This window comes from Myotis lucifugus, unplaced genomic scaffold, assembly GCF_000147115.1.
Source record: "Myotis lucifugus unplaced genomic scaffold, Myoluc2.0 scaffold_2, whole genome shotgun sequence".
NCBI classification, from domain to species: domain Eukaryota; kingdom Metazoa; phylum Chordata; class Mammalia; order Chiroptera; family Vespertilionidae; genus Myotis; species Myotis lucifugus.
This window is the reverse complement of record NW_005871050.1, coordinates 20,162,266-20,223,213: the sequence shown is the minus strand read 5'-3', so window position 1 is coordinate 20,223,213 and position 60,948 is coordinate 20,162,266. Positions and strand designations below refer to the sequence as shown.

General features: G+C 38.5%; 1 pseudogene; it reads right to left on the bottom strand.

Moving 5' to 3' along the window:
* Positions 1-696: 696 nt before the first annotated feature.
* On the bottom strand, positions 697-32,598 carry LOC102438665 (annotated as a pseudogene).
* Between the last annotated feature and the right edge of the window lie 28,350 nt (positions 32,599-60,948).

The following is a 60,948-nucleotide window of genomic DNA, read 5'->3' as shown; positions in this document are numbered from 1 at the left end:
ATCTGTATTCCTGACTAAATAGCAATCATGGTGTGAGTATTTCCCCTTCAACATTTGTACAGTAAGTCCTCACTTAATACAGTCAATAGGATCTGCAGCCAAACCGGTTTGGCTCAGTGGATAGAGCATCTGCCTGCGGACTGAAGGGTCCCGGGTTCGATTCCGGTCAAGGGCATGTACCTGGGTTGCGGACACATCCCCAGTGGGAGATGTGCAGGAGGCAGCTGGTCGATGTTTCTCTCTCATCGATGTTTCTAACTCTCTATCCCTCTCCCTTCCTCTCTGTAAAAAAATCAATAAAAAATATATTAAAAAAAATAGGATCTGCAACTTTAAGCAAAATGACGTTTAATGAAACCAATTTTACCATAGGCTAATTGATATATACAAGAGTCAAATTACTTTTTCACTGTTATAATAACTTTATTTTGCATTTTACAGAAGTCTATGAATGATTTTTAAAAAGCACCGCCTTACTCCATCATGTGTGTCTGATAATTGTTAAAGTAGGCCATGAGTATGTCAACAGCTTGAGCATCGGTATCTTGCGAGGATTTCACACTAACCAGCCACACACCAAAGAGCTTGGCAGCTTTTCTATCTTGTTTTTAATACAATGGAATACCCACTCTGATGTTAAACTGGTTCAGTCAAATTTCCACCACACACTTTGCAAAATCAGTGGTGATTAGCAAGTTAGTGAGCTTTGGCATGGAGCTGTGCTCACTTGCCAGTGACAGCCTGGAAGCCGGTTTAGATGCTGGCAACAGAGCATGGAGAATGACAAGTTTCACACTGTAAGAAAGAGTCGGGTGTCTTTTTCCAGGATTATGTTGGGTGATCAGCACATGTGACAAGTGAAGTATTCCTTGATATATCTTCTTCTTTTTTTTTTAAAAAAAAATTTATCTTATTGTTGAAATTATTATAGATGTCCCTTCCACTTCCCCCATTAACCCACTCCACCCTGCTCCTGCCCCCTCCCCAAATCTTCCCTGCACTATTGTCTGCCCATGGGCTATGCATATATGCATATAAGTTAATTGGTTAATCTTTTCTTACCTCCCTTGCCTCTGAAATACTTCGGTCTGCTCCGTGCTTCAATGTCTCTGGATCTTTTTTGTTCATCAGTTTATTTTGTTCATTAGATTCCACATATAGTAGTAAGTGAGATCATGTGATACTTGTCTTTCTCTGACTCCTTGTTTTACTTAGCATAATACTCTTCAGATCATAAGGGTAAGAGATGCTTCTTTTTCACAGCTGCATAGTATTCCATCATCTAAATGTACCACAGTTTTTAAACCCATTCATCTACTGATGGGCACTTGGGCTGTTTCCAGATCTTAGCTATTGTAAATTGTGCTACTATGAACATAGGGTGCATATCTTCTTTCTGATTGGTATTTCTTAGGATATATTCCTAGAAGTGGGATCGCTGGATCAAATAGCAGTTCCATTTTTAGTTTTTTTGAGGAAACTCCACCCTATTATCCATAGTGGTTATACCAGTTTGCATTCCTACCAGCAGTGAACTAGGGTTCCTTTTTCTCCACATCCTTGCTAGCACTTGTTGTTCATTGATTTATTAGTGGTAGCCATCTTGGCCGGCTTGAAGTGGTACCTCATTATCATTTTAATTTGCATCTCTCTGATAATTAGTGCCGTTGAGTACTTTTTTACATGTTTCTTAGCCATGTAGCCTTTTTGGAGAAGTATATATTCAGGTTGTCTGCCCATTTTTTTAATTGGATTGTTTGTCTTCCTTTTGTTAAGTTGTATGAGTACATTATATATTTTGGAAAATAACCCCTTATCAGATGTATCATTGGCACATATGTTCTCCCCTACAGTGGGTACCCTTTTCATTTTGATGCTGATTTCTTTTGCTGTGCAAAAGCTTTTTCTTTGGATATGGTTCCATTTGTTTGTATTTTCCTTTGTTTCTCTTGCCCTAGAAATTGTATCAGTGAAAATTCTGCTACATGTGATGTCTGATATTTTGCTGCCTATGTTTTCTTCTAGGATTTTTATGGTTTCCAGACTTACATTTAAGTCTTTTACCCATTTTTAGTTTATTCTTGTGTATGGTGTAATTTGGTGGTCTAGTTTCTTTATTATATTTTTTGGCATGTATTGGTCCTATATTCCCAACACCACTTATTGAAGAGATTGTCTTTACTCCATTGTATGTCCTTGTCTCCTTTGTCAAATATTAATAGAGCATAATGGCTTGGGTCAATTTCTGGGATCTCTGTTCTGTTCCATTGATCTATTTACCTGTTCTTCTGCCAGTACAAGGCTGTTCTGATTACAGTGACTTTGTAGTATAACTTGATATCTGGTATTGTGGTCCCTGCAACTTTGTTCTTCTTTCTCAAGATTGCTTCAGCTATTCTGGGTCTTTTTTGGTTCCATATAAATTTTTGGAGTGTTTATTCTAGATATGTGAAATATGCCTTGATATTTTGATAGGGATTGCATTGATTCTATAGATTGCTTTGGGTAGTATGGACATTTAAATGATATTAATTCTATCAATCCATGAACACGATATATTCTTCCACTTGTTTATATCTTTTTCTATCTCTTTTTTCAAAGTTCTATATTTTTCCAAGTAAAGGTCTTTTACCTCCTTGATTAAGTTTATTTTTAGGTATCTTATTTTTTTGTTACAATGGTAAATGGGATTGTGTTTTTAGTTTCTTTCTTTTTTATTGGTGTATAAAAATGCCATCAAATTCTGGGTGATAATTTTGTATTCTGTTACATTGCCAAATTCATTTATTAAACCTAATAGTGTTTTGGCGGAGTCGTTTGACTTTTCTATGTACAATATCATGTCATCTGCGAATAATGATAGTTTTACATCCTCCTTTCCAATTTGAATGCCTTTTATTTTCTCTCCTTGTCTAATCACTGTGGCTAGGATTTCAAGTACTATGTTGATTAAGAGAGGTGAAAGTAGCCCAGCTGGTGAGGCTTAGCAGTTGAGCGTTAACCCATGAACCAGGAGGTCACAGTTTGATTCCAAGTCAGGGCAGAGCCGCCAGGTTGTGGGCATGCAGGAGGCAGCCAATTAATGATTCTCTCTCATCATTGATGTTTCTACATCTCCATTCCTCTAACTTCCTCTCTCTGAAATCAATATAAACATATTTTTAACAATTTAAAAAGTGGTGAAAGTGGACAACCCTGTTTTGTTCCTGTTCTTAGGGGAAATAGTTTTAGTTTTTGCCGATTGAGTATGATGTTAGTTATAGGTTTGTCATATACTGGTAAGGCTTTTATTATGTTAAGGTATGATCCCTCAATTCCCACTTTGCTGAGAGTTTTTATCAAAAATGGGTGCTGGATTTTGTCAAAAGTTTTTTCTGGGTCTACTGATCATGTGATTTTTGTCTTTTGATTTGTTTATGTGGTGTATCCCATTTATTGATTTGCAAATATTGTACCAGTCTTGCATCCCTGAAATAAATCCCACTTGGTCATGGTGTATGATCTCTCTAATGTAATGCTGGATCCGATTTGTTAATATTTTTGTTGAGGATTTCAGCATTTATGCTCATCTGTAATATTGGCCTGTAATTCTCTTTCTTTGTAGTGGTTTTGGAATTAGAATAATGCTGGCTTTTGTAGAAAGAGCTTGGAAGTGTTTCTTCCTCTTATATTTCTTAGAATAGTTGGAGGAGGATAGATGTTAGTTTTTCTTTGAATGCTTGGTAAAACTCCCTTGTGAAGCCATCGGGACCAGGGCTTTTGCTTGTTGGGAATTTTCTATTTTTTAATTATTGCTTCAATTATATCAGTTATTATTATCCTATTCAGGTTTTCTGCTTACTCCTGATCCAGTTTTGGAAGATAGTATTTTTCTAGGAATTTGTTCATTTCATCCACATTGTTCAGCTTGTTGGCTAGTTGTTCATACTATTTTCTTATAATCCTTTGTATTTCTGTGGTATCAGTTGTTATTTCACCTCTTTCATTTCTGATTTTACTTACTGGGTCCTCTCTCTTTGATTCTTGATGAATCTGGCTAATGGTTTATCAATTTTGTTTATCCTTTCAAAGAATCACCTCTTAGTTTAATTGATCTTTTATATTGTTTTTCAGTCTCTATGTCATTTATTTCTGCTTTAGTCTTTATTATTTCCTTCCTTTTACTTACCCTGGGCTTTTCTTTTTGTGTACTTTCTAGTTCTTTAAGTTGTAGGGTTAGATAGTTTGTTAGGAATTTTTCTTTTTTTTTCTTGAGGTAGGTCTGTACATGCTATGAACTTCCTCCTCAGAACTGCATTGTGTGTCCCGTACATTTTGGGTTGTTGTATGTTCATTTTCATTTGTTTCCAGGAAGTTTTTTATTTCTTTCTTGAATTCATTGGTAACCCATTCAGTGTTTAATAACATACTATTTAGTCTCCCTGTGCTTGAATGTTTTCAGGTGTTTTTATTGTAGTTTATTTCTAGTTTCATCCCATTGTGATCTGAGAAGATGCTTGATACGTTTTTAATCTTTTCTTAAATTTCATTTTATTGCTTAAAGTATTACAAAGAGTATTACATATGTCTCCTTTTCTTCCCCCCACCTTGACCTTCCCCCGGCCTTCCCTACCCCCCAGTGTCTTGTGTCCATTGGTTATGCTTATATGCATGTATACAAGTCCTTCGGTTGATCTCTTACCCTCTGCCCACAAACCCTCCCCGGCCTTCCCGCTGTAGTTTGACAGTCTGTTTGATGCTGCTCTGCCTCTGTATCTATTTTTGTTCATTAGTTTATAATGGTCTGCTGCCTCCTGCATGCCCCACACTGAGGATTGAGCTGCAACCCTGGCATCAGCCCTGACTGGGAATGGAACCATGATATCTGGGTTCATAGGTCAATGCTAATCCACTGAGCCACATTGACCAGACCCAATTTTTTTGTTTCATTTCCATTTGCCTGAAAAATTTTTTTCCATTCCTTCACATTCATCCTGTGTGAGTCTTTTGTTCTGAGGTGGTCTCTTTTAGACAGCATACATTTGAGTCATATTTTCTTATTCATTCAGCTACCCTATGTCTTTTGATTAAACCTTTTCAGACATTTACATATATGCTTATTATTGATAGGTAGTTATTTGTTGCCATTTTTATACTTTATGCCTGTGTTCCTCTCTCTTTATTTCTTCTTCTTACAACAGACCCTTTAGCATTTCTTGCAGTGTTGGTTTAATGGTAGTCAACTCTTTTAGCCTTTTTTTTTTGTCTGAGAAGCTCTTTATTTCTCTTTCCATTTTGAATGATAGCCTTGCTGGATAGAGTAGTCTTGGATTCAGTCCCTTGCTTTTCATTACCTTGCATACTTCATACTACTCTCCGATGGCTTGTAGTGTTTCTATTGAGATATCAGCTGACATTCTAATGGGAGCTCTCCTGTATGTAATTTTTTGTCTCTCTTGCAGCCTTTAATATTCTTTCTTTGTCTTTAATGTTTGCTATTTTAATTATTATGTGACTAGGTGTGGGTCATTTGGGGTTCATTTTTATTGGGATTCTCTGTATTTCCTGAACTTGAGTGACTTTTTCCTTCATCAGGTTAGGGAAATTTTCTGTCATTATTTCTTCAAGCAGGGTCTCTATCCATTGCTCAGATTCTTCTCCTTCTGGAATCCCTATGATGTTGATGTTGTTATGTTTCATGTTGTGCTCAAATTCCCTTACATTCTCCTCCTGCTTTTTAATTTATTTTTTCCAATTGCTCTGAATGGTTGTTTTTATATACCTTATCTTGTAATTGCTGATTTGGTACTCAGCTTCTTTTAGTCTACTGTTGATTCCTTCCAGGGTATTTTTAATTTCAGCTATGCCATTCGTCATTTCCACTTGATTTTTATCCATTGTTTCTACCTCTTTTTTATGCTGGTGTAGTTCTCATTGTGTTCCATAAAGTTATTATTAAGTTGCTTATAGTTCTCACTAAGTTATTTGGGCACCCTTGTGACCATTACTTTGAATCTTTATCTGACAAATTGCTTGCCTCTATTTCATTTAGTTCCTTTTTGGGGGGCAATTCTTCATTTTTTTTTCATTTGGAAATTGTTTCTTTGTCTCCCATTTTTTGCTGTCCCTTTGTATTTGCTTCTATGTATTAGATAAAACTGCTATGCCTCCATGTATTTGTGGGGTGGTCTTATGTAGTAGGTGTTTTGTGGGACCCAGTAGTGTAGTATCTTAGATCTACTAAGCTGGGTGCTTTAGAAATGCACCTTGGTTAAATTATTTGGGTTCTCCTGTTGTAATTGGGTTTTGAATGTTGTTATCCTGTTTGTGGATGGTATCTCCTCTCAGGCTGGATGAATGCAAGGCTCACCCTGACTGCATCTTGTGAGCTGTTGTGGTGGGGCTGACAGAACACAACAAAATACAACAAAACAAAAATGTACACAGGACCCCTACAACAATAACAAAAGAAACCACAAATGGAGAGAGAATTTGAAAAGAGAAAAGAGAACAAGAATGATAGAATAAAAGAAAAATAATACAAGGAGTAAAATGAAGGAAGAAAAAGGCATATGAAGGGGCAGAGATGAAATAAAGAAGATAAGGATAAATAGGGGAAGGAAAATGGTATAAAAGAAGAGGGGAAGAAAAATTTTTTTAAAAGGAAAATAGAAGAGAAAGTAGGAAAAAAGAAAAACAATAGAATAGGAAAAGAGAAAAGAAAAGTTAGATATATGAAAGAAACAATAGAGACTAAAATGATAAATCAATAAAGAAGATTGATAATTTAAAAGAGAAAAAAAAGTGAAGGAAAAAAGTGAAGTGGTGTTCATTTCAGCAGAGTTTCATGTCTCCTGGGAGCTCCTTTGGATTCATTCTCTGATGACTATGGCTGACTGCTCTGTCTACCAATTCTGTCCTCCCTGGGAGGTACTTAGGTGCTAACCACTGTCAGAAACTGTCCTCCTTTAGCTTTCAGCAACCTGTTTGAAGCTCCAAGTGATCCACAGTTTGTGTCTGTCTCCACAGGACTTGGCTGTGCAAGGGAGGGGCCAGGCTGCACTCTAAGGCCTGTTTGTTAGTAGCACAGTGCCTAGGGCTGGGTCATCAAACTTCCCAGGTTCCGTGGGCTCCACCTCAACCTGCCTTCACCTGCCAGCCAGCTGTCAATCTTAATCATTCAAAAGTCTGTTTTTGAAAGGGTTGTAGGTGGAATCGGGAGTATAGAAATCTGGGTCTCCCATGAGGGTGTGTGTGGGCTATTCAGATTACAGGGGAAGTGGTGGGTGTGTTTCCCATCACAAAGCTTCTCCTCTGAGAGTGTCCCAGAATATTACTCTGCCCTTAGCTGGATCTCAATCCTCATATACAGTCTAGTGGTATCTAGTGGATACTGAGATTTTTTATCAGCTTGCCAGGTGTTTTCTGTTCTTCCTTGATATAAGTCTCCTTTTTAGCTGGACCTCAGTTGGTAATTCTGGATGAGTGTTCCCCAATTATCTTTATTTCCTGTCTGGCCCTGGGAGGAGGTGCAAGAAAAGGGCCTATTCAGCTGCCATCTCTCCCCCTGTTGATACATCTTCTCAAAAACATTTTCTATCTGTTTCTTTTAGAATCTTCTTTTGATTACAAGTTGGTTATTACCATAGATAGAACCACTTGTACCCAATTCAGCAAATAAAAACACAATGAGATGTTTGAACTGATGATGTAATAGTTTACAGATATGTGTAAAGTTGACAAAAGAAGTTGACATGGTTTCTACTCAGACGACCTTTGGAGGTATCATAACAAATTTACTTTTCTCTCCAGCAACCTTATCTGGATTATTTTCCCTCATGATTTTGAACACTTGATTTAGTAGCTCCTTATACATGTAGTTTCTTTCTGAGCTTGCCTACGTAAGGCCTTTATGGTTACTGAATGAGAGACCATAATCTTTTTTGCTGTCTTCATCTTCTAACGCTTTGTCTTTCTCTAGAATTTCATTCTCATCTGGGAACTTGACATTTTTCTATTTCTTCTTTTTATTGTCAGGTGCAATATCAAGATCATCCTCTGCTTCAGCTGGTTCTTGAACATCACTTTCAGTCTTAAGAGCCTTTATACCTTCTTCAGCTTCATCAATATCCAATATCCTTTTTTCTTTAAATTAAATTTATTGGGGTGAAATTGGTTAATAAAATCATGTAGATTTCAAGTATACAATTATATAATACATCATCTGTGTATTGAATTGTGTGTTTACCAGTCAAAGTCAAATATCCTTCTGTCACCATATATTTGACACTCTTTACCCATTGCTTTCTCCCTTACCAGTCTTCCCCTCTTGTAACCACCATAGTGTTTTCTGCATGTATGAATTTTTGTTTGTTTATTTTTCTTGTTTGTTTATTTTTGCTTTCAGTTTTATATCCCACATCCCATATATGAGTGAAATAATATGGCTCTTGAATTTTTTCATATGACTTATTTTACTTAGCTTGATATTCTCAAGATCCATGTTGCTATAAATGGTAGTATTTCTTCTTTTCTTATGGCTGAGTAGCATTCCATTGTATATATGTACCACATCTTCTTTATCCAATCATCTATAAATCTGATTGGTTGTTTCCATGTCTTAGCCCCTGTGAATAATGCTGCAATGAACATAAGGATACATATATCTTTACAAATGTTATCAAATTTTTTGAGTAGATACTCAAAAGAGGGGTTGCCGGGTCATATGGTAATTGTATTCTTAATTTTTTGAGGAACTTTCATACTATTTTCCATAGTGGCTGTACCAGTTTACATTCTCACCAGCAGTGAATGAGTGTTTCTTTTTCTTTACAATTTCTTCAACACATTATTGGCACCGACGGGAAGAGGGACAAGTCTGCCCCAGCCCCTGGCAGCAGAACAGTTCCTGCTGACATCTTTCCCACCACTGTACTAGGCTCTTGCATCAGCCCAAAGCAAAAGTTAAGTTACTATGGCATCTCATCAACATTATAACAAAATGATGTTGAATTAACTGACATTATTCAAAGACCTGCTGCACCAAGAAATCCATTTTGTTTTAAATATCTGTAGAAATCTTGGTGGAAATGGCTATAAAATAGAGCTGTCTACAACTCACATACTAATACTCAGGTTGGTAGGTCTTTCTCCTAGGATTTTGGGGCTGCCTCTCTTCACAGTCCTGATGCAGCTGTAGCAAATGGCACAAACAGGTGAATATGTGTTCAGGTGATATTCAGCCAGAATACTGACGCCCCCATGAATTAGTCAGAGTTCTATTGTCTCTGGACAAAGAAGGATCAGAATAGGATTATCCAGAAATTCTGAATAGCATTGTAAAAGGATGACTCAATGAGAGTATATTGGGTTTTAGAGCCAGCTTTTTGGAAGTTGGGCACTAAAGCTAATGGAAAGAATATAAAGGCTCAGGTCCCCTCATTTGTGAGCTGAAACTGTCATTTACTGCAGTGCATTTTGTTGGTTGTCACAAAATGTTGACAGTGTCAGCATGCTATCATTGTCTTCTAATTGACACAGAAAAGCATTGAAGAATAATTAAATCTCACTGAGCCAGCTTGGAACTTGCTGAACAGGAATTGACCAAAAGAGTGGAGAAGAAAGAAGACAAAGTTTCACCCAATTCATTCTCTGCTATGTAAGTCCTAGTGTGCAATGTCTGTGTAGCAGATATGGAAATGGGTTGTTCAGGTTGAAATGTGGTACTTGGAGATACACTGAGACTCCTCCAAATTAGGATCAAGCAAGTAGACAATTGTATAATAAAGCATTCTTTTTTTTCAGCAGACCAAAAAAAAAATCTGTGCTACTGCCAAAGATTTGTTAAATAAATACACCTGCCCTGTTGGAGAGTGAAGCAAATCTGTATGGAATGCCAGGTTCCTGACTAATGTATCACATGATAGAGCTGACAGAGGAGAAACCATAGTTGAATGGAAAGGCAGAGGTATTGGACTGTGTCCACATCACAGTTCAACTAACTAAAGCATTTGTAACAAAAGTAACAAGTTTAGTTGGGACTATCTTAATAGTCCAGATGTTTGCTTTGAAAATTGAAGTGCACTTCACAGAATCATGTTTAAGAAATGTAATAACTATTCCATTTATTGTAATTAAAGCAGACCTTTTTATAGGGGAGCTATTAAAATAGATATTTTCAGAACATTTCTGCTTAATATTTAGTAAGAAAATATTCCTCTTGAGGCAAATACAGAATTTTGACCATTTCAAATATGAATAAAAGTGAGATTGCAGTTGGATGATAGCAACGGGAAATTTAACTCTTTGTTTTAAATACTTCTTTTATGTTTTAATTTATCCACTGGGAATGTAATATATATATTTTGTTAAGCCTCACCTGAAGATATTTTTCCATTGGCTTTAGAGAGAGTGGGAGGGATATATATATATATATATATATATAGAGAGAGAGAGAGAGAGAGAGAGAGAAACATCGATGTGAGGGAGAGAGCGTGAGTCAGTGAGGGACCAAAAGAGGAGTGTGAGAGACACATCAATTGGTTGCCTCCCATAGCCACCCCGACTGGGGCCAGGATCAAACCTGCAACCCAGGCATGTGCTCCTGACCAGGAATCATACCCATGACCCTTTGGTGTGCGGGGCCAATGCTCTAACCACTCAACAACACAGGCCAGGGTGGGAATGTACTATATTTGAAATTTATCTAAAAGTATACATATAGATGTAGTTATGGGTGCAGTGAAAGTGAAGCTGGATTAATGAGTATAGTAGTTAGCAGCATAGGATTTTTTAAAATTTATTTTTAAATTTATCTTCATTGTTGAAAGTATTACAGATGTCTCCCTTTATTCTCATTGACCCCCTCCACCCCACACCCACCCATCCCAGGCCTTCACTACACTATTGTCTGTGTCCATGGGTTATGCATACATGCATATAAATTCCTTGGTTAATCTCTCCCCCCTCCCACCCCCCCCTCCACTGCCTTCCTTCTGAGATTTGTCAGTCTGTTCCATGCTTCTATGTCCCTGGATCTATTTTGTTCATCAATTTATTTTGTTCTTTAGATTCCACATGTGAGTGAGATCATGTGATACTTATCTTTCTCTAACTGGCTTATTTAGCTTAGTGTAATACTCTCCAGGTCCATCCATGTCTCAAATGGTAAGAGTTCCTTCTCTTTTACAGATGCATAGTATTTCATGGTGTAAATGTACCACAGCTTTTTTATCCACTCATTTACTGATGGGCACTTGAGCTGTTTCTAGATCTTAGCTATTGTAAATTGCAAGTAGCATAGGATTTTAAATATGACAGATCTTGGTTCATATTTTACATGTACTATTTTATAATTACATGGCCTTGGGCAGGGTACCTAACCTCATTTGTAAAATGAAGATAATAATACCTACCCCTTTAGCTGTTTATTCTGAGGCTTATACTGTTTTTTTTGTTTGTTTGTTTTTGTTTTCCCCCCTTGACTTTTCAGTATAGATATTACCTCTTGATTTCCTTATATGGGGAAAATATTTTATTTTTTTATACCACACTCTACATACCCTTCACCTATATCCATCCGTCCATTTTAAAGATATCACAATTTTGGTTAAACCTGTTTTTGGTGTTTGCATTGTTGTGCCTATGGAAATGTTGTTCCTATATGAGCTGCTTCCTGTTCCCTTTGCACCATATATAATAATTTTTTCCCCTAGGATGATAATTGTCTCTTTTAAACTTCAGTTTCTATATAGAAATCACTAATTTCAACCAAGTCCTCTGACAGAATTATAAATCTCTCTATCTGTTTTGTTTGTTTTCTCATAGACATCTCTTCTGACGCCACCCTGAGCCTTTCATTGTCCAGCTCCCGTCTGCACCGACTGCTTGCCAGGCCCATGGTCCAGCTGTCATCCTGACACTTCCCTTTTTTATTATTTTGAGCATTTCTTCTGCATCTCTCTTTTGTTGGATCTTCTGTTTCCTAAACTTCATATTTTCCTCTTGATTTATTTACTCATTTGATTTAATGGAGGTTATCCTACCATACTATCCTGAGAAAAAGCTCAGGAAAGGTAAAAACTTTTGAGACCTAGCATGAATGAAATGTCTTTATTTTTAGCAGCAATTGGATGGTAGGGTATAGAATTCTAGGTTAGAAATAATTTTCCCTCAGAAATGTAAAGGCATTGCTTCTTTTCGTCCAGCTAGCTTCCTGTGCTGCTACTGAGAAGTTTGACACTAATACCTCCTCTGGGACTCCAGGTTGGTTTGTTTGTTTTTTCCTCCCTGGAAGGTTTTGCGGTCCTCTTTTCTTCCTAATGTTCTGAAATTTCATGATGATACACCGTAGAATAGGGTCTTTTTTCATCCAGTGTGCAGAATGAACCTCAGCTGAAAACATTTCAATATGAACACACATTTCTTTCAGTTTTGAGAAATTATCATATACATTCTTATTTTAGTAATTTCCTCCTGTCCATTTTTTTCTGCTCACTCTTTTTAGAACTCCTGATTCAGTCATTGGATCACTCAAACTGATCTTATTTTCTTATTATCTTTATTTTTTTTCTGTGATATTTTCTTAACTTTGCCTTTGAACTCTTCTGTTGTATTTTTACATTTCTTCTATCATATTTTTAAATTTTAAAGTTCTTTCTGGTTCTCTGATAGCCACCTTTCTCCTGTCCTCATTTTTGTTATGCTTTGTTTTTAAATGGCATCCTGTTCTTGTTTCATGGATGCAATCTATTCTCTTACTTCTCTAGGATATTAATTATAGTTATTTCCCTGTGAACTCTTTTTGTTCATACTTCACATTCATGACTTTTCATAAATAGCTGTCTATTCATATTCAGAAGTGAGGCGCTTGCCTGGCCAGGGTGGCTCAGTGGTTGAGCATCGACCTGTCAACCGGGAGGTTGTGGTTTGGTTCCCCGTCGGGGCGCGTGCTGGGGTTGTTGGCTCCGTCCCCAGTGTGGGGTGTGCAGGAGGCAGCCGTTCGGTGATTCTCTCTCATCATTGATGTTTCTCTCTCCCTCTCCTTCTCTGAAATCAATAAAAAATATTTAAAAAAATAATAATACCTACCTTAAAGTATTGCTGAGAGATTGTGATATGTATGCAAAGTGCTTTGTATAGTGCCGAACACAGAAAGGTATCCAATTAGTGGTTAGCTACTATTTGTATTATTATTACTTGTATAGTGCTTTATACTTTTCTAAGTTCTTTCAAATGTTATTTTATTCACATGTCCTAATAATCTTGAAAAGAAAGTCAAAACCAAAGGAAGAATATTCAAGAACATTGTCACTTTTTCTAAAGGATGGTCACCAATGTAGATATGCACCCACATTCAGATGACTGTCCTTTCTATTTCCAGTTTTTTCCAGTAAAATCTTGGCCTTTAGGTTCAATAGTTATCAGGTTGCAATATATCATTTTGAAAATGGTGACCGCTGAGCTCATGTCATTATCCAGAATAGAGGAATATATCCTTAAAGTATTTAAATGTTTCTGAAGAAAGTAAAAATCAATTCGAATCAAGAGGTTTTAATCTATGAAGAAAAAGTTCTAACTCAACCTCACCAGTAGATACTAGTACTTATGTTCATTGAGAGGCAGTAGGTACAGTAAGTTCTCATTTATTTTGTCAGTAGGTTCTTGGAAACCATAACTTTAAGTGAAAGAACGTATAAGAAAAACCCATTTTACCATAGACTAGTTGGTATAAACAGGAGTTAAGTTCCTGCAGCATAGTTTTGGTCACAAAACCATCACCAAACTTCTAAAGACAGATTCCAAATACTTCTAATATTAATCATTGAAATAAATGTGAGCTATACATGCATTTAGGAAAGATGAATAAAAACAAGTAAGAAAATGATTTCCCAGCTCACTTATTCCAGTTCAAAGTGGTGGGTGGGCAGAGCATATCCTGGCAGCTAGGAGCATAAGGAGGGATCCACCCTGGACAGGGCACCCTCCCATCACAGAGCACTCCCCACACCCACACCCACACCCACACTCAGACTGACGATTTAGACACACCAATTCATGTAGTGTGCACAGCTTTGGGATGTGGGAGGAAACTGGAGTACCCAGAGAAAGAAACCCCACGCAGACATGAGGAGACATGCGTACTCAATACAGACTGAGTGGCCCAGCTAGGAATTGATTCCTCCCATCAACATTATAATAAATGACATTGAACAAAATGACGTTATTTGAAGACCTGCTGTTTAAGGATCCTTTAAATGGCATCCATAGCAGCGTATATTGACCCTGATCTAACAGAGCATGCAAAAAAATGGTCTGCTAATATTAAACAAAACAAACTCTAGAAAAAGCAGTAGCTATCTTTCCAATCTTGCCTTTTATGGACTTAGGTTTTTATATGTTCTCTCTCTCTCTCTCTCTCTCTCTCTCTCTCTCTCTCTCTCTTTAAGAAGACTTCTTTCTAGCATACCTTTCTTAGAATTTCCCTTGTGGAAAAGAACTCAGATTAGACTGATGGTTTTCAAAGCATCACCTGAAGGGCTTGTTAAAATGCAAATTGCTGGGCCCCCACCCCCAATTTTGTATTCATTTGGGAACTACCAACATGTTCCCAGATGATGCTGATGTTATTGATTTGAGAGCTATACTTGGAGAACACTTGAGTTAAAATAAGGAAGGTCACAGAGATTTTGTATTTATAGCTCATTAGAGAACAGAATTTAAAATTTATTCACTTACAGCATGGAGACTGTGTTTCTACCTGATGTATAATGACTTGTCAGATGGGACTTGAAACTATCAGTTCAGGCACTGTGCTAGGTGCTAGGGATATAGCATAAACAGATTAGCAACATTCATGGACACCATATAGTTTTTATCTAGTAAGGGGTGACAGACGACCAAAAATATTAAGATGTACTACATAATATAGCTTCTATGAAGAATAATAAAATCAAATAAGGGGATAGAAAATGACAGAAACTGGGTACTATTTTATAAAAGGTGCTAAGGCAACCATGTCAAACTCACAGCCTGTGGGCCGCATGCGGCCCACAATGAATATTTTTGTGGTCCAGCCAATATAACGTTATGTAAGAAACATTTTAATAAAAATTTTGTAACTTAATTTTTACAATATCCTTTTATACATAATTATTAATAATGAACTACAACGTTCGCTAATGACTGATTACTATAATCATGCTGCATTCATTTCCCAGGCACACCACTTCTCACCACTAATACTAGCGGTGAATATTTTAGTAGCTGATTAATCTTGGACTGACTTGTTTGGTGTGTGCAACAGGAAATATTTCGCTTTCGGAGAACAAGAAAAATATGTTTTTTTTGCGTTATGCTTATTAATTTGTGCAGTTATTCAGTGTCTGGTAAGTTAATGTTCAAGAAAAATATTAAATTTATTAAAATATTCTATTATTTTATGTTAACGATTACTTAATTATTTCAGCCCTTTGTATTCAGTATGTCTCCATTGAAATAAACCTACGTTTCTACGAAAATTGAAGCTTTCGGTTTTTTGCAGCCCACGTAAACTTATAACTTGTTTATTTGGCCTATGTTAGCCTTTGAGTTTGACATGCTTGTGCTAAGAGAACCCTCTTCAAGGAAAGGAAAGTGAGCAGAAACCTGAATGAAGTAAATGGCTAAGCCATGAGAATGTCTTGGAGTAAAGCTTTTCAGGTAGAGGGTCAGGTCCTGAGGTCTGATTGGAGTGTTTCAAAAACAGCATGAAGGTCACTGTGGCTTAGTGAAGGCTGAACAGTGAATGAAGAAATGAAAATAAAAGATGAGGTTTGCAGGTTTTCAAGGGCCAGGTCACATAGAGCCATCATAAGGACATTAGATTTTATTATTAACAAGATGAGACTTAAGCAATAAAAAAGACAATATTTGGAAAACAGCTTGAATATGTCACTTGAATTTACATGGTTTGATATTGTGTACAGATAGTCATTTATGGCATAAAATTCTAAAAAATTCAACATCATGATTTTCCATTGCTGTCCCCTCCCCCAGGATAACTCTAGACAAATGTGAAGTTTAACTTTTATTGAAGTCCACTACTTTTTTGAGAGTGAATGAAACAGATACCATTTTCCCTAGAATGGTTGTCGTCATGTTTCTGGCATTTCTTTAATTTGCTTACTGTCTTTTCTGACACTTGTTTGTTTTCCCCCCCACTGTATATAGCACACAATAAAGAGTTTACAGATCTCAGCTGGAATTTCTTCTAGCAGATGATGCCAACTGCTGTCTTTTCTTTTCTCCAAGGAATCTGGAAAATTGTACAATAGAAAAATGCACATTAACTCCTCAAATACAGGAAATAGAGAATTCTGATTAGCTTGGAGATCTCCTGATAGTACAAATCCCTTTGTGAGTGAAGAAATAATTAAAATAATTTATGTACTGATGCCCATTAATGTAATATATTTGGAGTTTATGAATAAACTGGTGGGGTCACAAAAAGATACTTTCTGTATGATTCCATGTATAGGAGGTGTCTAGGGTAGTCAAATTCATAGAAACAGAAAACAGAATGGTGGTTTCCAGGAGCTGGTGGGGGAGGGAATGGAGAGTTGTTTTTTAATGGGCATAGATTTGTCTAGAGTTATCCTGGGGTGGTGGGGTGGGGGGACAATGGAAAATTTGTGAGGTTGAAATTTTCAGAATTTTAAGCCATAAATTTTGACTATATCTATAGACAATATCAAACAATGTAAATTAAAGTGACAAATTCAAGCTGTCTTCCAAATATTGTCTTTTGCAAATAAAAACTTCTACAATTTCAAACGACAATGCGGAACCATCTCATACCTGTCAGAATGGCTATCATCAACAAATGACAAGTGCTGGCAATGATACAGAGAAAAAGGAACCCTCGTGCATTGCTGGTGGGAATGCAGACTAGTGAAGCCACTGTAGAGAACAGTATGGAATTTCCTTAAAAAACTAAAAATGGAACTCCCATTTGACCCAGTGATCCCACTTCTAGGAATATATCCCAAGAAACCAGAAACACCAATCAGAAAGAATATATGCACCCCTATGTTCATGGCAGCACAATTCACCATAGCTAAGATTTGGAAACAGCCTAAGTGCCCATCAGCAGATGAGTGGATTAGAAAACGGTGGTACATCTACACAATGGAATACTATGCTGTGGTAAAAAAGAAGGAATTATTACCATTTGCAACAGCATGGATGGAACTGGAGATCATTATGCTAAGTGAAATAAGCCAGTCAGAGGAAAATAAATATCACATGATCTCACTTATTTCTGGAATATAATGAAAAACATAAACTGATGAACAAAACCAGATCCAGAGACAGAGAAGCATCAATCAGACCATCAAACCTCAGAGGGAAGGTAGGGGAGGGTGGGGGTAATGGGGAGAGAGCAACCAAAGGACTTGTATGCATGCATATAAGCCTAACCAATGGACACAGACACCAGAGGGGTGAGGGCATAAATGGGGATGGGGGTGGGGGGTAATGGGGGTTAAGGACACATAGGTAATACCTTAATCAATAAAGAAAAAAAGAAAATACTGTTTTAAAGAAGAAAAAAACAAAAAACAATAAAAACTTCTAGAATTTGGTTTGACAACAACGTGAATATACTTAACACTACTGAACTATACACTTAGAACTGGTTAAGATGGTAAATTCTATGTTATGTGTATTTTACCACATTTAAAAGTAGTAAAATAAATTGGTTGAATCTAATAACAGCAATAGTAAAAATGCACTAGTAATATAACACTGCTACAGAATAATAAATCAAAATCAGAGTATGAATAAGATCATATGCCCTATATTATGTACTTCCATTTAGATCAATTCAGTAGGCAGTTAGTTACTGTCTTTTATGTATATGACAGAAGGCAAGGTGCCATAGATACAAACCAGAATATGATAATGATTTTTGCTCACTTAGAGCCTAGTTGATAGCAATAGACTCATGAATAACAACAAAATAGAATGTTATTATATGACTAGAGAATTTTGGGAACCTGGTAAGTTAGGGAAGGTATAAAGGAAGCTGACTCCTACATTTCAGCTTGAAGGTAGAGTTTTCATGTTGGTCTAGGGCAGTGATGGCGAACCTTTTGAGCTCGGCGTGTCAGCATTTTGAAAAACCCTAACTTAACTCTGGTGCCGTGTCACATATAGAAATTTTTTGATATTTGCAACCATAGTAAAACAAAGACTTATATTTTTGATGTTTATTTTATATATTTAAATGCCATTTAACAAAGAAAAATCAACCAAAAAACTGAGTTCGCGTGCCACCTCTGACACGCGTGTCATAGGTTCGCCATCACTGATCTAGGCCCTACATTCCCTAGACTCTAGGGAATGAAGAGCATTCCAGCCACAGGGCTGTGGTATTAGAGACTGTGCAATTTTAAGTGAATCCAATGCAGAAACAGTAATGACAAAAAGGAAAGATATTCTGAGAAAGATTTATGAGGTAGAGATCACAGGTCCTGGTAACTAATTAGTTGAGGTAAAGGCAGGGAGGAACAATAAATTGAGGATGGCTTCCAGGTTTTTGCTTGGGCTTCTGGATGGAGTACTATATACATACATATAGATGTAGAGTTAGAGATATAGAGTATAAATCTTAGATCTAGGTCTGTGTTAAGACAGTCTAGGGACTTCTCTATAAGGCTTAATTCAGGGGTCCTCAAACTACGGCCCGTGGGCCACATGCAAATACAAATATTGTATTTGTTCCCGTTTTGTTTTTTTACTTCAAAATAAGATATGTGCAGTGTGCATAGGAATTTGTTCATAGTTTTTTAAAAAATATAGTCCGGCCCTCCAACGGTCTGAGGGACAGTGAACTGGCCCCCTGTTTAAAAAGTTTGAGGACCCCTGGATTTGATGGAAGTCAGAATTTCTGTCTAAAATTATCATTCAATCTTCTTGACCTGAAATACCCAATATAGTCACTAACTGATTACATATGGAAGATTACTGCCAGAAGAAGGTCAAAGTGAAAATCTCTCTCACATAGTATCAATGATATCATAGGTAAGTCAGTTAACATCCATATTATCTTCCTTCTAGCTTGTCTTTCTGTACTTGGTGACTGAAAAACTAAAATTTCATTTTTTTTCAGATTCCTTTGTAGCCAGAGGGCTGGTATATGACCTGGTTCTGCAGAAACTGATTTGGGGAGTTGGAAGTTCCATCAAGCAAGGCAGTGACTCTTCTAGGTCTTTTGAAACAACTGTGGCAGAGTTTGTGGCTCCAGGCTCAATTTAAAAGTGCAAAACAGGAGGCAGCAGTGGTAGTCTTTCTACTATAACTATCATGGTGTATGGTTAGGCATTTCTCATTGCTGTATCATTGCTTCTGACTATTGGGCATCCAAGCCCTGTTTCTTGGCACTCCCAGAGATTCTATGAGGTACTCAAGCTATTTTTACTAAATCTCTTTCTCCTTAAACTAGTTGGAGTGGACTCAGTTATCTATACCTAAGAACTATGACCAATATACACAAGACTAACTTTCTCTCATTAGGATATTTGATCAAATGAACTAGCTGACATTTAAACCCCTTAGGGTACTTAGATTAGGTAACTTTCAGGAGTGGAGGCAATAGAGCATTGTAAATGCTGAGGTCAGACAGATCAGGTTTAAGTTCTGGCTGTACCATGTTATCTTTATTACTTATTCAGGTAAGTTACTTAACCTCCATATATTTCAGTTATTTCAAGTATAAATTTGAGATAATCATAGTGTTCAACTCAGTGTTTTTGTAAGGGTACTATATGCTAATTAATATAAAGAACTTATCTCAATGCCTGGAAGACAATAGTGCTAAAAAAATGTTTACATTTGCTCTAATACAGTGCATGTGTGGGCTTTGTCTCATGTACTAGGATTCCTTAGCTTTTCACTGAGTCTTGTTTTTGTGTTTGGCCTAAACAGACTCATTTGTCTATACCAGTGGTCGGCAAACTCTTTAGTCAACAGAGCCAAATATCAACAGTACAATGACTGAAATTTCTTTTGAGAGTCAAATTTTTTAAACTTAAACTATATAGGTAGGTACATTGTTATTAACTTAATTAGGGTACTCTTAAGCTGGCCTTTGCTAAAAACGTCCTCAATCTGATTGAGGTACGTTCGCTGAGGTCAACCCCTTCCAACTCTCCCATCCACACTCGTCTTGTATACTTGTTTCAGAGAGACGAGTGTGGATGGGAGAGTTGGAAGGGGTCAACCTCAGTGAACATACCTCAAAACAATGTACCTCCCTTGCGCTGCGTATCCCGTGGCCAGACCAACCCGACCAACTGGACCAACTGACTGACACCCCCCACTTCTTCTAACGCCACTTCTTCAAAATAGACTTGCCCAGGCTGAAAACCGACTTCTGCGCATGGGCCACGAAGTTTCAATTGCACTGTACGTGTGCGCCACAGGTGGTATTTTGTGGAAGACCCACACTCAAGGGGCCAAAGAGCCGCATGTGGCTCGAGAGCCGCGGTTTGCCAACCACTGGTCTATACAATGCACAATTACAATCTATTTTATTCTTTTTAAAAAATATATTTTTTAAATTGATTTCAGAGAGGAAGAGAGAGGGAGAGAGAGATAGAAACATCAATGATGAGAGAGAATCATTGATCAGCTGCCTCCTGCATGCCCCACACTGGGGATTGAGCTGGAAACCCAGGCATGTGCCCTGACTGGAATTGAACTGTGACCTCCTGCAGGAAGCCACCACTTGCCAATACTGTCACAAAGGAATGCAGAAGGCCAATGGACCTTGGGCGTTAGCAGGGCTGATGCTAAGCACCTTGTCTGTTGAGATAGTGGTGGTTCAAGGCAAATTCCCTATCCTGATAATCCTTTTACTGTTTACCAAAGTTTACCTTTGATATGCCTATATGCATTGCTAAAGAGCAAATGTGTATTCAAGTAAATAAAAAGCAGACCGGTCCAGAGGTCAGTGTGCTCTTAAAGAAAGAGACACCACTCCTTAATAATTTGTATTTCTTGTCTAGTGTTCTCATTTGTGCGTTGACCCCTCCTTCAGATCCCGAACTCAGCCGTGCAGGTCGCAGCAACCTCCTGGTTCATAGGTCAATGCTCAACCACTGAGCTATGCTGACCAGGCCTATTTTATTCTTTTTTAATGAGTTCCATCATTAAGTGAATAAAAACAAAAACAAAAAGAAAAAAAAGAAAAGGAAGATTTTTTTTTGTATTAACTCAGGTCTGAACTTGGATCAACCTATGAACTTCCATGATGACTCTTAGAATGTTTAACAGTCAACAACTGTGGTATTTTAGATGCTAGGTAGGCTATGCCTCGGTTCCTCTCAGGATCAGGCAGTTGTTTCACTCAGTTTCTGGTTTGAGGATTGAAATATCTTATGAGTGCCTGGGGTGGGCAAGAACATGTATTACTTTTAAAACATAATGCTGAGCAAAAGAAGCCATATACCTAAGAGTACATAATGTATGATTCTATTTATATGTAGTTCAATAATTGTCAAAACTAATCTATGGCGATACTGTTTAGAAAAATAGTTTCTTTGGGAAAGAGTATGACTGGTAGTGAACATAGAGAAGTTTTCTGAGTTTCTTAAAATGTTCTACATCTTGATCTGTGGGATGGTTACATAGGTGTACACGTCTGTATAATTAATTGATCTGTGTACTGAAGATTTGTGCGCTCTGCTGTGGTTATTCAATTTAAAAGGGGACTCTGAGCACACTTTGTTGAATGGCAACATCATTGAAATAAATACATGAAGTTCTACTTTAAAGAGACAATATTACTATGATTATATTTGTTCTGACATTAGAGACAGGCATATTACTCTACAGTCGCTTCTATTAGGTCCTCTCCACAGTCTACGATCCAAGAAATAAAAACAAGTATATCTCTGGTGCTAATATCAGAATATGTTGATTTAAGAACTTATCTTGGCTTTTGGCCTTTGTGAAATACTGAATAGTCACTGCTAATTTGTTTACTGCTCAATACTAAAGAAGTCACGAAACATTTTAAAATAGTTCCATCCCATTAGTTGTCTTTATTTTACCAATAATTAAAAAGTAAAACACTGACTTTTACTCCTTTTAAGGTTAAAAGGTGACCATCTGATTTCTATTTAATGCTGCATTTGTGTTTGGTTATGGTTCAAAAATGTTCCTTTAATCATGACATGGAGAGTTGTTTTTGGATGCCAGATATCATATGCTGTTCAAGACTCTTTGCAAATTGTGAAATTAATTTTTCCTTTATACCAACCTTTCCTCAGCTGCTTCATTGACTTGGCTTTCCCCTCATAATTTACTAAGTAAAGGGTGAGCATTAGTCATTGTTTGTAAAGAATTTTCAACTTTCAAATCCCAATTTCCTAATCAATAAACATGGAGACAATTAGTAGATATAGTGTTGCAACACATGCAACACTTAAAAAGCAAATGTTAAAAGGACAAATGTTAAATATAACATGCTGCTTCAGGTCTATATGACTTCCTTGCAGAAATATATTTATTAGAGCTGAAGTCTGAATGATGAGTAAGAATTTGTGTTAGTGACAGGTGAAAAAAAAGCATCTCAAACAGAGAGAACAGTATATGCCAAAGGCCCTTGTACATGGTGGGTGTACACAATTATTTTGTATTGAGATTCACCTTCTTCTGTTCAACTTCAGATGAAGAGGTATCTCTTCCCCTGTCAAAAATGAATCTTTCTTCTTGCATTCATATTTATACCTTTGCTTTTGAACCTCAATCTATCAACTGTCTTTTTACTTTTCATATCCTCAACTACTCTCCCCATTAGATATCTCCCTTCAAGTTATAACACTCAAATCTCTGTGACCTACAAAAACCAAAATGATAAACAAATACTTCTCTGAATTCTATATCCCTCTTCACTACTTCCTATCTTTAGTTATTTTTATTAGCAAAACTTTTAGAATAACAATATTCTCCACCTACAATCCCACTTCCTCAATTCCAATTCACTTTTTAACCCTACTAAATATGGAATCCTGCACAACCACTTCACTGTCAGGATTGTGGCAAAGTCACCAATGACTCTTGATATTATTGGACACTCTTGACTACCTCTCTCTTTTTTGAGTGTCATGATACTTCTCTTTGTGTCCTACTTTTATCTCAGGCTACTTTAGAGTCTATTTGATTTATGTATATCTCTTAAGTATTAAAATTTCATCTTAGGCCCAGGTTTTTCTTATTCTATACTCTATAGCTGGGTGAGCTCATTCACCCTGCTTCTTGGCCCCTGAGCAAATCTTTTTGTTGTTGTTGTTGTTACACCTTGGTTAAAATTTACACATTGTGACTCTTTATTTGACTTTCTTAAGCATTGTTAGGGCTTACTTTCTAAGCTTCACTGTCTTTTCTGCAACTATCTGCCTCTCCATCTCTCTCTGTGTGTCTCTATATATCTATATATCAATATAAATCTATCTATCTATCTATCTATCTATCTATCTATCTATCTATCATCATCATCTATCTATCATCTATCCCCATGAAAGCAAGTCTCATCTTATTATGTTTATCTGTTTCCTAGCCTATATCTCCAACGAGATTAGCAGTTCTTTGAAAGCAGTGGCCATCTTTTTATACCTAGATTTTAGCCCAGTGCATGGTAGAGAGTAGATAATAAATAAATATTTATAGATGTATGTATGGATGGTTTTGGATAAGTTCTTTCATCTTTATAGCCTTGTTACAGCCTTTACAGCCTTGTTAGTAGAGAATGTTAGGAGAAAGCTGTGGCTACCTGAAGATGCACAGGTAATAAGTGCCTGAGTTAAGCATACTCTTGGTTTCCATGAACCACAATATGATGCACATTTGTGTGATGTTTACACTCTGCAAAGTGCTCTCATATCTATTATCTCATATAATTATCATAACAATTTTGTGTACTAAGATATAAATTTTGTTGCTAATATATATATGTACATATATAAATCTGTTGTGATATATATAAATAAATTGAAGTTCAGAAAAGCTGTGATTAATGTTTACACAGGTAGTAAGTGGCAGAGTCAAATCTTGAAATAAGTTTCCATGGGTGCAACTTCAGTGTGCTGTCCACAGCTAGAGAACCACTTAGCTCTGAGGTAATGTGTGTCATGGGACAAACAAGGTCTTTTAAGTCAGATAGACCTAGGTTCATATTGCCACAAACTAGCTGCCTGGTTTTAAATATATATACATATATATATATATATTTTAAATATATATTATTATATTATTTTATTAATATATTATTTTTTTTCTTTTTTTGTTCATCTTCACCTGAGGATATTTTTTCCCATTGATTTTTAGAGAGAGTGGAAGGGCAAAGGAAAGACAGAGAGAAACATCGATATGAGAGAAACACATTGATTGGTTGCCTCCTGCACGAGCCCCAACCAGGGCCCAGGCCGGGGAGGAACCTGTAACCAAGGTATGTGCCCTTGACAGGAATCAAACCCGGGACCTTTTGGTGAGCAGGCCGGCGCTCTATCCACTGAACCAAACCAGCTAGGGCTTAAAGAAGTTTTTTGATGTTTCCATTCTTCAGTTCATCTCTAGACTGGGATAATATTTCATACCTCAAAGGGTTGATGAAGGGACTAAGTGATACAAGATATGGAAATGGCCGTGCTCAGTGAGTGTCCACTCATATTTATATTCTCTCTCTGTGTTTCTCTACATCTTTCTCTTTGTTTCATTTCTGACTTCTTATTCCCTTCAAGCTTGTCCCTATTTTGTACCCACACCAATACCAGAAAAAGGCATCACAGAATCCACTTTGGAAAGATTTTAAAGGATATCCTTTCACCTCCTCTCTCCCAAGATTGTTCTGTCCCACTTAAAGTGACAATACAGATGTCAGAAAGAACTTATCCTGCCCCAAGTGAAGGTGTTATTGAAGGAAATAAACTCTATTTGTTACTGTGTGACTGTTACCACCCACCCCCATGTGTGTCCACATATTCACTCCCATTGTCACCTTTGCCTGGTAGAATCTCCTTTCTTCTCTTCTCAGAACTCACTAACCCTTCAAATTCACACACATGCTGTCTCCTCCAGTAAGCCTTCTCTGAATTTGTCAGCCCACCCTGAGCTAAACCTTTACTAGGCTACTAGGACACTTCTGGTTTATGTCATAGAATTTTTCACTTCCTTGTTCTGTATTTGGTATGTCTTCTGAAGTATGTCTTCCCTATTAATGTGAGCTTCTTTTTTTTAAATCCTCACTCAAGGATATTTTTTTCCATTGATTTTTAGGAAGAGTGGAAAGGAAAGAGGGAGGGAGGGAGAGAGAGAGAGAAACATTGATGTGAGGGCGACATATCGATTGGTTGTTTCCTGCATGCTCCCAACCAGGGCTGGGATTGAACCTGCAACCCAGGTATATGCCTTTGACCAGGAATTGAACCCAAAACCCTTCGGTGTGTGGGTCTGTGATAGCCATTGAGCCTCATGAGCCAGGGCTAATGCAAGCTTCTTGAGGGCAAGGGGTCTATCCTGATTCTGTACTCTCCATCCACACACTCATCAAACTCTTACTTCCTGCTAGTACTAATGTAGGGCTGCATACCTATGAGGCAACCAGGAAATACTGGTGGTTTGATTCACCTTGTGTCCTTCACTCTTGTAGTCAACAGTGAAGGGAATTTCCCAAGGGAAGAATGTGAAAGTCTCTGTACCTTTAGTTCTGCTACGCAAGCTGTATTGATGAGAAGCTGAACACAATGGCTTGCATTATGTGAAAGGTTATGTGAGAGCCAATGCCATATTACTCTTATCTTGTTTTTCTTTTGAGTCCTGTAATCTGAAATGAGTGTACTTTAGGGAAGACATACACTATTAATCATGTTTGATAAACCAAAAAAGGCTGGAGCCCCAGTAACCTACTTATTCTGTTGACTCAGGGGCGGTTAGAGAAAAACAATGATTTGCATACACACCTGTAGTGGGGACTTTTAGACTTCACTGGCCTGCTTCCTGAGACTACTTCCCTACTGCCCGTCTGCCTTTCTGATAAGATAAGAAACCCTTTGCACCTGGGCAGTGCTTTATGCTTTTCTACGTGTTCACTGCTAGTACCTTAGCCCAGATCCCCATCATCTCACACCTACTTTATTGCAACACCTTCCTAATTGATTTCCCTGACTCAGTCTTTTGTTGTTTACAATCTATTCTCCACACTGCAACCAGAGTAATAGATCCAAAGCTCAAATTTGATTATGTTCCACCCCTGTTTAAAACTCTCCAGCATCCTTAGGATAATGTCTAACCCTTTGGGTATGCTCAAAATAAAACAAAAGAAAACAAAAACAACGATTCCTGATTTGCCTCCTGCTTAGCTCTTTAGCTTCACCTCCTGCCACTCCCTACCCCCATTTTCCACCCTCTTGTACTCTAAGCTCCAACCTTCCTGAAATACTTGTATATCCACAAGTGTGCTATTTTATTTTATTTTTTAATTGTGATGCCTTTGCATATACTTCTTCTGCCTATATTGTTTTCCTACCTTCTTCTGACCTCTAACTGAAGAAGTGTTCTCCATCTTGTTAGACTTAAGTGAATCCTTCCTTAACTTCCTTCTAAGTGAATCCTTCCTTAAGTTGTGATTTATCATTATTTGTTCCTTCTTTTGCATATACATACTTGCATTCTGGTATTTCTTCACTATATTATAAATATCTGTTTATACATTTATCTCTGTGGCCTTTGTGCAAATTTCTTGAACGTTGGAACTGTGGTTGACCCTTCCTCCTAACCTTCTTCCTTCAGCACTATACACATAGTTGGTATTCAGGAATGTTGCTTAAATGAATAATGATTGTATTTCCTAACTTAAAGACTTCTTTTTGAACTACTAGACTGACCTCAGAGTTGCAGCAAAATAACCAGTTGTTCAAGTATTCACAGGCTTTTGGGCTGGGTTAGGTGTGGTTCTGTCTTGAGAAAGCTTGAATTCAAATGTTCTGTCAAGTTTCTTCTTAATTCAGGATTCTATAAATAAATAGTAGATTAGAATAACACCCTCAGCAATACAGAAGCAAAGAAAGCTCCTTGGCTTTTTGTTTTATACCTTCTATTACTTTTCTAAATATTTCCTTTAGGCCTTCTTTTATACAATCACTTAAAACAGGAGGTCCCTGGGTGGTTTTTGGTCCTTATTTCTATTTTTGGTCCTTATTCTCAACTAGGACCAGTTTATTTCATCATTTATATACCCCCCCCCATACACACACATAAATATATTTGTAACCTCGGGAGCTTCCTGGGCAAGGACAGACAAGAAAGAGGTGACCACTCCAGGTTGTTAGGTGGCAGTTTAATAAGCAAGAGAAGTTACTTATGAGGCTTGTCTTGGGCAGCCACAAGATGAGTAGATCTCTGCACCCACCCACTAGAACAGCGGTTCTCAACCTCTGGGTCACGACCCCTTTGGGGGTTGAACGACCCTTTCACAGGGGCCCCCTAAATACATCCTGCATATCAGATATTTACATTATGATTCATAACAGTAGCAAAATTACAGTTATGAAGTAGCAACGAAAATAATTTTATGGTTGGGGGTCACCACAACATGAGGAACTGTATTAAAGGGTCACGGCATTAGGAAGGTTGAGAACCACTGCACTAGAATCTTGAAAATATACATAGAAGTCTTAAGTGGGTTCAGTCACGTAACTGTCCAGATGGTCTCAACAACACATTTCTCTCTCAAGGCTGTGTCCTTGAAAATGGCTCCCACTGTGGGAATGGTGAGAAGAGTGGACATTCCAAGCACAGGGGAGAGGCCAGGAACCTCTGATTGCCCACATCCAGCTCGCTGCTCTACTGGAGGTCATATCCTTTCACTGACTTTCTCCAACAGTATATACACACTAGAGACCTGAAGCACGAAATTCCTGCAAGGGGCTCGGCCCTTGCAGCTGCGGCGGCTTGCCTTGGCCCTCACAGCCCCAGCTTCATCTGGAAGGTCGTCTGGAAGTATATCTGGAAGGTTGTTTGGCTGTCTGGTCTAATTAGCATATTATGCTTTTATTATTATAGATATCATCTTATTACTAATGCCCTATGAGATACATACTATTTTTACCCCATATTTTATAGATGAAGAAACTATAGATCAAAGAGATTAAATAACTTTTTTTGTTAACCTGAAAGTGCTGGAGACTGGACCTAAACTTGGATTTGATTGTAAAGCCTATCTTTGAACCATTCATTACACCGCACTCCCTCATCTTTTTTTTTTTAAATGGCTTGAACTAGATTATCCTTGAGAATCCTGTCCAAAGCTTTTCCTCCCACCACATCCTCAAGGGCTCCATTGGGGCCAAACAAGAGAGTGGTGTTCTGCAGATCTAGGAGCTGAAACAAAGAGATATGAGGTGCCAAATATTCCCTTGTGCATTTGTTTTTCTATAATTATTTCTTATTGAGATACACTATAAGGATTCCTAAAATGGCATAAGGATTCCTAAAATGGCATATTCAACAGTGATCTTCAGGACCTGTGGTTGTTGCCAGTCATTTATCTTCCTCTTAGGCAACTTGATTTTTTAAGCTAAATTCTATCCACAAGTGAGCGATGAGAGTGACAAATACACAACTTTTGGGAAGCATTTGTTCCAAAAATGTGAAAAGCCTAAAGAAAGGAAAATGTTACATTGAACAGAAGAGATCTGTTTCCTGAAAGCAAAAAATTGAAAAACTATAAAATATTTTTTCGCCGAAACCGGTTTGGCTCAGTGGATAGAGCGTCGGACTGCGGACTGAAGGGTCCCGGGTTCGATTCCGGTCAAGGGCATGTACCTGGGTTGTGGGCACATCCCCGGTGGGGGATGTGCAGGAGGCAGCTGATCGATGTTTCTCTCTCATCGATGTTTCTAACTCTCTGTCTCTCTCCCTTCCTCTCTGTAAAAAATCAATAAAATATATTAAAAAAATATTTTTTCACTGTGCCATCCCTCAAAACACCTGGAACGAATTGTCATTGCAGGTGTCTTGTAGAATAAAACAAAAAACACTGATCTTGGAGTCAGAGACCTGGGCTTGAGTCTCATATCTATACATTGCTAACAATGCAACCTTGAGCAAGGGACTGAACCACTCTGGGCTTCTGAGCAGGCTTCCACTCAATGTTAAATTGGAGATAAGTGTGTGTGTGTGTGGGGGGGGGTCAAGGGTAAAAATAAATATAATACTGTCAACAATAAAAAATAAACTAAAAAAAATAAAGAGATAAATACATTGGAGATAAAAACAAGAACTACCTGAAAGGGTTGTTTCTAAGATTAAATGAATTAAATCATGTTTTACTAATGTTTTTTGTGCTTCCATTCACATCAGATATTATTACAACTCACCTTGGCCCAGTGCCAAGCCACTAATCTAGTTGCCCTTCTTTTAATATTGGCCATTCTCTCTTTGACCACAACCATTTGCCATTGCACCCCGACTCCCACTCCCACCCCCGACTCCCACCCCGACCCCCGACTCATGAAAAATGCACAACTATGATTGTTCTAAGAAAACAGTCCCTACAGCCAATGTAAGCAGATAACACTCATGGTGAAATGTGGTTGTTGACCTAGTTATGATAGAGAATATCTGGGTGCCAGGAGGCCTACATCTGAGCATCTCTACTGCCTATTTCTAGACAGTAGGAATGATACCAGGCATAACAGTTAGACCCAGCTTCTCTAGTGGGAAAGAGAAAATGAATGGTTTGTTTTGTGATAATTGGCCTATACTTATTTAAGGGACTTGAGACTTGAGATTAAGTTCAAGTTCTTTGTTTGAACATGAGAGTGACTGAGGGGCCAATGAAGGATATGAAAGTATAGCTTTGACAATGGTATGTTTCACAAAGAAGGAATCGGTCACCATATTTCTTGTGGTCACAGTTTCCTAAGGTTGGTTACCTTCTTGCTGATTGTAGATTTCACACTGGGAGGAATCACAACAGAAAGGAAATTGAGGAGATACAGGAGCAAAGATCAGGTCGAGGCCCTGGTTGGTGTGGCTCAGTTGGTTGAGCGTTGTCCCATGCTCCCAAACATTACCAGTTTGATTCCCATTCAGGGCACATACCCAGGTTGTGGATTCAATTCTTGGGTGTGTGTGGGAGGCAGCCAATCAATGTTTTTTTTTGTTGTTGTTGTTTTTTTTTCCTCTCTCTCTACCTTCCTCTCTTTCTAAAATCAATGAAAATATAAAAAAAGTCCCGCCGGTGTTGCTCAGTGGTTGAACGTCGACCTATGAACCAGGAGGTCATGGTTGGGTTCCTGGTCAGGGCACATCCCCAGGTTGCGGGCTTGACTCCTAGTGTGGGGTGTGCAGGAGGCAGCCGATCAATGATTCTCTCCCATCATTGATGTTTCTCTTTCTCCCTCCCCCTTCTTTCCTCTCTGAAATCAATAAAAATAAAATTTTTCAAAAAAGATAAGGTGGAGGGGCAGGGTGGAATGGCATGTCTAAAGCTTAACATCTAGGGTTAATTATTATGGCAAAAACAAATTAAATAATGTCTGTGATTCCATCACTGGTCTGAGTCTCCACTTTGATTGACTTTTACCTCTTTTTTTTACCTTCTTAAATTAGTACCCTTCATATGATCTATACCAGAAATAACGAACTGTGTATTTTAATGTATAAGGCAATTCTTGGTGGTGAAAAATAAGACTTAAAAAATTGGGGAATATCAGAGGAAAGTCAGTAAAAATGCTAGTCCTGTGTTGTAGAGTTCTTTTGGATCAAAGTGATTACATAAGGCTTAAAAATCAAATGGTATGCTTGTTTACTAACATATTCTGAGATTTTTTCCCCCTTGCAGATGTAAGACATGAAAAAAACCAGGGCTATGCTCACATATGGAGGTAATTTGTTCAGATGTACAACTGGGCTGGAGCCATCAGTAACCCGGTTATAAATTCTGAACCTCTTGTATTTTGTCATTTCAAAGTATGTTCTCCATTTCAAGACAAAAATCAAATCAGAATTCCTCTGAAAGATATAACATTGAGGGTTCCGAGTAGAGAAAAACATCACTGGCAACAGTTTGGACATTGGCTTATACCAAGTCTTTCTGAATTTAAACTCATGAACTCTCATACTTAGGTCCAACATAAATTGTTTCGTTTTCAAGTTCCCTTAAGCTAGGAAAATTAAGATTTCCTGTTCTTTAGGGAGAAAAAGAGTCTAAAAACGTAAGAGGTTAGAAAATGTCTTAAAGCTCTTCATAATTGAGTATAAATGAATCCAAACCATATGGATTGCATTTCCTTTTTTTTTTTTTTAACTTTGAGCACTGAGGGGAAAAACATGTTTGGCAAAATGCTTCTTGTTGTGTGTTTTTTTTCAAACCCAAATATGTTACTTTCACCCCTGAGCCTTCTTCCCAAGCTGCACCATATCCTGGGAATGTTCCCAGGGTTCTTTAGACTTTAAGTTTACAGCTCCTGTGAGGCCTACCTTCCTCAAGAAAATATCTCTAGGTGACTTAGAAGAGACATTCTAAAAGCCTCTTGAACCTTATTTGGGTAACATACAACTTTCAAGACCTCCCTTTTTTCAATCTTCTGTCCATGTGCACTGTTAGTTGTGCAAAGGTTTATTTTGTTTATATGTAATAGCTTGTGTAATTTATCTACATTTAACAACCATATATTTAGTATCTAATGGGTCTAATGTTTTATGGATAAATGCCTAGGTTAGCACAAGACCCTTATATTGTGCTGAATGTAAACATAACCCTGGCTAAATATTCACAAGTAGGATACAACCTAGAAGAGGGAACTGAAATGGTCTTAAACAGAGGAAGTCTCTTGATGATGGACTTTGAAAGGCTCAAATAAGTCTCCAAAAGTAGCAGATTCATTTGAATTAATAAGGCTATTTAGAAAGACAAATGGCTACTAAAATATAGTAATAAAATGTTAAATCCTGCAATTTACTTTCTTTCTACTAGCGCAGTGAGTTTTACACACCAAAGAGGGTAAGTTTCAATAGGAGAGATAAGAGAATCTGAACAATTTGGGCTGATATGCACCATAGATTTTTATTAATTAAAATTTTTTTCAATTACAGTTTATATTCAATATTATTTTGTATTAGTTTCAGGTGCACAGCATAGTGGTTAGACAATCATATTCTTTAGATAGTGTTTCCCCTCATAGTTCCAGTACCCACCTGGCATATACATACTTACTATAATATTATTGACTATACTTCTTATGCTCATAGATTTTTAAAAATGTAATATATATCAGAACAATTTGTTATTTCTGTGAATTGAGGTTAGGAGGAGGAGGAGATACAGAGAGTGAGAATAAGAGTGAGTTGAGAGTAAGAGGAACCTGGGTAGAAAAGGAAGTAAGGATACTTTAGTTACACTTTGACTTATGTTTACAACTTGAAGAGAAAATACACACAAAGGTAACTCACCTTGAAAGGAAACTGCCTATACTGTAATAGGTATAATATTTATTTTTCATACTTCCTTATTTCCCCAATAAAGCTGTAATCATTTTGGAAGTTAGGGACTCTGTAACACTTACCATTCGCCATCTATGCCATTCCCATCCCACTCTCACCTCAACACTTAACCAACCCTTAGCCCAGAGGGGACATTTAGTTCTTGGTTGATTGAACATAGGGGCATTAAAAAAAGTTTTACTGAACATGGAGAATAACTTCAACACTGTGTCACACATTGTAGAAGATACACAACCTGAGGAGAGAATAAAATGATTATAACTGTTTTGTTTGGTAAAGCAAAGCCTATATGTGAAAATAACCTTATGAGGATAATCCAATGGAATACAGGATTGCCATGCTAACCCTGTTGACCCTATGATAAGAAAACATCTGACTAACTCCAAAGGAAACTTTAAAGCAAATGAAAATATGTATTACTCTGTATGGTAGAATTTAAATGTAGGAACCTTGCTACCTTGAAGTATACAGACTGTATAGCTTATTTTAACTGCTCAGTTTCATATATATAGGAGATCTCAAATCTCTTCCTCTATTGTCTTTCTGATGACTTTTCCTAGGACTTTCTCTATGATGAGGAGGGGAGAGGTAGACTGATACATAGGTTCAATAAATAGATTTGAAAGTGTGATTTTTATACTGCCAAATGAAGAGGAAGTTAATTAAAAAGGATGTAGTCCTAATCTCTCAAGGCTGATAGCACTTGGGAGCACTTTTCCACAGAAATCCTAATTAGAAATCATTTTCAGTCTCAGTAGCTTATTTCCATAAAATCCCTGAAGGGATTCAAGAGAGATTGAGCCTCTGAGGAGGACATGCATCTTTGCCAAGCTATGCAATGAGAATACTGAGACTTGTTGGGGACACATTCAATTATGGATCCAGAAAGAGGAAGTGAAACCATGGTGAAATGGAGATTAGAAGGAGGTGCCCAGGGCCAAGATGAGTTAATGAAGAGAGTAATATGAATCTTATTTTGATTGACATTAGCAAGCATATACCGGACACTATACTAAGCACTTTATATGTTACCACATTTAATCAACACAATTTTATGAAATAAGCACTGCTATTGCATCCATTTTGTAGATGAGAAAACCAAGTTTCAGAGAGTAAATGATTTCCCTAAAGTCACCCAGCTAATACTTAGAAGAAATAGGATATAAACACAGACCTGTGTAGCCCCATTAAACCACTTTAGTACACTGCCTTAAATAGATTCACCTCTTCTGGGTCCCAGGGTGTTCAGAAGTGGGAAGAGTTAAATGACCACCTTTAGTTATATCTCAGTCTTTGGGCTCAGCTTACTTACTATAGCTTAGGGCAGGGGTCCTCAAACTTTTTAAACAGGGGGCCAATTCACTGTCCCTCAGACCGTTGGAGGGCCGGACTATAGTTTAAAAAAAAACTATGAACAAATTCCTATGCACACTGCACATATCTTATTTTGAAGTAAAAAAAACAAAATGGGAGCAAATACAATGTTTGTATTTGCATGTGGCCCACGGGCCGTAGTTTGAGGACCCCTGGCTTAGGGGAACAGGAAGTACTCTGACTATTGAGACAGAGTCCAAGTCCTATCTTTAAAATTTCCCTTTCTAGATGTTTGCTCAGGCACAACCACCACACTTTATGAGGAAGATATGAAGAAGCTGGGTCACATGGAGCATGTTGTAGAAGCTGGTCAGAATGATGAAGGGCCCACTGGCATATATTTTGAGGGACAGATGAAGAAATGTAGGGTGATTAGCGAAAGAAGCCTATTGACCCATAATAGCTGTCTTTAAATATTTCATGGACTGTCACATGAAAGTAGCATTAGACTTATTCGATGTAGCTGTAGAGAGGGAACGTGGGAACAATGGGAAGATGTTAGAGGAAGATAAATTCTGGATCAATAGAAAACAACTGCATAAATATAATGCAGAGTTTCATAACATTATTTTATGCCTTGGACCCTTTTGGAAATCTGGTAAAGCCAATGAACTCTTCTCAGAATAATGTTTTTAAGTGCATAAAATAAAATGCATAAGATTACATAGAAAAATTACAGTATATTGAAATATGATTATTAAAATATTAAAAACTGAATATATTAGCAATGATTTTAAAGTGGATTGAAAATGTTTTGTGTGTTTTTTGTTATTGATAATACTACTAGGGTTTGTTGCCTACATTCATAACAGAAGAAATGGTAAATTTCAGTTAAAGATAAGGAAAAATAAAGATATGATTTTTGTTTCCATCAAAGTTCATGGTACCTCAGTCTAAGGGATTTATGGATTCCATGTTAAGATCTCCTGAATTAGAGGTATCAAATATAGTAGAATGTAAAGTCATGTAAAGTTGTGGTTTTCCTGTCACTGGAATAGTTTTTGCAGAAAGACTGTCAGGGATATTTAAATGTGATTTCTGCTTTGGTTTCATACTAGATAAAATAAACTCTTTTAGGTGTCAATGCTAACATTCTATGATCAAAACTCTTTAATAACTTTTATTATCAACAGCAGGGATTTTCAATTTTTTTGTTTTATTTTTCTTTTACACCAAATGTCCCATTTTATTTATTTTTCAATAGCTATTTATTTTTCCATCATCTTTTATTCCCCTATATCCTTCTCTACCTCCATCAACCCCCCTCCCTCCACAATCACCACACTGTTGTCCAATTCTTTAAGCAGCAGAAGACTTTCTTCAAAATAAAGTCTTGCACAATCCCTCAATATATCCATCAGAAAAGTGGGATCAGTTTTACATAGAAATGGAGGGCCTAGATCTCTGCCTTCTTAGCTATCCCACTCACTACCTTCACTTTTCCCCACCTGCACTGAATTCAAGTCTCTCTGTTTTCTATCGTGCTGTCTCTTCTGAGAAGCCCTAGAGCTCTATGAAACAATGTCGTAGGATCAAATGTAAGCTCCTTAGATTTGCATTCAAGGCCAGGTAAAATCTTATGTCTCAGCTAATGATCAACAGAGTATTTATTGTCTCCGGAAAGCTTACAACATTCTTGACACCACACCTTTGTTCACACTGCTCCCCAGTCTGGAATGCCCTACACACCTTCCTCCTCTTTGCCATTTCCCTAAACTATACACCCTCTTTCAAGTTCAAATCAGGTTCCACTGCCTCCAAAAGTATTCCCTGATCACTCACCCTTGGTGATTATTCCAGTGCTCTGATTCATTTGAATACTTCTCTCTATTTGACACTAACTGATGTTGCTTTGCTTTTCTTGCCATGTCCATTCTGGGTCCTCACTAGAGAGTAGCATCTTGAGGGCCCAGTAAAGTATTCTGTAAACATAGGATGCTGAATCAGTTCTTATCTATGACATTTATTTTCCATGCTTGTCTTATTTCCCTAAATAAATCATAAGGTTTTTTTTTGGACAAGGATTTCCTTAGACATTTCATCTGCCTCAATCTCTCCAGCACCTAGCATGATCCAGAACCCACAGATGCTTGAAATAGGCATAGTAAGATATGGACAGAAAAGATGTTAGATACAGACAATTTAAAAGGGATGAAAAATATGATTTGATAAAGAAAGAGTTGTAATTTTTTGTTGCATAAGAAGACTGATGCTAGAATAAGGTATGAAGGGATTCCCTTGAGAGGGAAAGAGCATGTTAAGATATCATTAGGTAAGGCAAAGAAATACCAAGGAAGAGATGTGAGTCACAATGAGAGAGATCAACAGAGATTAATATGAAAAAGCTCTGAGATAAAAAGCAGGAATAGAACTCTTCTCTTGCTGACAATTTATCAAAGTCCAAACAGTTATGCAGTCCAAGCACAGAAAAAATCTCTTTTTGGGCCTACATTCTGAGTTAAGACTCAGAACTCAGTCCTGAACTCAGTCTTGAACTCAGTCCTCAAAGAAATATTTGAGATTTCCAAATTCTCATTTGAAAACACATGGTCAGATGAGGTGTTTCCAAGCCATTGCCACCCTAATGTCTATTTTGTACTACATGTTCAGAAATCCAATCTACACTAATAAAAGAGAAACATGCAAATTGGTGTCACTCCACTATGTCCACCAGCCAATCAGAGTGACTATGCAAATTATCCCAACAAAGATGGCGGTTAATTTGCATATGCAGGTGAGAAGCAAAGACTGAAGGCTCTGGTTGGAGTGAAGACTGAAGACTGAAGAGGCTTGGCTTCTCCGCTGAGGCCAGTGAACCTGCTACCTTGATGTATTGTGAGGTTGCTCTAACCAACTGAGCTACCCAGCCAGTGTGGAAATTTGAACCTAAGTCATATTGGCTCCAGCTGATTCTTTTTCCTGTGTCCCTATTTGCTGTACTGTCAAACATCATCCCTAGTTGCTAGGGAAGAAAGAAAACAAAAAGAACTGATTCAGTAAAATTGCCAATTGCACATAGAAAGAGAGGCCAGGAGTTTGAGTGTAGTGAAAAGCCAGAAAATTCTTAAACCTCACTTGAACCAGACATTTCAGTCTCTGTCCACATTATATTGTAATACTTCTCCCAAGATTCCTGAAGACACTATGAAGAAATAGCCAATAAGTGGCCAATAGGATTTTGATGCCTTTCTTTTTGCCTCATGCAGGTTTTGAGACAGGGAACTTGCCAGAAAGCACAACAGAGATCTGAGAAGGAAGAGAAAGGGTCATTTGCAAGATAGGATAAATCAACTGGAATAATCAGAGGGTGATTTGTTTATGCTGGGGATGCTCCAACTAGACGGTTTATAATTTACACTGCGTCAAAGCAGGAACCAGTGGTCAAGAGAGGAAAGATCCTGCATTTTTTTTGTTTTGTTTCTGAACATTATGTTCAAGCAGCAGCTTTCTCTCCTAAATAGGCCAGAAATACTGGAATTCACTTTAAGCTCTGAGTTAGTAAATTCATCATCATTTACTTCAAGTGTGGTAGGCAGTTAGACAGACATGAGCAGAGCAAGGACGATGGGCCAGGTATAGAATGTCACCAGGGTGAAAGCCCTGGGTGCCTAGCAAAGAACAATCGTAGGGTGGGGCCTTGCCCTAAGGGTGACTTTTTTTCCCCTAGCATATCCCTTGTTATGAGGTTTGGACCCCCTGACCTTTCCTCCCTAGAGATAACATCTAGGCCTCAGTTGTATTTCAGCTCCAGGCCTAGAAGGGCAGCAAAGCCAGACCAGTGACCCCATCGCTGACCTCAGGACCAGCTGCATTGATTGGACAATGACCCCATGCCCTGGCTCCAACTAATCAATCAGTGGAGACCTGGACCCTAAAGGACATACCTGGAAAGCTGCTAAATATTCTACTAAGATCTTCCTCTGGGCTCTCTGGCCATTTGCTCAGTGGTTAGAGTGTTGGTCCGTGGACCAAAGAGTCTTGGGTTTGATTCCCAGTCAAGGGTATGTACCTGGGTTGCGGGTTTGATCCCTGCATTTGGTAGGGGCATGTGCAGGAGGCAACCAGATGTGTCTCTCACATTGATGTTTTTCTATGCCTCTCCCCCTCCCTCCCTTCCACTCTCTCTGAAAAAGCAATGGAAAAATCCTCTGGTGAGGATTAAAAAATAAAAAGAACTTCCCCTGGGACCTCTCCTAAAATCTCTACCTTTAAAACCCTCAGGACAGAGGACGCAGTGCACTCTCCCTCCTGGGACCACACATGAGCTTTTCCCTCTCCCTTTCCCTTCCCCTCCTCCACCCCCAGGAGCTTTACCATTACCTTCCTCACCCCCAACCTCTAAGGGCCCTTCCTTTATCTCTATAACTTGTTTCCTAAGCCCATCTCTTCTACAAATTACTTTTCCCACATCTGTGATTTTATAAGGAAATGTTCTTTTATAGTTTGAATTCTTTCCTAGCCAGAACTCAAGTACTGAAGTTGCTGAACCCAAGTCCAGTGTGACTCCACTGGTCAGACACCAGGTGCTGTTCCCACCTACAACACAAGGAGAATGCACTTCAGGAACCTATTTAAAGGGTTTACACAAGCTGGACTTTATACAAATTCAGTTCTTTTTTAAAAATATTTTTTTATTGTTGATAGTATTACAGTTATCTCCCATTTCCCCCCTCCTCCCAGGCCCTACCCACACCCCCAGGTCTTCACTATTCTATTGCCTGTGTCCCTGGCCTATGCATAGAGGTATATAAGTTCTTTGGTTTATGTCTTCTTGTCCCCCCTCCTCCACATCAAGGTATGTCAGTCTGTTCCATGCCTCCATGCTTCAGGTCTTATTTTGTTGGTCAATTCATTTTTTTCTCTCTCTCCTTTTTTATTGTTTAAAGTTTTACATATGTCTCCTTTCCCCACTCCCCCACCCCCAAAAGGGTCATTTACAAGATAGGATAAATCAACTGGAATAATCAGAGGGTGATTTGTTTATCCTGGGGATGCTCCAACTAGATGGTTTATAATTTACACTGCATCAAAGCAGGAACCAGTGGTCAAGCCCCCACCACCCCACCCCTGAGGGCAAGCCCCGACCACCCCAGTGTCTGTGTCCACTGGTTATGTTAATATGCATGCATACAAGTCCTTTGGTTGATCTCTAACCCCCCTCAATTCATTTTGTTCATTAGATTCCACAATTAAGTGAGATCATGTGATATTTGTCCTTCTCCATGACATAAGCCAAACTAAGAAAGACACAGTTCTTGAGCATACATTTGGTGAGATGGCTCCAGACTCCATATCCAAGGCATTTCATAGCCACGTCTTTGCATCAGTGCAAGCCATTTCCTCCTGATCTTCTAACAGGCCACACCCTCAGATTATCTTCTCAATGGATTATGCACAGGCACACCCCTTTCCAGGTCTGTGATCTTGCCTGGAATGCATACATTCCTTCTTCAAATCCTTACTACCCCGCCCTGTTCTTTTCTTATTTTTTTCACCTCTGCTTCCTTAGTGTCTTTTGCTCCTTTTCTTTTCTTTTTTTAAAAAACATGCTTCAGAGTGACATGTTTTTTAAAAATATAGTTTTTAATTGATTTCAGAGAGGAAGGGAGAGGGAGAGATAGAAACTTCAATGATGAAAGAGAATCATTGATTGGCTGCTTCCTGAATGCCCCCAACTGGGGACTGAGCCCACAACCTGGACATGTGCCCTGACTGTGAATCAAACCCGTGACTTCTTGGTTCATGGGTCGACACTCAATCACTGAGCCACACCAGCTGGGCCTTTCAAACCTTTATTAGGACTCAATTAGTCATACATAAATGGGTCTATTTTGGACTCTATTCTATTCCATTGATCTTACTTAAATATTTTACCAATAACACACTTTCTTGAGAGAGAGAGAAACATCAATCAGTTGCCTCCCATGTGTGCCCTGACCAGGGATGACACCTGCAACCTAGGTATGTGCCCTGACCAGGAATTGAACCCATGACCTTTTGGTGTATGGAATGACATTCCAACCAACTGAGCCAGGGCTTGATTACTGTAGCTTTATAATAAGCCTTGATATGAAGTGGTATAAGCCTTCCAACTTTTCTTTCCTTTTAAAGATTGCTTTGGCTATTTTAGGTTCTTTGTACTTCCATATTACTATTGAAATAAGCTTGCCCATTTCTAAAAAAAAATTGCTGAATTTTTGACTGAAATTGCATTGAATCTATAAATCAATTTAGGGAGAATTGACACCTTTAGAAAATTGTCTTCTGATAATAAGCATGGCATATCTCTTCATTTATTTAGGTTTTCTTTACTTTCAGAAATGTTTTACAGTTTTCAGCCCACAGGTCTAGTATATATTTTGGAAAACTTATTCCTAAGTATTTTTATGCATATTAAATGGAATTACCTATAAAACTTATTTTTCTAATTGTTTTTTATTACTATATGGACACAGTTTTACTACAAATTGACCTTATAGCATGTTGCTATTGCTTTGTGTGCTTTTAAGAATTTCCATCTTTGATTTTAAGCTATTTAACTATGATATATCTGAATGTGATTTTATAATCCACTTACTGAGTGTTTCTGGGCTCTCAGATTGTTGTTTTTCACCATTTCATAAACAGAAACAGAAGGTTTCCTGCTTCCTTATGCTTTAACACATTTGATTTCCAAGTATTATTATCACTGTTGTTAATCTTTCTTTTAAAAAAAATTAAGAAATGTTAAATGAATAAGCCAAGATCCAAACCCATGCCATCTAAATTTAAGTCCCATGTGCTTTCCATTACACAGTGTAGTGATTTGATAGGTGCTGAAGAGGTACCATTACAACTAAATCTCTTCTCTCACAGTCTAGCACAGAGCTCTGAAGACTTCACTATCTTAATGTCTTCCTTAAAAATTTGACACTTATAGATGTAGTCAGCCATTTTATAATAGACTATAAAGGACCATTTACAATTATATTTATTGAGGGTGACATTTGTTATAAATTTTAACTGTACAAGACTGTAATATACCATGTGTATTACATTGTATTAATTATCCAAAACAACTATTTCATTTTGAGGAAAGTGAGGCAAAAGATACATTATCTGCTTAAGGTCAAACATCCAGTGAATAGAAGAATCCAGACTTAAATCAAGTTGTTCTCTGTCTGATGTTCTTACCACTAGTCTCAGTAGCCTCTGTGACTGCTTAGAATAAGACTTTAGAGAATAGAGTTTACTAGTAGAACCATTGCCTAGGAAAAGGTATAGCGGTTCATCTAGTTGCTTCATATCTTTGAAAAGGCAATGATGGCCCTGACCAGTTTGGCTCAGTGGATAGAGCGTCGGCCTTCGGACTCAAGGGTCCCAGGTTCGATTCCAGTCAAGGGCATGTACCTTGGTTGCAGGCACATCCCCAGTGGGGGGTATGCAGGAGGCAGCTGATCGATGTTTCTCTCTCATCGATGTTTCTAACTCTCTATCCCTCTCCCTTCCTGTCTGTAAAAAAATTAATAAAATACATTTTTAAAAAAAGGCAATGATGACATCAGTACAGTGTAGTTCTCCCTTTGTCTGGTCATTCTCTGAGAAGTTTCTGTTTTCAGTTCAGGGAATAGCTGGACCTGAGCAGGAAACCTTGTCATAGCTACAAGAACATGAGAAGTGAGCCATACCCACTTCCAGGAAGTAATTACTACTGAACATAGTGGTGACGTAGCAGCAGGATCAGGTATTGAAATTTACATGCAGTCAAGGGATTTTTAAGTGGAACAAAGCTTCCCTGTTTACTACATGTCAGTTGTGATAGCCACATCTGGTATTACTTCAAAGCCTTTCTGAAAATCCAGTAAAAATGATCTGTAGGTCCTGTCATGAAAAAGATGAGTTTGACTTCACTAGAAATTTCTTTCACTTAGCCTCCAGTCATTCAGATATCAGAGTCAGACAAGTAAATACATCATGGCCCCTCTTGATCCTAATTTCATTTATTTCCCATCAATCTACACTAATAAAAGAGAAACATGGTAATTGGCGTACGACCGCTACCCTTCCCATTGGCTAATCAGCGTATCCTTATGCAAATTAACTGTCAGCCAAGATGGCGGCCGGCAGCCATGCACTGAAGCGAACGGGAGGCTTGCTTCCTCCAGGAACTTCACACTCCAACGTTCCCCCCGCCTCTCTCAACTGCAACTCTAAGCAACTATTACTATGTTGCAAATAAGTAGCTAAACAAAACCGGCTTTCAGTCAGCCCCGGACCGCAACATTGTATCCATGTTTTCAGCAGCGAGGCCTCAGAGCTAAAGCTGGCCCAGAATAAAAAAAAAAAAAAAGAAAACAAGGAGGGTTGGGAGCTTTTAGTCAACTGCCAGCGGGAAAACAGCCCTCAGCCCCTCAGCCAGCCTGGCCAGGCACCCCAGTGGGGACCCCCACCCTGATCCAGGGCACCCTTCAGGGCAAACCAGCCAGCCCCTACCCGTGCACCAGGCCTCTATTCTATATAGTAAAAGGGTAATATGCCTCCCGGCACCGGGATCAGCGGAGCAGCGAGGCTCCCGGCACCAGGATCAGCATGAAAGGGGGCAGCATCCAAACCCCCTGATCTGCCCTGCTCTCTGTGTGTGGCAGGGGGAAGTGCCAAAACCCCCTGATCAGCCCTGCTCTGTGCCTGATAGGGGGGATCTCCCCAACCCCCTCATCGCCCTGAGGCTCTGTGTTTGACAGGGGGGAGCTCCCCAACCCCCTGATCGCCTGCGGCTCTGTGTGTGACAGGAGGCGGGGCCACAACCTCCCTATCTGCCCTGCTCTGTTCATGACAGGGGAAGGCGCCCCAACCCCCTGATCAGCCCTGCTCTGTGCCTGATAGGGGGGAGATCCCCAATCCCCTGATTTCCCTGCGGCTCTGTGTTTGACAGGGGTGCAGCGCACCAACCCCCTGATCAGCCCTGCTCTGTGCCTGATAGGGGGGAGATCCCCAATCCCCTGATTGCCCTGTGGCTCTGTGTTTGACAGGGTGCAGCGCACCAACCCCCTGATCAGCCCTGCTCTGTGTGTGACGGGGGCGGTGCCCCAACTCCTCTATCGGCCCTACTGTGTGAGTGAAGGGGGGATCTCCTCAACCCCCTGATCAGCCCTGCTCTGTGCATGACAGGGGGGAGCTCCTTAACTGCCTGATGGGCACTGCTCTGTGAGTGACAGGGTGGAGCTCCCCAACCCCCAGATTGGCCCTGCTCTGTGAGTGACAGGGGGCAGCGCCCCAACCCCCTGATCGGCCCTGCTCTGTGGGTGCCATGGGGTGGCGCTGCAACCTCCTCATCAACCCTGCCTTGAGTGTGACAGGGGGCGGTGCCCCAACCCCCCAATCAGCCCTACCCTGAGCGTGAATAGGGGTGGCATCGCAACCTCCAGATCCGCCCTGCTCTGTGCATGATGGGGCGGCGCCCCAACTTCCAAATCGGCCCTGCTCTGAGCCTGACCAGGGGCTGCACTTAGGGATTGGGCCTGCCCTTTGCCACCCGGGAGCAGGCCTAAGCCAGCAGGTCGTTATCTCCTGAGGGGTCCCAGACTGCGAGAGGGCACAGCCCGGGCTGGGGGACCCCCCCCCCCCCCGAGTGCACAAATTTTTGTGCACCGGGCCTCTAGTATATATATAAAAGCCAAAACGACTGTTATGACCGAACAACCAGAATGACCGGATGACCAGCTAGTAGCTATGACATGCACTGACCCAGACCTTGCTGCTAGGGCCCTGACAGCCCCGAATCTGGTTCACCTGCACCCCAGACCCAGACAGGAGGGATGAGGGAGCCTGATTCCTCGCAGAATCGGCCATTGGATAGCTTGCTGCTGGGGCCAATATCTCTCGGTCCCTCCCCTCAGCTGGTTGACCTTGATGGGGAGGGGCTGGCTGGCCAACCTCTGGTTGACCTTGATGGGGAGGGGCTGGCTGGCTAACCTCCCTAGAAGTCAGTTTCCTCACTTGAAAATTCAACAAATATTGAGCACTAACTATGTACCAGGCACTATACTTGGTGCTGCAGAAACAGTAAATATCTAATTATGACAACGGAGAATTTCAAACTAGGCAGTCTCTAAAATTTGTTCCGGAACTAATCATAATCAGTCAGCAGTATTCTAGATACTCCCCAACAGAAAGGTGCTGATTAAATAGTCATTTGACTCACTACAAAAACTACTTAAAGCCTAGACTCAAAACTGATTCAGAAGTCAACTGCTTTTGATCACCAATCTCCCTACGTCATCACCCAGGTGCTAATGCAAATTATCTCCAGGGCAGGACTGCTGGAATGTAACCTTCCTACTCAGTGCGAACCCTAAAACAAAAAAGCCGTAAATATTTTCATACTCTCCTCCTTACTCCCTACTTTCTGGTTTAATAAACATTTCCTTTTACTTACAAGGATTTATAGCTTTAAAAAATAGGGACAACCAGACCTGGAAATAAGCAGTTCATAACCAAAAAGTTGAAATAAGCGGGCAGACAGAAGTCATGTCGCTGAAAACCCTCATCTCCTGATTTTCAACCGAGAATCCAAAGATAAGACTCTTAACTGGCCCCACCTTCATTCTAGCCAAACCATCCAAGAGAAACTGGGCATATGTAACCTAATACTCTTTCCCCTCTTTTTCTTGGGCTTGCCAAGAAAAATAAGAAAATAAGGGAGATCCCATATTTTCTTCTGGTCCTCTAGGCCATGAATTTTAGGATAGGTGTCTCTCACGAATACATTTTATCTAGTCTCCTATAGTTAGATCAATATGACTGAGCATAGAGTCAATGTTTGGAAGTGGTCTGAGATGGAGCAAGGTCAGACCATAGATAACAATGCCTTTTCACAAGTTATGTACTTAAAAGCAAGAGCCACACTAACTGGAAGCTGTCCATTTTATTTAGTTTTGTCACCAGTCTGCATACAAGAAGAATCAGAATGTCATTTTGCTATTTCATAATGATATACTCATTCATAGAATCATACCTCATCTATTCACATCTCCTAATTTTACAGATGGGGAAACTGAGATCTAGAAAAGTAAAGAAATGTGCCCAAATTACTCTGCTTATTAGAAGCAGAGTGGATATTGTTGTTTTTCATAATAGAGGAATCTAATGCTGGGAGAAGTATCAATCCCAGGTTTAGGTTCAATTTAGCTAATTTGTATGAATAGTTATTAAGACTTTAGTTTCTTATGGTGAGAATGCATCTCCTGTACGAGTTTCACATTAGGTCATTACACTTTTGTGGGGAGATATAACAAAAATGATTGATGGCTTCTAAAATTGGGTGTGGTCATTGAAAGAGAACAACTGTCTCAAATGAGAAAGACACTTCAAAATAAATATTCTTCACAGAATGCCATCTAAGGTTCTGCACTTCCTAGCCCCTGATCCACGCCAAGTTGTGAAGTGTCCCAGTTGGAGCCTGTGCCATGTTGACTCATTCTGCAACCAGCAGAAGATTCTTTCAAGGCATGATTTCTCTCCTCAGCACTGAGTCATGAACAATAGCATATGCTATCCACTTGGAGTGAATGCAACAAAAACTATATTGCTACAGGTAAACTAAGGGCCCTTGAGGTGTCAGCTTTAAGAAGGCAGATGGAATATGATAGTGAGTGTAATCAACCCTTAGCCAACCTTGAAGGAAAATAGTGCTGGTGATGTGAATGACCTAATTCCAATCTATTTGCAGCCTACATCCTTCTGTGCTTTACTGAATGAGAAGTTCCATTTCTCACCCTTTTTTTTTGCCTTTTTATCTACTCTCCACCTGCAACTTGAACTAAAACTCTAATCCCCTTTCAGCCACTTGAGACGGGATAAATTAGAATGGCTGAAAATCCTCAGGACTCTGAGCAGCAACATTCTCCAGATCCACAGGACTCTTCCAGCTGCTCTGCTAAACTATTGCTAAGGAGCTCTGTATACTATTCTTGCCCCATTCTCTGTCCATTTGTCTTTCCTCATTATCCACACTTCCCTTTCCTTAGATTCCAATGATCTCTTTTCATCATTAGTTGAGCTCTACCAACTAAATCTAAGCACCCGATTTTCTTCCTGCCTCACCACTGTCAAACATTAACAAATATAACCATATTTATTTAATCTATTCCTTATAGGCTAATATTTTTTTCTCCAGAAGATCCAGCAAGGACAGAGATAAGAAGGAGTTCTTTCTCATACTTTCAGAAGCCAATACTGAGGAGGTGTGGAATGCAGCTAGATAATAATGCAGATTGAACTGTGCTAGTTTTTGTTTGCCCAGGTTTCTCTGAGAGCTTTTTGATGAGCTGACATCATCCTGAACTTGACCTTAAGATTTGAATTAACCCTTTTCACAGACCTTGAAGACATGATAGAGCAATATAAAATATCAGCTGAAGGCAATTTCTTTCAATGGTCCTGTTTGGTTCTATTTAATTTATTTACTCTGGAGCCAGATAGCATTAACTGAAGAGCACAAGTGTTCATATGACATGATCACAGCTTCTTCATCTTCATATCCCAATGCAACGGTTCTCAACCTGTGGGTCGTGACCCCTTTGGCGGTCAAACGACCCTTTCACAGGGGTCGCCTAAGACCATCCTGCATATCAGATATTTACATTACGATTCATATCAGTAGCAACATTACAGTTATGAAGTAGCAATGAAAATAATTTTATGGTTGGGTCACAACATGAGGAACTGTATTTAAAGGGCCAGAAGGTTGAGAACCACTGCAATAGGGTAAACAACAGTTTACTGGCTTTGCTTTTGGCTTTAGTGGAAGCAGATTTTGATAGGGAGCAATCAGGAAAGCAGACAACTGAGAGACCATCTGTGTGCTTAGCACAACAGCCCAGAAATTCAGATGGTGGATGTAGATCTGAACATCACCAGAGAGCTGAATAAAAAAAAAAGTCAAGTTGCTGAAAATTCCATGTATCTCTCTTTGTAATACTCAGACTGGAGCCATATTTTACTTTGAACCTTATGGGTCATCACTACAGCCTAAAAAGGTGGCCTTGGTTAGTAGTGATAGAAAGTGTAGCTCCAGCATCACAGAACTGGGAGAATAACTCCGGTATGTGGTTATTTTTATCATGGAAATAGAACATGCAAAGTGGTGTTCATGATAGGAAACAGGATGCTCACTCACCTTATTTAGTTATCTAAGAAATAACATTTCTTTTCTTCTGTGTTTTGGGACAATTTGTAAAATTAAAAAAGTGTTAAAAATGAAACCACATATTCTAAAACAATAAAAACCCATAATTAATATTTTAGCATACTTACTTTCTTATGTATCTCATATCTAAGTGAGATAATATTGGGAGTATAATTTTATATTGAGTTTTTTAAGAATTATGACATAGTAATAATTTCCCATATTTTATATTCTTTAAATGATATTTTAATTCCTGCCCAACAGCCTGTGTTTCTTATATATTTAGTTTTCCCCTAACATTTTGTTTATATGATAATGTAATGAGCATTACTGGGAATAAAAATTTTCCTAGATTTTGTATTTTGTTTTTTTCCAAGATAGATTCTGAAAAATAACACCACCTTTGAGGCAAAACTTTGACTGCATGACCTGATTGTTTGGAGCATGCATTTTTACTCTGTGTTTGTCGGGTTTGAATACACTTGATTAAATTATTTGGTGTCCATTCAGATGGTGGCATTGCTTAGTCAGATCCTTAGTAAGCTTTTGAACCTTTAATCTTGTCCTGAAGACAAGCTTTTGAATCTCAATGATAAGATCATTAATTTAGTAATAAACAGTATAAATATTAAATGTAATTGATAGCATCATTACTGGGTACGTACTATGCATCAAGCACTGTGCTACATTTTTTATGTGGATTATCAAATTTAATATTTTCTTGATCATAATAAGCACTTGGATCTACAGTTAAAATAAATGCTCAGGCCCAGGAAATCATTGAATGTCTTTGGGTTTAGTTACTTCTATAAAATGGGCAAAAATTCTGGCCTTGCCCATCTTACATGGTTGTTGGATAGTCCCAAGGAGATAAAATATTTACTAGAACTTTATAAAAATTATAAAACTCTATGTAAAGCAAGTTCTTAGTATTGTTTTTATTGGTAATGGGAAAAATACTTGTCCACACCTTCCACAAAATTGAAAGCTGTGGTTTAAATAATATAATTAAAGCTGAGCCTGAGAAGGTTGCAATTTCATATTTCTTTGTTTTTGAAGCAGACCATTAAATTCTCTAGGAAAGAGAAAAATGTCATTAATTTTACCATCATTGTTCTTGATAAGGAAAAACAGGTTAATCCTATATAATAAAGAGGTAATATGCAAATTAACTCTCATGCCCTCACAAGATGGCTGCCTACAGCCAGGCTGGCAGGGGAGTTAGTGAGGGAAGACCAAACGACTGAAGAGCAGGCTGCGTAGAGCGACCAGGCTGGCAGGGGGCCGTGAGGGGCAACCGGGCCGGCAGGGGTGGCAGTTGGGGGCAACCAGGCTGGCAGGGGGGCAGTAAGAGGCGATCAGGCCAGCAGGGGGGAGGCAGTGAGAGACAATCAGGCCAGCATGCAGAGGCAGTGAGGGACGATCAGGCCAGCAGGGGTGGGGGTGGGGGCAGTTAGTACCAACCAGGCAGGTAGGCAGGTGAGCAATTAGGAGCCAGCGGTCCAGGATTGTGAGAAGGATGTCTGACTGCCGGGGATTGGGTCTAATCTGGCAGTCAGACATCCCCCGAGGGATCTCAGATTGGAGAGGGTGCAGGCTGGGCTGAGGGGACCCCCCCCCATGCATGAATTTTGTGCACCGGACCTCTAGTGTGTAGATGAAGAATCATAAGATATCACCCTATTATATTAGAAATTCTATGTAGGAGTTGTTTGAAAAAATGTAAAGTTTATTATGATGTTTGAGATATCACTTTTCTTTATTTTCCATTCAAATCTACATAAGCAGAAAAGGAAACATAGTCTTCGTTACACCTGGGGAGAAATAATTGAACACACCTTATTATATGGCATACTGACAATAAAGTCAGCTATTACTAATCATTTGACCAGTCAAATGGTAGTTAACTATCAGTTCAATGGTAGTTCAATGGTAGTTAACTTCAAACTTACTGGGTAAAAGAAATATAATAAAAAAAAGTGCAGGTAGACATTTGGGAAGACTTTAAACCAGTTCAATGGTAGTTAACTTCAAACTTACTGGGTAAAAGAAATATAATAAAAAAAAAGTGCAGGTAGACATTTGGGAAGATGAGACTGAAAATAATCATTGTCATTGGCTCCTCTAAGATCTTTGAAACCTGGGCCATAATTTGACTTTTTAAAAAGCTGGTCTAATTAATCTTGGGTTGTCATAATTGCCCCATTCTATTGGCCACACCCTTCTTTATTTCTATAGTAATTTTCTGGCTTTTCTATCCTTGTGTTCTATCACAAATCCTTTGTGCAATTAAAACACCTTTCTGGATATTCTTGACTCTATTTGGATATCAGCCTAGGTATTATTTATGCTCAAGCATACCCTGACTCTGGGTCCATGGAAGACATTTCTTTTTTCTCAAGTCTAGTTCATCTTGCACTAACCTTACACACGGGACCTATTGAGGACATTTCCGGGTTGTTAAAGCCTGTTTTTCCAATTTTTGGCTTGGGATTTTTAAATGTAATACACCACTAAGCCTAGTTAGGAGGTAAAGAACAGGAAAAACTTGGCAAGGATTTTGATAAGTTATGAAACTCACTGTTGTCTCATTTGCCTTTCAAATGGTGGGCCCTGTGCCATTTTTAAAGAATGTGTTGCATGTGGTTTCCAGAGATTAAGACCAAGTAACAAATGAACATAACTGCTAGTAACATGTGTGTCAATAGTCAAAATGACAATATGCTACAAGAATTTTTTAAGTTTGTTATAAAATAAGCATTTTGAACACTCAGCAATGTTAAAGTCCTGAGCCCTGAACCTTAAAGATAGAAGATTGTATCTTTAGACTGGTGCTGGAATCAATTAAGCCCAAGTATAAATTACTCAGGTTTGAGAGAGAAGAACCAAGAAGAAATGCACCAATTTGGTTACCAACAGTCATTCAGAAAGACAGACCAATTTAAAGGGCATTATAATTGTTCGCATTGCCTGAAGGTCAGAATTTGCAATCAATCTGAAGTGATATTAAAAATAAATGTCAAAGGGAATATCTGTAAAACTAAACAACAGAGATAAAATTAAAAAGGAAAATAAAAGTCATAGGTTCATTCTTATTTTTGCTATTATAGTTTCTATTAGTCTTTTTTGTGTTGTGCCATCAAGGTGATTTAGTCTTATTTACAAAAAAAGTTATATAACACAATGAAGTCAATGAATATTTTTTAAAGCATATGAAATACTCCCAAAGTAATAGGATTTCCTTAAAATTCATGCTGTTCTTGAATAAAAAATTTAAAACATCCTTGTTATTTATAGAGAATATCTTTGTGTTTTTATTTAGGTTTCCCTTCTGCTTGGAATTCTATTATCTTCGCTTTTCTCTTCCTTGTAAACTTCTGCTTTCTTTTTGAGACTCAAATGTGCTTCAGGAAGTCTTCCAAGACCTTTACAGAGAGGTAAGTGCTTCCTCTTCTGCAGTCCCATAGTATTTCATTCATTCCCCTATTAAAGCCCTTACCATATTGCTGTAATTATGTGTCTCATAAGTGCCCCCTCAACTAGCATGTGTGGCTCTGGAGGGAAAGGACAGCATTCTAGTATTCTCTGACTATTTAGAGAAGAGTAAATACTTATTATAAGCTTGTTGAATAAATAGATTACTATCTTAGATCTAACTGATTCTTACTGGCACCTGAGTTTACTGTGTTCCAATGTGTCCTGGTGCCAAGAGAGGGAGATAGGGTGGCTCCATAAGCAGAATCCATAGTTATTTTGAACAGAAACAGAAGCCAGAATGGTAGTTTTCAAACCTGACTGCTGATTAGAGTCACCTGAGCAGCCTTTAAAACTCTCAGTGCCTGGTCCCATCTCAGACCCATTTAAATGAGAGTTCTGGGGGTGGAGTCCAGGCTTTGATAGATATTCAAATCTTTCTAAATCATTCTAATGTGTAGCCAAGGTTGAGTACCACCAAGCTTGAAGTTAAAGAACCCAGGATTGTCAGACAGTGTCCATGCTGAAATGGAAACAGGACAGCAGATGAGGTATAGCTACTAAGTCACAAACTTGAACCCAGGAATGAAATCAAGGTTGGTACAAATCCATGAAGTGGGGAGGAGTACAATTCAGCATATAAATAAAAGGCTGATTCATGCCAAGTTCGGTAATACTAGCTGGATAAGTCAGACGTCAGACATGCAGAGGTCAGAGATGGTCAGAGAACAAAGTTTCTAATTTTAACAATCAGTTGCCAGAGATGATAAGCTCCTTTCCAACCATGACTTGGCTCCATCTAGCTTGACAAACTTACAGGATCTCATCTCTGGTGCAGTCAAGGAGTTCCAAAACAAGTTAGATTTATAAAAACCAGAAATTTTATATGTGTATGCAGTCCTTCTTTCTCATATTGCTCTCCTTGCCAGCAAAACGATGTAAAGTTTTGAGAAGGAACTTAGAAAAAACACAATTTCCAACAAAATTTCTCTCTTGCCCCTAGTTATTGTTATTTTATTTTGGTGCAGTACTCATGCGAGGCCAAAGTTAAATGAAAGAACCCTGGGATATGATATACATTTCCTTTGTAATATTTTATTACTTAACTTCACATGTATTTGTGTGAGATACTATTTAGTTATGACTAAGCAGACTTTTCCCTAAGTGTCTATCTCTACATATATTTCACAATAAAAATTATGAAACATACTGAGCCAAAATGTCCCCCTTAAAGGCATGATGTTTTATGGTCGCATTAAAAATACAAGATCCCCGATGCAAGTCTCTCTTAATACTCATTTGTCATGTTTCCTTCTTCCTTAGTTTTACCGTAATGTTTTTCATAGCAATAATTTATAATTAGGGAAATATTACAAAGACTTAGAAGTCAATGGATTTGGGAATCTGGAATTTACTGGTGATATACTATAAGGCAGTTTCAGTGGCAATGGGATCTTAACAAGGTGCTGAGGGGTAAAGGGTTAATAACAAAACATAAAAAATAGAAATAAATTTTTGTTTTTTGACAAGTTTAGAAGTAAAGGAAGACATGCAAGATTGGGTGGTAGCCAGAGAAAGAAGCAGTGTTCAAGTAAATTTTTATTTTAGAATATTTATAGACCTACAAGAAAGAACTAGAGGAAAATTATAAATTAAAAATCAAGAGAAGAGGTGCCATAGAGATTGTTAGGTATACTTCAATATTTTCCCTCACCTTCTTTAATCATAGAAGTCTCATATTTGTTATTTGGGTGTGTGCAAGGGGTACATTTCCCAATTCACTTTGTAGCTAAGTATGGCCCTATGACTAACTTCTGCTCCATGGAATGCAAGCAGAAGTGATATATGCACTTCCAGAAATTGTTCTTAAAAGGAAAGAGTTGTTCCCTCTATTCTTCTTTCCTGTTGACTGGAATATAGACCTAATGGCTACAGCAGTAGATCTTGGCCTATGACAGATTTTTGAGGTGGAAGCAGCATGTTGGGTGTGAAAGAGCAATAAAATGGAAGGAATTTGGGACCTGATGGTTATGGAGTTCATATATCAGTCTTACTAGTATATTAATCTTAGAGGGACTCTTTCATCTTGTTTAAACCACTGTTATTTTGGATTTCTATAACTGGCAGCTGAACCAAATCCTAACTAAGAGAATGGATAATTAATATAGAGACAGGATTAAAATTAAAGCGATAATTTTTCTTTGACAAGGAGGAAGGATAAGTTTACCTGTGATAGGACAGAAGGAAAGGGAACAATTAGGATTCTAGAATATTTCCAAGGATGAAACATCATCTCATGTTAGATGACCTGTTATCAAAAAGGAAGTCATTACCTAAAGGTGAAAATTAGATTAGGCGTTAGAGAATAAAAAACAAACAAACAGACAAAAGCTTCAGATCATTGCCACTCAAATTGTGGTCCCTGAACCAGCATCATCAGCAACATCTGGAAACTTGTTAGAATCAGATTCCTAGGCTTCACCTTAGGTCTACTGATTCATAATCTTTTGGGGTAAAGTCCAGAAATATATATTTTTAATAAGATCCCTGGGAAATTTTATCATATTAATGATTGAGGAGCATTGGTTTATGAAAACTACTGTGGAGGTGCCAATAGAGAATTCATTAGTAATGTATAAAAGTACATATTTTGAGATGTGAATAATAATCTGTGAAGTTCTATTGTGAATATGGCAAAGATGATGTTATTGATGTAGATGACATATTTAGGCTGAAGGGGGAATAAAACTCCCACAGGTTATAGGATTTCTCTATGGCCAAGCTAACCTTGTATCACATTTTTACTCAAAAAGAAAAAAAGACAGAGTAAGGCAACAAGCTGTCTCCCAAATTACTATAACTCTTTGACCTATTTGGGCTGTCCTATCTTACATAGAAAACCATTTGAAGAAACTGATCTTACATTATTTGAATTAAGATTCAAGATACATGTCTGGCCACTCAAATGCATGTAAACAACATATGAAGTAAAACTGTTAATACTATAATTGTATCCAGTTTCCTATTCTCATTTTTATTGTTGTTGTTGGTTGTGGGAGAACATGGTAAAGACCAAAAACAGTCTTATTTATAGCTGGGTTTAAAGTTCAGGGGCCTATAGTTCCAGTCTTGTCCCTATTTTGATCTTTTCTTTCTCTGTAATTGAATATTTTGTGTTGGGCTATGGTCAACATTGCAGACCTAGGAACTTAAAATATCATCAGGAACTATAAAATATGTGTAGATTTATTTACACTTACACTGATAACCCCTTCTGTGATTTTTAAAAACAAAACGATTTCCATAAAGTTTCTACTGCACTAATGCAAATAAACTCTCCAAATCCTTTATATTTACAACCACTACAAAATACATAAAATGAAAATTATTAAACAAAAACTCTCCAAAGTTCAGTTTGCATTTGGCATGGGATTTCAGTAAAAAGTCAGCCATTTGATCTGAATCAGTTCACTCATTTCATTTTGTAATAAACAGCATATGGGGACATGTCAAATTTGAAATAATATGGCAAAAAGGACAGGAAGATAAGAAAGAAGAATTATTTTGTTTATATGAAACTATTCTGGTCACAAGACTAAAAAAAAGGGGGGAAAGGAAGTCTGACCTATGGCTAATATCTATTTATTTGTGATCATAATCAGCTTCTTGACCTAAGTTTCTATGGATATAGGACTTAGGCTGTCATATAATTACTGTGATGCTCATTAAGATACCATTTACTTATTAGTATTTCAATCAATCTTTTTCTAATTTAAGCAAAGGACTTTGATAGCCAAATGTACTTATATTGGAATCTATACATCATGGAAAATGCATCATGATTTAAATAAAGACCCCAAACATGATACTAATGGCCTAACTGGAACCAGGAAGTATTGTTCCTCAGCAGGACTCATTTGTTCCAAGATCATTGAGCCATACCAAAAAAAATTTCAAGAAAGGTTGAGTGGGGTCAGCAGTATACGTATTAGTCTCCTGCAAATCTTTGTTCCAACACTGTTCCCCCCCCCAGTTGCTTCTCTAATGATGGTGGTGAAACATTTCAAATGTTGCACCATAGAAAGAAGTATTTTTAGTAAAGCAATGATGCTGGACAATAGTACAGTGAAGGCCAAGGGAGGGGGAGGCAAGGGTGGGTGGAGGTGGGCAAAGGGTGTGAAAATGAGGGATACCTGCAATACTGTCAATGTTAACATTTTTAATTAAAAATATGTTACACGTAAAAAAAAGCAATGAGACTCCAAAAAATAAAAATATGACAACATCTTCAACTAGTAACTCTAAATGTTGGCTGGGACTCATGTATTCAAAGAACTTGTAACAGTTACAACAACATTTAATACTGAGTGTTGCTTTGTGCTAGACAAGGCTACAAGTTTTACATAAATTATCTCCATTAAACCTCACAGTACTTCTGTAAGGTAGGTACTATTATTATTCCTATTTTACAGACGAGGAACTAAGGCTCAAGGAGCCCAAGGCCACAGAGTTGCTCAGTTGCAAAGCCAGGATTAGAATCTACCTTTTTCTCTTTCTAGAGCCCGTGATATTAACCACTACTTTAGTAAACTGCTTAATTGTGTAACTGTGAGTATCAGGAGTGGCAGTAGAGTTATTTGTAACTTCAATTTTACTATTTTAATCCATATTTTGTGTACAACATGGAATCAGATAAATATACTATTATCTGTTTGGCAAAACAACAGACTAGATATTTGTACATGTTGACTCAGGAATGCCCATGCTACTGGTTGATGAAGCATGCTAGAGGAGAAATAACCCCAAGGTTTAGACTTCCTTATAGGCCTTGAGGGTCAAGTGATGTTTAGGGTCCAAGAGATGAGCTAGGTAAATGATCACTCAGTGTGTGTTAGGCACTGAACTAAGAGATTACATACATTATCTCACGTCTAAGAAGAGCAAGTGTGGGATGCTACTTACAGTGAGGCAGATTGCTGTAGGGGTAGAAAGCATAGCTTTGGTTTAGGCTCCCTAAGGTATATTTTTGAGTTCCTAAAAAATTACATTTTCTATTTCTTTTGTTTCTTCACTCTGAGTCAGTGTGGGGCTCTGGTGCTCAATAAAGGCTTGTGTTATGGATCTACGTTAAACATTTGGATGAAGATTGGAAAACAGTTGACTATTTGGATATTTTCAAATATTGAGATTTGGCATGCATAGACACAGCCAGTGGTGCAGGGTCTGTTTATATGGTTTAGGGCCCCAGCAAGCATTTGCTGTGAGATTATAGTTTATTTGTTCAAACCCTGACATCTATTCTTAAAAATAAACAACAATTCCCTATGTAGAAAGCAGAATGGGTTATAAGCAGGCAACATCCATTTTCCCTGAATTTTATGTGTTGCTAGTTTCTTAGTATAATACTTAATTCAGGACAGTAGAATCATAAACTGTATCTTGGATTCACATTTTTTCTCCATGTATAAATCTCTGCAGCATGGAACCTCACAGCAAAGAAAATGGAACCCCAACCTGGAAGATACATCCCTTTATAATACAATATCTCTCCTGTTCTCTCTCTCTCTCTCTCTCTCTCTCTCTCTCTCTCTCTCTTTCTCTCTCTCTCTTTCTCATTGGCCTACTGTCTATGTTTTTGTCATATTTCTTTTTCTATACAAGGTTACATATTGGATCACATTCTCATACTCTTTTCTGTATTTTGTGTGTACATCTTTGTAGATTTTAGTCCTTATCTGAGTCTATCTGCAGGTTAAATTCCAATTTGAGGGGGAATTGCTAGTTCATTGAGTATATGCAGCTTTTAGGGGGATGTTCCTTCTTGCCCTTTTGCCCAGTTAAGCAGATATAATCTGTTCTATTTCTAATCATGTAAAATCCAAAATTTTCACAGACAATATTCTATGGGATTTGCTCCTTTTTCTTTTTCTTTTTTTAAATATATTTTATTGATTTTTTACAGAGAGGAAGGGAGAGAGATAGAGAGTTAGAAACATCGATGAGAGAGAAACATCGATCAGCTGCCTCCTGCACATCTCCTACTGGGGATGTGCCCGCAACCCAGGTACATGCCCTTGACCGGAATTGAACCTGGGACCTTTCAGTCCGCAGGTCAACGCTCTATCCATTGAGCCAAACCGGTTTCGGCTGCTCCTTTTTCTTATAATTATTAAAGGCTATATATGCATTTAAATATTTTATTTCCTTTATTATACATATGCTCACATACATTTTCACTGAAATGTAGAAAAGTGATCATATATATATATATACTGCCTCTATGCAGTCTTCTCTGTTCTGCTCCTTCATTTGACTGACCCTCTTCTGCTGATTTCATTCCCCTCATTAATGGCCCTCCCAGGCAGCATGCTCCTTAACCCATCCTAATCTGTCTTTACATTTACATTTTAATTTCTTTACAATTTACATTGTACTGAGTATTTTTTTCAATCTCTTTATTCTCTTATTTTCTTCCCTACCTACTTCCTACCCCATCTTCCTCCTCCTCTGCTGGAACAAAACCTTTTCTAAGGGAGTGTTGCCTTTTGCTACTTCAGTCTGTCTGTCCTGGGCCCTGCTTCCAGCTAAGCATACTCTTCTTTAGTAACCAGTGCGTGTGTACTGTGTGTTATGCCCAGATTTCAGGATCCCCAAGAAACCACATCAGGGAGCCAGCCAGTCCGATGCAAAAGCATAAGAGTCTGTATTCGAGCTAGCTCAGCTCCCCCACCTTGCTGACGCAGCGACAGGAAGCAGAGAGAGATAACTCTGTGTGGAGACGGGTTTTATAGTGGGGGTTGGAGTAAGGGGAGGAGAAAGGACTGTGCTCTGCCGATTGGCCAGGAGCAAGTCGGTGTCTTGTTCCTGGGTGTGGCTAGCAGAGGCTTAGACTTCCGGGAAGAAGCTCCTTGCCAAGCACTTCCGGGAAGAAGCTCCTTGCCAAGCACGTGGCCAAGGTAAGATGGAGCACTTACCCTGGGGCAAGATGGAGGGCCTAGCCCTCGCCCTTTCACTGTGCATTTGTTACATGTGTTGCACCATGTTAACCACTGTGGAGCATAAGGTAACTAATTTTAGCAGTCTTCATATTGTGGAGTACATGTGTGAAACATTTTTGTGACTTTCCCATCCATGATTTCAATCTATTCTGTGGAGACTTCCTTCCCTTTTTCTTAATAATTTCTTGGGAATTTTATACAACTTTCTAGGTACTTTTAAAAAAGTAACAGTCCAGCCCAATTCAGTTTAACCCTGCAACCTCATGTCTGCCATTAAATTCTCTCTTCATCCATTGCTGGTTTGCCTTGTGCTTGGAAGATTTAGAGAGGGAAAAGTGACAGGATGTGGTTGGAGTAGAGGTCAAGTCTAGAAAGGAGTTAGGATCCCTTTCCTTTTAAAGGTCTAAACTCTTCTAGCATTGGGTTTGAGAGGGGGAATAGGAGAGATGGCAGATTTCTTCTTACACAACTGTCATCTGGTCAACACCAGATGACAACAGAGAAGTAACAGAGAAGTAAGAAGGCCTGTCTGGATTCACTCTGACTTTATCTTGTTCCCTGTCCTACTGATGGCCTTCACTGATACAGCAGTCTACTTAAATAGAATATTGATGTCATTTTCTTGGTGGTAATGGTGGTGGTGGTGGTGGTAGCAGTGTTTAGCCTTACCTTATCTTCTTTTACTCATGAGGGAGGGGCCTTTTGTAAAAGGTCTTGTTTATGGTCGATACCCTTAACCTTTCCTCTGGTCATGGTATTGCATTCCTTGGATCTCTGTCTCTTTCTATAATCTCTGTTTTCCTCATGACAGGCCATGGGCACTGCTGAAGTCCTCTTCCATGTTCTCTAGTATTACGGGCTAGCTTCTTCCCTGGAAGACTGTATCATAGTGTTTTCTTACTTCTCTGTTGTAAGCTACTCATAAAAACCCATTACCTTCAGCAATCTCCAGATGATAAGCAGGCAATACCTATGTGTTCACATATACTTTAATTCATAGAGAAAAACATCAAGCTCTCTCAAGAATTCCATCACCAAGATTTATTCCATCCTTATGGATGCAAAGATGGGCCTGTAGTCCATAGCTTGGCAAGTATTCAGTGAGGAAATGAGATAACAGCCTAACTTTATTGCAAGGACTTTGGGAGGGAATAACTCTGACTCTTTCTCTCCTAGAAAGAAAAGGGAAATGACTTTTCTTTGTCAAACAGCAGTCTTGACAACTCTAATGATTCACTTTCGGCTCATAGTCCCGTGGTCTTCTATGGGTTGGCCAAGGAGTAGAGACTTGGGGCAGTGGCTAGTGGTTTCATGGGCAGTTCTTCCACATTTTAAAAGTCTTTATGATAGTGTCTTCATCCAACTATTGTTGGGCCTCTTAAGAATATGTAAGTATTTAGAGATTATTTTCTCCATTAAAGCTTCATTGCCAATTTTAGGGCAACATGAAAAATTCCACTAAATATCTTATTATATATGGAAGGAATCTATGTTAAAATTTAGTGTGGTTAAACCAAAACCATTCCCTACTTTAAACCTACATATCCAGACTTATACAAGTTATACATATCAATTTATTGCTATAAGCAAATTTTTAAGTTTGATAGATTCTCAATAGAGCAAACATTGTATCTGTAGCCTTCCTATATGCCTCTAGTCCAGACTGATTTCATCAGTCTTGAACAAACTGAAATAACAAGCAAAACAGAGACAAAGTCATAGATAGAGAGCAGGAGATAGCTATGGTGTGTGGGGGGTTATTTGGGGAGTGAAGAAATTGAGCAAAAAAAGAAAAAAGAAAGAAGAAACTCATGGACATGACAACAGTGTGGTGATTGCTGGGGGATAGAGAAGGTATGGGTGAAGGTGGCAGAGAGTATAAGGGGGATAAATGGTGATAAAAAATAAATATAAAAAAGAAACTAATTTCCTCAGTCTATGAAAATTTATTGAATTTAATGTCTAAATAAGAAATCCTCCCCCATGTATCCACATGACTAATCAATACAATTATAAGTCAAAGTTTCATGGTTAAGTCAGGATTATGAACAATTTCCAATGAACTACCAATAACTTCCTCCTTTTCTACCACTCAAGAAAGCATATTGGGTTACAAAAGGTGAGTGATATTATTAAAGAATTTAACTTATAAATTGCTTTGATTTATTAAAAACTAGAGGCCTGGTGCACAAAATTTGTGCACTCAGGGGTGGGGGGTGTCCCTCGGCCCGGATTGTGCCCTCTCACAGTTTGGGAGCCCTGTGATGGATCGCTCCCACAGAGGGAGGCCCCGCCCACCTGCTGCAGCACCGCCACCAGGTAGCCTGGGCCTCCCTCTTTGGGGTGATTGTGGAGCCCCCCCAGTTGATTGCCCCACCAGCCAGTGGCCTAGGCCTCCCTCTGCAGGGCAATCATGGGGCGATGGCTGGGCCCCCGACCAATAGCATCGCACCCACCTTGGCTGCCCTGGCACCAGTGGGTATCATAGCGTGGTCATCCGGAAGGTTTTCTGTGTGGTTGTTCTGCTGTTTGGTTGATTTGCATATTATGCTTTTATTATTATAGATAATTTTAATATGTTGATACTTTTTCTTAGTACTAAATTATCAGTAATGTACTTTACAGCTTTTCATGATAACCAGTTCAGAAACTGCTGATCTAAACCAAAAATTGTAGTGCTTTATAGTCTCTAGGTTTGTTCTCAAAAAAATTGCAGCTAGAGGCAGAAATTATATCTAATATACACCTGGTGCTTAATATATTGTATTTTACATAGATAGTATATATAGTATACACACACACACACACACACACACACACACACACACATTCAGTACTTTAGTTGAGCTGGAGCATTGATTATTAAGCCAGGAGTGACTAGAGAAGAAAGGCATTAGCTTATTATAGCCTCAAAACATTACTGATATTAAGAGATAGGGTTTGGACATTGATTTGACCTTTTTCTCAACCTCTGCATTACCATTGTAGGGTCAAGAAATGTTAGGGAGCTAGGTATTTATTCATATATTTAATTCATATTTATTGAGCACTCATGTGCTAATCACAGTTCAATAGGCACCATGAGTAAGATATAGTTGCTGTTACTGATAACCTTATAGCCTCTTGGAAGGAGGGGCATATTATTAGACAGTCAACTACATTATGCTATGTGCTAAATTGGGAGAAGTATGGAGTGATGTGGAAACATATGACACGGGAACTAACCCCTGACTTGATGGGGGTGGCCATGGAAAGCTTTCTGAAGGAGATGAGACTTAAGGTAGAACCTAGATGATGAGTGATTGTGGTTTGTGGAGAGCTGTCCGGGTCAAGGTAATAGCATTTGCAGAAGCTCAGAGTCATTTTAGAGCATGTCACTTTCACAGAACCAAAAGAAATTCAGTAGAGCTG